This window comes from Oncorhynchus mykiss, chromosome 8 (assembly GCF_057628025.1).
Source record: "Oncorhynchus mykiss isolate SJ-2025 chromosome 8, ASM5762802v1, whole genome shotgun sequence".
NCBI classification, from domain to species: domain Eukaryota; kingdom Metazoa; phylum Chordata; class Actinopteri; order Salmoniformes; family Salmonidae; genus Oncorhynchus; species Oncorhynchus mykiss.
In genome coordinates this window covers 86138189-86210277 of record NC_143029.1, presented here as the reverse complement: position 1 = coordinate 86210277, position 72089 = coordinate 86138189, and positions in this window count along the sequence as shown.

Here is a 72089-nt window from a genome sequence, read left to right as displayed (position 1 = left end):
TAGTAGTGAACTACTTTAACCAGGGTCTATAGGTAGTAGTGCCCTACTTTAACCAGGGTCTATAGGTAGTAGTGCCCTACTTTAACCAGGGTCTATAGGTAGTAGTGAGCTACTTTAACCAGGGTCTATAGGTAGTAGTGCACTACTTTAACCAGGGTCTATAGGTAGTAGTGCACTACTTTAACCAGGGTCTATAGGTAGTAGTGAGCTACTTTAACCAGGGTCTATAGGTAGTAGTGAACTACTTTAACCAGAGCCTATAGGTAGTAGTGCCCTACTTTAACCAGGGTCTATAGGTAGTAGTGAGCTACTGTAACCAGGGTCTATAGGTAGTAGTGCACTACTTTAACCAGGGTCTATAGGTAGTAGTGCCCTACTTTAACCAGGGTCTATAGGTAGTAGTGCCCTACTTTAACCAGGGTTTATAGGTAGTAGTGCCCTACTTTAACCAGGGTCTATAGGTATTAGTGCCCTACTTTAACCAGGGTCTATAGGTAGTAGTGCCCTACTTTAACCAGGGTCTATAGGTAGTAGTGCACTACTTTAACCAGGGTCTATAGGTAGTAGTGCACTACTTTAACCAGGGTCTATAGGTAGTAGTGCACTACTTTAACCAGGGTCTATAGGTAGTAGTGCCCTACTTTAACCAGGGTCTATAGGTAGTAGTGCCCTACTTTAACCAGGGTCTATAGGTATTAGTGCACTACTTTAACCAGGGTCTATAGGTAGTAGTGCACTACTTTAACCAGGGTCTATAGGTAGTAGTGCACTACTTTAACCAGGGTCTATAGGTAGTAGTGAACTACTTTAACCAGGGTCTATAGGTAGTAGTGCCCTAATTTAACCAGGGTCTATAGGTAGTAGTGAACTACTTTAACCAGGGTCTATAAGTAGTAGTGCACTACTTTAACCAGGGTCTATAGGTAGTAGTGCACTACTTTAACCAGGGTCTATAGGTAGTAGTGCACTACTTTAACCAGGGTCTATAGGTAGTAGTGAACTACTTTAACCAGGGTCTATAGGTAGTAGTGCCCTAATTTAACCAGGGTCTATAGGTAGTAGTGCACTACTTTAACCAGGGTCTATAGGTAGTAGTGCCCTACTTTAACCAGGGTCTATAGGTAGTAGTGCACTACTTTAACCAGGGTCTATAGGTAGTAGTGCACTACTTTAACCAGGGTCTATAGGTATTAGTGCCCTACTTTAACCAGGGTCTATAGGTAGTAGTGCACTACTTTAACCAGGGTCTATAGGTAGTAGTGCACTACTTTAACCAGGGTCTATAGGTAGTAGTGCCCTACTTTAACCAGGGTCTATAGGTAGTAGTGCCCTACTTTAACCAGGGTCTATAGGTAGTAGTGCTCTACTTTAACCAGGGTCTATAGGTAGTAGTGCCCTACTTTAACCAGGGTCTATAGGTAGTAGTGCCCTACTTTAACCAGGGTCTATAGGTAGTAGTGCCCTACTTTAACCAGGGTCTATAGGTAGTAGTGCACTACTTTAACCAGGGTCTATAGGTATTAGTGCCCTACTAAATGAATAAGATGCGCAAGAGAAAGTGCCATGTTACCTCCGTCCGTCATTCATACAATATACATTTCTCACTCTGAGTGGCTTTTTATGTCCCTCAATTAAACTTAGTGACCATGTCACATTATGGTACTGTACATGAATATTACCATGCCACACCTGCCCCCGTGTTTAATAAAGCCTGGTGAAAACAAGGTCAAGACAGTTAAAAAGTATTTTTTCAAGGTAGATAATTTAATGAAGCTCAGTGTGTGTGTGTGTGCGTGTGACTCTCTTCAAAACACAACATGTCCTTGTGTTTGATGTTGTACAGTCCATTATGTTTGATCTCATTCACACCACCTCTCTAACGAGTGTTAAAATGATGTAATCCTCCACAATGCCTTTGCCACACCACTGAAAACACAGCAGTGTGCTGAAACCCTATAGTCCATCGGCCATTACTGGCCTTGTGTGTTTGTGTTTGTGTTTGTGTTTGTGTTTGTACCAGTGGAAGCTGCTGAGGGGAGAACGGCTAATATTAATAGAATGGAATGAAGTGTAATGTATGGAATGGAGTGAACGGACTGGTATTTAAACCCACAAAAACCAAGTTGTTGATACCATTCCATTCACTCCATTCCAGACATTATTATAAGCCGTTCTCCCATCAGCAGCACTGGTGTGTGCGTGCGTTTGTGTATGTGTGTGTGTGTGATGGTTTTCAGGCAGACAGAGTCACTGAGTGAGTCAGTGGTATCGTTGTTGGGCTATAGTACATATCTCATATTTCCAGAACCTTCTTCAGATCTCCTGAAGGATAGCCTTATGATTGGATTAAACATGGGATCTCCTCATTGGTCTAAAAAACAAAACACAACCATCAACAGCAATGTTCCCTCTAGGCTGCTCCCCTAGGACTGCCGTGCAGGAGAAATATCAGCCCACGCGCAGAGAAGCACGAGATTGAACTTCACTCAACTTTCGAGAGTTTTCCCCTTTTAGATAACACTATTAATGTTTCCCTTTACTGTGGGTATTGTGATCGAATCAATACAACATACCAAAAACAAAACGAACTGTGCCAGATATTTTCTTGTAGGCGGAGCGCTTAGGAGTGGGTTTTCTATTGCATTGACAGGCACGACTCAGGCCCATACTCTACACAGACCCATACTCTACACAGGCCCATACTCTACACAGACCCATACTCTACACAGGCCCATACTCTACACAGACCCATACTCTACACAGACCCATACTCTACACAGACCCATACTCTACACAGACCCATACTCTACACAGACCCATACTCTACACAGACCGGTGTGCCATAACCAATCAGAGCTGCAGTATCCCTATATCCAATGATACAACAGGTTGGTCTAATCCTGAATGCTGATTGGTTAAAACCGCATTCCAGCCAGTCTACAAAAAGACTGAACGACTAGCAACTCTAGATTTGTGTCAGGACTATATATTGTGTCAGGATGAAATAGTATGAATAAATGAATCAAAATTTTAAAAAATGTTAAAATATGTTATTTGAATATGTTGGTAACCCATGATAATGCCCTCGAAGTTCTAAGTGAATGGCACAGATCCATATATGGCAATGGTCTATTTAATTGATAATGCCCTCAAATACGGTGTTTGGAGGATATGTTGGCACTTCGTCTCGGACCTAACAACACCCATGCCAATATATCCTCCAAACACCAGCTTCTTGGGCATTATAACTTGACTGTGCCTACAGGACTGTGTTTACAGCATGAGCGGTAGCGAGCAGATGCGCTTGTTTTGAGATCAAAGCAAGAGCTGCATGTAGCCAGTTGTGCACGTTTGTTCATATTCTTTTCTTTTAAGTGAGTTATTAGTCCAGTTATAGGTAATTTCTAGTCAGCAAGGGGGGAGTGGTTGCTTCCTACAAGAGCACAAAACCTGTGCATTTCTAACCATATTTGAAAGCTTGTCTTTTTTTCTGTCGTGTTGGGGCCGTGTTGTATTTTGAGACGGGCTTGACAAATCTAAGTAGCCAATAGGCAAAGGGGAGCATAATTTCAAATCAAATCAAATGTTATTTGTCACATGCACCGAATGCAACACGTGTAGACCTTACAGTGAAATGCTTACTTACAATCCCTTAAAACCTCTTTGGGATCGATGTCTCGCTAGCGTGCCAATACGACAACATCTGGTGAAATTGCAGAGCGTGAAATTCAAAATACAAAATGTTTAATATTAAACATTCATGAAAATACAAGTGTCTTACATCGTTTAAAAGCTTAACTTCTTGTTAATCCAACCACGTTATCAGATTTCAAAAAGGCTTTACGGCGAAAGCATACCATGTGATTATCTAAGGACAGCGCCCCACATCAAAATACTTTTCCAAACTTTTCCAGCCCAGTCATCACAAAATTCCAAATAGCAATAAAATAAATCACTTACCTTTGAAGATCTTCCGCTGTTTGCAATCCCAAGGGTCCCAGCCACACAACAAATGGTTGTTTTGTTTGATAAAGCCCTTCTTTACATCCCAAAAATGTCTGTTGAGTTGGTGCCCTTGTTTCAGTAATCCATTAGTTCAACATGCATACAAACGAATCCAAAAAGTTACCGGTAAAGTTCGCCCAAACAAGTCAACCGATGTTTCTAATTAATCCTCAGGTATTCTAATATCTAAATAAACCATAATATTTAGGATGGAGAATAGTACATTCAATAGGTAAATAAAAAAATAAAATAACTAGTATAACTAGTAATAATGAAGAGCGCGCACCTCATTCATGCACGAAACACGACTACTTTTCTAATAAGGGACACCTGGATAAACTACAACTACTTGTTCATTAAAAAAAAAAAAAACAAGCCTGAAACACTTTCTAAAGACCGTTGACATCTAGTGGAAGCCTTAGGAACTACAATCTGGGACCTTTTTTATTTGTATATTCCGTAGGCTAGCATTGGAATGGCCTGTGAACTCCAAAAAAAGATTTCCGGGTGGATTTTCCTCTGGTTTTTGCCTGCCATATCAGTTCCGCTATAGTCACAGACATTATTTTAACCGTTTTTGAAACTTCTATCTAATGCTACCAATTATATGCATATCCTAGCTTCTGGGCCTGAGTAACAGGCAGTTTACTTTGGGCACGTCGTTCATCCAAACTTCCGAACACTGCCCCCTAGATGCAGTTTTAAGAAAATGAAGTATTAAGAAAGTATTTACTCAAATAAACTGAAGTAAAAAATATATATACATCTATAAAAATGTCTGATTCTCTGTAATATTGGTATGGGAATAATAATGACTTTTATTTTGTAAAGTGGAAACTTGCATCAAACGCCACAACGCCTCCAGTCACCTCCTTGTCTGAAGGACAAGTGGATAAACATGTTAATGTCAATCCCTATGACGTGGAAACCTGCCACTAGGGGGCAACAGTGAGCGCTGTTAGCTTCAAGTTAGTTTCAGTTTTGCTAGGGTTTTGTGGACCGGGACGGGACGGGGGGACGGGGGGGGGGGGACGGGGGGGGGGGGGGGGGTAAGAATCTGTCCCTACCAGTTTATTTTCAAACATCTCATGGAATGTAGGCATACATTGAAGACCACACATTGCCCGCTACTGTAGTTTGAACGGTAGAGCAGCTATTTCCATGTTAAAACGGTATAGGATGCATTGTTTTAAATGGTAGGCCACTCTGATAGGTCTACGTTATGATCAAATAGCCACAGTAGTTGTTATAACTGTAACTTAAAGCGGGTACAGCCTCAGTGATCACAGTAAACGTGCAGAAATTTTCCCAATGTTCAAGTTTGCACTCAGCAGACCTGAAAATTGTTCAGTGCCCCCCAAAAAACTTGAGGGAAGCTGTCTCTTTTTACCCATAGTGCATTGCAGGAAACTGTAACGGCAGAGAGAGCTGTCAGTAAAGAAAGGTTTCCGATGATGGAAAACACACCAAGTACACATCAAGTACACACCAAGCACACATCAAGCACACATACTCACCCACACTCACACACATCAAGTACACACCAAGCACACATCAAGCACACACACTCACACACACCAAGTACACCAAGTATACACCAAGCACACATCAAGCACACACACACTCACACACACTCGCACACACTAAGCACACACCAAGCACACACTCCCCCCACCAAGTACACACCAAGCACACACCAAATACACACCAAGCACACACACTTGCACACACCAATCACACACCAAGCACGCACACTCACACACACCAAGCACACACCAATCACGTACACCAAGCACACACCAAGCACCAAAGTATTCATGAGAAGTGTACAGCAGCCTATGCATCTGTCTGTCTAACAATTCTCTAAAAAGTGCTGGGATGGACTTCCTGTTGCATTTCAGTCAAATCCAGACATTTAGCGCATTCTCTGCAGGCGGCCAGGCGGCCAGGCAGCCAGGTAGCCAGGTCACCCGTGATACAAGTCAGTATTTGACGTCCATCCATGTCTGAGGACGTTGGGAGATGACGTGGAAACCTGCCACTAGGGGGCAACAGTGAGCGCTGTTAGCTTCAAGTTAGTTTCAGTTTTGCTAGGGTTTTGTGGACGGGGACGAGGGGGGTAAGAATCTGTCTCTGGTGCCTAAGGTTGCATGTTTGAATCCAGCAATAGAATGTTGTTTTAAGATGTTTGTTTTAAGCCTATCCCAAATATTAACCCAGCGGTTCCCAAACTAGGGGATATGAAAATGGGGTTGCGGGAGAATTTCCATAATCCTGAAAAAATAAAATATATATATATATATACATATCCAACCATTTTTTTTTTATGATAATATTGTCTTTGTCTCTCAAAATCATTGTAATGTGGTTAACCTTAAAAATCTAAAATGAAATTATTACAATCTTAAAGATCCAATTCAACCAGAGAGCTCCCTTAGATCATGGGAAAAGGCCACACTTGACTGTTGAATCATTCCCACAGTGAACGGCTAGGCCTGCTACGCTATGAAACCACACACTGATACAGAGACTTTGATATTGCTAGCCTCAAATGACACTGTGTGGTATATGGGGTGGCAGAGGCACATGAACTCACATCAATTCCTTTGTCAGACAACACTGTTAAACAAAGAATGTATGCTATTGCGATCAAGAGGAAACTCTGGTGAACGATTTTAAAAAAATCCCCAGCTTCCTCTCTTCAAAATGGACGTTAGCTGTGAGGGCCGAGATGCCCATTGAATGATACACCGAGAGCCAACCTGCAGCAGAAGAGCTGAGCACAGAACTCTGAGATATACTGCAGCAGGTAACTGTGATGGTAAACCACATCAAACCACATCCACTGTGCTCACACCTGTTCACTAAACTACGTGGAGACATGGGATCAGAGCATAGACCATGTTCTATTTCACACGAGGCCTGGTGGTTATCGAGAGGGAGTGTTGGAAAGAGTTTTCACACTGAGAGAGGAACTGTTGTCATTCACAATGGGTGTAAAAAAAAAATAATAAAAAAAAACACTGACTTGGTTGACTTTCTGTGTAATGAAAATAAAAATGTGTCTCCTTGCCTATGCAACAGTATTTGGGAAACTGAACGAACTGAACGCAAGCGCGCAGGGGAAACACAAGGGGAAACGCAAGGGGAAACGCAAGGGGAAACGCAAGGGGAAACACAAGGGGAAAAGCAAGCGCGCAGGGGAAACGCAAGGGGAAACGCAAGGGGAAACGCAAGGGGAAACGCAAGCGGAAACGCAAGGGGAAACGCAAGGGGAAACGCAAGGGGAAACACAAGAGGAAACGCAAGGGGAAACACAAGGGGAAACGCAAGGGGAAACACAAGGGGAAACGCAAGGGGATACATTATGTCAGACTCATTTGTAATTGACTTTCATAGCCCCCACATTAGAAATATGTGATAGTGAGTTGAGAAGACAATTACAGTGTTTTCCAATTGACTGCTATAACACCAGATAAAAAGTTAACATCGGCTGTTCATTTCATAATTTTTTTTCACATGGTTGGGGTCGTGAGAATTTTCAGATATCAAAATAGAATCGTGGGCCCAAAAAAGTTTGGGAACCACTACCTTAACCATTCTGAGTTAATACCTAAACTTAACCTCTAAAAATGTATTTGACAAACAACTCATTGGATGAACAACTCATTGAATGAACAACTCATTGAATAAACAACTCAACTCAAGTTCTAAAAAAGTCTCGTAAACATCCAGTAACTTTATCCCCAGAGCATGGTTTCCACACCGCCCAGAAGGCCTCCCGGTTCTCAGAAGCACAGAACAGTCAAAACATCCCTTTCACCTCTCCCTGACCCAGGTTCAATCGTTCAGCTATGGAAATTAAAACTCTCTCCTCAGTGCTACGTGTGCGTGTGTGTGTGCGTGCGTGCATGCGTGCGTGTGTGTGTGTGTGTGTGTGTGTGTGCATGCATGCGTGCGTGTGCGTGCGTGTGAGCGTGTGTGTGTGTGTGTGCCCTCCCTTCAGTCACAAGTGCTGAATCCTGTTCCTGACATCACCAGTGATCCCCTGGAGACCTTGGTACCGTCACACCCATTATAGCAGGTTTCCCCATAGAAATACCAGAGGGTCATACTGTTATAGCCAAGACCCAGCTTTAGTACCGTCACACCCATCACACTCACTAGTCATAGCAGACTGTCTTTCAGTCCCTCTAACCACAGTGCCATAGACAGGCCATTGTACTGTCAGTGCCAAGGAAAAGCAAAAGCGTCCTTTCTATTCAAGAGACTTGTTGTCATGCTGTCACCGCTGCTCTGGGGAAGACAAGACGGATTGGTCTACATCAATAGACATTCACACACGCGCGCGCGCACACACACACACACACACACACACACACACACACACAGACACACGCAATTCTCTCGGCAAGCTCTATTTTACTGTCACATCCATCCCACAGTGAGAGTATAATCCAAGCATGGGGCAGAGGAACATGCTAATGATTCTAAATGTTGGGGTTCTAAATGTTGGGGTTCCAACAGGGTTCCAACAGAGTTCCAACAGAGTCATTCACAATTTTGGTATCAGGAAGTACAGAGGAAGATTTAAAAAAAAAAAACTTTATTTAACTAGGCAAGTCAGTTTAGAACAAATTATTATTTACAGTGACAGCCTTGGAACAGTGGGTTAACTGTCATGTTCAAGGGCAGAACAATAGATTTTCACCTTGTCAGCTCAGGGATTCGATATCGCAAACTTTCGGTTACTAGTCCAATGCTCTAACCACTAGGCTACCCTGGCACCCTGGATGATGATGATGATGATGGTGTGAGGAGGAGGATAAAAATAGAGGAAGTGGTATAAAGGGAGGAGGAGGAAGCCTTTAGAGGGAGAACAGGAGATGATGGAAGACAGGGGTAAATGGTGAGGATTCAAAGATGTATGTCCTAAATGGTACCCTATTGCCTATATAGTGCAATTCTTTTGACCAGCATCCATAGGGCTCTGGTCAAAAGTAATGCACTATGTAGGGAATAGGGTGCCATTGGGAATGCAGGCAAAGAGTTGAGGGAGCTTGTTCGTTGCTAACGGATTCTCTGGGTATTTTCACATACCGAGCCAGTTGACCATTGATGTGAGGCAACGCGAACACACGCAGGAATGTGTTTTCACACATACCGAGCCAGTTGACCATTGATGTGAGGCGACGCGAACACACGCAGGAATGTGTTTTCACACACACTGAGCCAAGTATCCACTGATGTAATGCGGACCCTCTCAGGTCATCCATTATTGAAAAACCTCTCAGAGAGAAGACAAAAGCGTTACTCTAAACTAACAGAAGAACAAAAGAAAGCCCCCCCCCCCCCCATGCGTAAAGGTTTCCCAGGAATAGTCCCACATGTACATACAGGATGGATATAGGAACGACGTAGGATCGTTGTCTACTAGCTAGCTAGATGTACTATTTGTCGAATCTAAGTACAGTGTGGTTTAAGTTAACTGTCAGTGACCTCAAGGGACAGAATGTTTGCATGCGTGGACATGGGTGTCGGCAGGTAGCCTAGTGGTCAGAGTGTTGGTCCAGTAACCGAAAGGTTGCTGGATTGAATCCCTGAACAAGGTAGTTAACCCACTATTCCCTGGTAGGCATTTCATTTTAAATAAGAATTTGTTCTTAAATGACTTGCCTAGTTATATATATATATATAAAAGAGAAGAATAGAACACCTCTGGAACTGTCACTGTATATAGCTACTGACCCTGGAACTGTCCCTGTATATAGCTACTGACCCTGGAACTGTCCCTGTATATAGCTACTGACCCTGGAACTGTCCCTGTATATAGCTACTGACCCTGGAACTGTCCCTGTATATAGCTACTGACCCTGGAACTGTCACTGTATATAGCTACTGACCCTGGAACTGTCCCTGTATATAGCTACTGACCCTGGAACTGTCCCTGTATATAGCTACTGACCCTGGTACTGTCACTGTATATAGCTACTGACCCTGGAACTGTCCCTGTATATAGCTACTGACCCTGGAACTGTCACTGTATATAGCTACTGACCCTGGAACTGTCCCTGTATATAACTACTGACCCTGGAACTGTCCCTGTATATAGCTACTGACCCTGGAACTGTCACTGTATATAGCTACTGACCCTGGAACTGTCCCTGTATATAACTACTGACCCTGGAACTGTCCCTGTATATAGCTACTGACCCTGGAACTGTCCCTGTATATAGCTACTGATCCTGGAACTGTCACTATATATAGCTACTGACCCTGTCACTGTATATAGCCACTGAACATGTCCCTGTATATAGCTACTGAACCTGTCACTGTATATACTGTAGCTACTGACCCTGGACATGTCTCTGTATATAGCTACTGAACATGTCCCTGTATGTAGCTACTGAACCTTCCACTGTATATAGCTACTGACCCTGGAACTGTCCCTGTATATAGCTACTGTCCCTGGAACTGTCCCTGTATATAGCTACTGGACATGTACAGGCAAATAATGTAGGTATGTGGGGGATCCTAAAGAATAACTGTGTATGTAGAGAATTAGACACAATAGGAGCATTGTATATATGGTATTTGCTCTGACCTGTCCATGTATGTATCAATATGTATTGGTCACATACACATGGATAATAGATGTTATTGGTCACATGGTTAGCAGATGTTATTGGTCACATGGTTAGCAGATGTTATTGGTCACATACACATGGTTAGTAGATGTTATTGGTCACATGGTTAGCAGATGTTATTGGTGACATGGTTAGCAGATGTTATTGGTCACATGGTTAGTAGATGTTATTGGTCACATGGTTAGTAGATGTTACTGGTCACATGGTTAGCAGATGTTATTGGTCACATGGTTAGCAGATGTTATTGGTCACATGGTTAGCAGATGTTATTGGTCACATGGTTAGTAGATGTTATTGGTCACATGGTTAGCAGATGTTATTGGTCACATGGTTAGCAGATGTTATTGGTCACATGGTTAGCAGATGTTATTGGTCACATGGTTAGCAGATGTTATTGGTCACATGGTTAGCAGATGTTATTGGTCACATGGTTAGCAGATGTTATTGGTCACATGGTTAGTAGATGTTATTGGTCACATGGTTAGCAAATGTTATTGGTCACATGGTTAGCAGATGTTATTGGTCACATACACATGGTTAGTAGATGTTATTGGTCACATGGTTAGTAGATGTTATTGGTCACATGGTTAGTAGAAGTTATTGGTCACATGGTTAGCAGATGTTATTGGTCACATGGTTAGCAGATGTTATTGGTCACATGGTTAGCAGATGTTATTGGTCACATACACATGGTTAGTAGATGTTATTGCGAGTGTAACGAAATTTGTGTTCTTCTAAATCCGACTCTGCAGCAATATCTAACAGGTATTATCTTATAAATTCCACAACAAAACCTAATATCAGCATAGTACATAGTACCAGCATGGTCAAATAATAATAATCACAGGCAGAACAGTTGAAACTGGAGCAGCAGCACGGCCAGGTGGACTGGGGACAGCAAGAAGTCATCATGCCAGGTAGTCTTGAGGCATGGGCCATTAGGCTCAGGTCCTCCAAGAAAGAAAGAGAGAAAGAGAGAATTAGAGAGAGCATACTTAAATTCACACAGGACACCGGATAAGATAGGAGAAGTACTCCAGATATAACAAACTGACCCTAGCCCCCCGACACATAAACTACTGCAGCATAAATACTGGAGGCTGAGGCAGGAGGGGTCAGGAGACACTGTGACCCCATCCGATGATACCTCCGGACAGGGCCAAACAGGAAGGATATAACCCCACCCACTTTGCCAAAGCACAGCCCCCACACCACTAGAGGGATGATCTTCAACCACCAACTTACCATCCTGAGACAAGGCCGAGTATAGCCCACAAAGATCTCCGCCACGGCACAACCCAAGGGGTTGGACTAAGATGTTAATACTTGGACTAAGGCGTTAATGGACTAAGATGTTAATGGACTAAGATGTTAATAACTAAGATGTTAATGGCCTAAGATGTTAATGTACTAAGATGTTAATGTGCTAAGATGTTAATGGTCTAAGATGTTAATAACTAAGATGTTAATGTGCTAAGATGTTAATAGTCTAAGATGTTAATGTACTAAGATGTTAATGGTCTAAGATGTTAATGTACTAAGATGGTAATGGTCTAAGATGTTAATGTACTAAAATGTTAATGTACTAAGATGTTAATGGTCTAAGATGTTAATGGTCTAAGATGTTAATGTACTAAAATGTTAATGTACTAAGATGTTAATGTACTAAGATGTTAATGTACTAAGATGTTAATGGTCTAAGATGTTAATGGTCTAAGATGTTAATGTACTAAGATGTTAATGGTCTAAGATGTTAATGGTCTAAGATGTTAATGGTCTAAGATGTTAATGTACTAAAATGTTAATGTACTAAGATGTTAATGTACTAAGATGTTAATGTACTAAGATGTTAATGGTCTAAGATGTTAATGGTCTAAGATGTTAATGGTCTAAGATGTTAATGTACTAAAATGTTAATGTACTAAGATGTTAATGTACTAAGATGTTAATGTACTAAGATGTTAATGGTCTAAGATGTTAATGGACTAATATGTGAATGGTTAAGATGTTAATGGACTAAGATGTTAATGGACTAAGATATTAATGTACTAAGATGTTAATGTTCTAAGATGTTAATGGTCTAAGATGTTAATGTACTAAGATGTTAATGTTCTAAGATGTTAATGGTCTAAGATGTTAATGGACTAATATGTTAATGTACTAAGATGTTAATGGTTAAGATGTTAATGGACTAAGATGTTAATGTACTAAGATGTTAATGGTCTAAGATGTTAATGGTCTAAGATGTTAATAACTAAGATGTTAATGGTCTAAGATGTTAATGTACTAAAATGTTAATGGTCTAAGATGTTAATGGAATAAAATGGTAATGTACTAAGATGTTAATGGTCTAAGATGTTAATGTACTAAAATGTTAATGTACTAAGATGTTAATTTCCTAAGATGTTAATGGTCTAAGATGTTAATGTACTAAAATGTTAATGTACTAAGATGTTAATGTACTAAGATGTTAATGGTCTAAGATGTTAATGGACTAATATGTTAATGTACTAAGATGTTAATGGACTAAAGTCTTAATGGACTAAGATGTTAATGGGCTAAGATGATAATGTACTAAGATGTGAATGTAGACATTAAATAAGTTGACAATAAAAATGTACAATGGCTTGAATGTACTTTAAAATTATTGACACCCTTAGTACGAGTTTTAAAAAAATTCCTCAAAAAGACGTCGTCAAGATGATTGACATCCTTGTTTTCAATCCCTTTCAACACCTCGCCTTGCGAGGATAACGGTGCTGAGCCTTTTTCTAAAATGTTTTATTAGTTGGAGAACACATTGGGTGGGATCTTAGACAATTCCTCCATACAGAATTTTTACAGATCCTTGATAACCTTCATCTGTGCTTATTGACTGCCCTCTTGAAATCAAACCACAGGTTTTTAATGAGTTTCCAGAGATCTCAGTCCAGAGACTGAGATGGCCATTGCAAAATGTTGATTTTGCCTGCCAATCAAACCTTTATTTTGTGGTTTTGATGTGTGCTTGGGGTTATTGTCTTGCTGGAAGATCGACTTGCGACCAAGTTTTCAGCCTCCTGGCAGATGCAACCACGTTTTGTGCTACAGTGCCCTGCTATTGGGTAAAGTTAATGACACCGTTGACCTTAACAAGGGCCCCAGGAACAAAATAGGGAAGGGAAAGGGAATAAAATCATTAAATTCAGTTGCACAACTGAATGTTTTCAACCGAAATGTGTCTTTCACATTTAACCTCTGAATGAGAGAGATGCGAGGGGGCTGCCTTAATCGATGTCCACGTCATCGGCTCCAGGTAAGCAGTTGTTGTTGGGGGGTAACTGGCTTGCTCAAGGGCAGAACAGCAGATTTTTCCAACGTCCCGGCTTTCGATTACTGGTTCAACGCTCTTAACCGCTAGGCTACCTGCCACCCAATAACAGTAAAGATCCAACCACCATATTTTACAGTAGGTATGGGATTATTTTCTGTTCATGCATTCTCATTTTGACGCCAAACCCACCACCGGTGTGCGTGGCCAAAGAGCTCTAATGTTCATGTCATCTAACCAAAGCACCAGTTCCCATTGAAATGCCAATGCCATGGAGCAGCCTCATGTGTTGTGTGACATGAATATAGAGCTCTTTGGCCACGCACACCAGTGGTGGGTTTGGCACGGAAGTGAGAATGCATATTGAAAAGGTGTTGAAAACACTGGTGTCAACCATTTTGACCGCTACCTTTGAGAGAAAAAAAAACCCATTACTTTGCTAAATAACATCTCTTTCTATGAGCAATTGTATATGTCAGGACCGACGCTGCAGAAGAAAAGCAGGTACGGGGAGTTGAACATTTAATGTGGAACAGACATCGAACAGGACAGAGACGGCGTCAGAACCGGGTATACAAAGACAAACTAACATTAATCCTGAAGCAGGGAACAGACCTGAGGAACAGACAGATATAGGGGAGGTAATGACACAGGTGACTGAGTCCAGGTGAGTCCAATGATTGCTGATAATGGTGGCAGGAGTGTATAATGCTGCAGTAGCCTTGCCCCTTTGAGTGGCAGGGAGGGTGAGCGAGAGCAGACGTGACAGTATCAGTATAATATAATATAATTTCCCCATTTTTTTTTTGAGAATACAATAAAGCCCCGTATTTGAATAATTTATTTTATACAGTCATTTTTACTTTATCATGGATGTCAATCATTTCTGCCGACACTGTATGTAGTATGTGTAGTTTGAGCTCGGTATATGAATGAGTATATGATGTTTACCATGGCCTGGCTAGTCTAGCGGTAATGCTGCAGCCTCCAGCAAGTCTGTGGTGTCAGCGTAAAGTCCCATTTTGACACAACCTTTATCTATGATCCCCATCATCATGCTCTCTCACTATCTTCTCAATAAAATCAGAACATACGTACCTTAAAAACAATGATGATATCATTCTACTAAAATATCATTCAATATCACTCTTTTCTCTCCTGCAATGTAGGCTGCATTACTGATGGTCATTACTGGCTCTGAGTATTGATGGTCATTACAGGCTCTGAGTATTGATGGTCATTACAGGCTCTGAGTATTGATGGTCATTACTGGCTCTGAGTAAAGCTGGTCATTACAGGCTCTGAGTATTGATGGTCATTACTGGCTCTGAGTAAAGCTGGTCATTACAGGCTCTGATTATTGATGGTCATTTGATGGTCATTAATGGCTCTGAGTAAAGCTGGTCATTACAGGCTCTGAGTGTTGATGGTCATTACTGGCTCTGAGTAAAGCTGGTCATTACAGGCTCTTGTCTTCCTCTTTCATCAGGCAGATCCCCTCTTATGACCATTGGGTTAATTAACAGTCTATATGGATAATCCATCATTATCATACCACCCAACTAAACCATACCTCTTAAATTGTTGACACGATTGTTGTGAGGCCAATCAGGGAATCAGCCAATTAGTGACAATCATCCTCCAGTCTACGAGTCCTCAGCTACTCGGTTGACAGTTTATTTCTAATTTAATTGGCCATTTTTAGAGAAGCTGTGGAGGAAAAATACAATCCGTATTAGCATATTTTGAAATCAGTAACTTCTCAAAATGTTACTCAAGGACAGTAATCCTTAGACAGCGAAGATGCGGGGGGGCCGCTGTCGTGCCTCCGATGGCTTTCATGGTGTTATGGTTTCAGCAGTTCTTTCAATTAACTTAGTTCCTCATTAGAGCTAATAGGAGATCCTTCGCTGTGTTACAGATAGGGTCTAATTATCCTGGCGAAGGACGACTCTGATTGTGTCCCAAAATGGCACCCTATTCCCTACACGGTGCACTACTTTTGAACAGGGCCTATAGGGATCAGAAGTCGTGCGCTATGTAGGGAATAGGTTCACACATTCACTTCAGTACATTTCATAGTGTACAGTATATACTGTATGTTCCTACCGTGTTTCATAGTATTTGTAGTTACTGTGTACATTTCCAAACATGACCATTTTCCTAATTTTACTGCTTCTTGTGTATATTTTTCATAATGTGCACTGCACTGTTGAGGAGAGCTTGCAAGTAAGCATTTCACTGCACCATTGACACTCTGCATCCTTTGCATGTGACCAATAAACTTTGATTTGAGGGGCACAATCTGTTTGCCTGAGAGATGGGGAACGAGAGAGGGCAGATGTACAATTTTATGTATACAGTAAGTATTTCAGGCATTATGTACAAGCATTTCAGGCTTTACTTAATTTGACATTGTATGTCATTTAGCAGATGCTCTTATCCAGAGCAACTCAATGCAGTGAATCCATACATTTTTGTACTTTTTTATCCTGGTCCCCAAAGGGGATCAAACCCACAACACTGACGTTGCAACTGGGGAGTTTTTCAATATATTTCAATATAAATCCTAGAGGAAAACCTGGTTCAGTCTGCTTTCCATCAGAAACTGAGAGATAAATTCACCTTTCAATAACCAGAAACACAACGTCAAATCTAGATTGGAATTGCTTACCAAGAAGACAGTGAATGTTCCTGAGTGGCCGAGTTACAGGTTTCACTTAAATCTACTTGAATCTATGGCAAGACCTGAAAATGGTTGTCTAGCAATGATCAACCAATTTGACAGAGGTCGAACAATTTTGAAAATAACAATGGGCAAATGTTGTACCATCCAGTGTAATCGCTCTTAGAGACTTACCCAGAAAGCTGTAATCAATGCCAAAGGTGCTTCTACAAAGTATCGACTCAGGGGTATGAATACTTATGTAAATTAGATATTTCGGTATTTCATATTTTTTTAAACACACAAAAAAACTTCTAAAACCATATTTTAGAATTGCTACCGAGTTTACAATGGTGTCGGAGGGGACAGCTGACGTTTTACGGGCTACTAACCAATTGTACGTTTTTTTGCATTGTTTGTGACTTGTTTTGTACAGAATGTTGCTGCCACCGTCTCTTAAGACCGAAAAGAGCTTCTGGACATCAGAACAACCATTAGTCACCTAGAACTGGACAAAGATTTTTATTTAATGAGTCCGACGCGAAGGATATACTGTTTCTCTGAGACCTGACCCCAATTCCCCCGTCATTCGGCGTGAAGAAAATAAGGAGGTACAGGAGGGCGGAGATCAGAGTGCCTTGTGAGAAGAATTTAAGTGGGTAACCAGCCTATACCATCCGTTCTATTGGCCAACGTGCAATCACTGGAGAATAAACTGGATGATCCTAAACTGTCAATTATATGCATATTCTAGCATCTTGTCCTGACAAAATATACCGTTTAATTTGGGAATGTTATTTTTCCAAAAATGAAAATACTGCCCCCTAGTACCAACAGGTTAACAGCTTCAACCCCCAAGCCGTAAAAGTGCTGAACAATTCATCAAATCGCCACGCGGACTATTTACATTGAACCTCCACCCTTGGTTTTTACATTGCTGCTACTCCCTGTTTTTTATCTATGTCACTTTACAAATGACCTCGACTAACCTGTACCCTCATTTACTCGTTACCGGTACCGCCTCTATATTGCCTCATTATTGTTATGTAATTTTCTTGTGTTACTTTTTGATTTCTTTATTATTACTATTGTTTTATTACTTTTTTTTAGTAGGTTTAAAAAATAAAATAAAATTCTTAACTCTATTTCTTGAACTGCATTGTTGGTTAAGGGCTTGTAACTAAGCATTTCACGCTAAAGTTTACACCTGTTGAATTCGGCACGTGACAAATAAAATTGATCATGGATCTTCCGGTACTGGGATGATGTCAGTTACACAAGTAAGAAGGGTTTACAGCTCTCTCTCTCTCTCTCTCTCTCTCTCTCTCTCTCTCTCTCTCTCTCTCTCTCTCAGTTGTATTCTCTCTCTCTGCCTCCTTCTCTCTCTCTCTCTGCCTCTCTCTCTCTCTCTGCCTCCCTTCCTACCTCTCTCTCTCTCTCTCTCTCAGTTTTATTATCTCTCTCTCTCTCTCTCTCTCTCTCTCTCTCTCTCTCTCTCTCTCAGTTGTATTCTCTCTCTCTCATTTGTATTCTCTCTCTCTCTCTCTCTCTGTTGTATTCTCTCTCTCTGCCTCTCTCTCTCTCTCTGCCTCTCTCTCTCTCTGTTGTATTCTCTCTCTCTGCCTCCCTTCCTACCTCTCTCTCTCTCTCTCTCAGTTTTATTCTCTCTCTCTCTCTCTCTCTCTCAGTTGTATTCTCTCTCTCTCATTTGTATTCTCTCTCTCTCTCTCTCTCTCTGTTGTATTCTCTCTCTCTGCCTCCCTCTCTCTCTCTCTCTCTCTCTCTCTCTGAGATACAGTAGTCATTGCGTCACCAGATTATGCCTTGCTATACAATTATCCATACATTAGACAAGCCAGATGAAGCTTTCCTATACAACGAGCCATACATTATTCCATGATCGTATACATAACTATACAATATGACAATGATCGCTGACGTTGATGAGGAATGACAAAGACATGAAACTGGAGTCATTGTGTCCAAGCTGGCTTGATGTAGGATATAGTCAATTTGTGAATTAGACATGTACATTGACAGGGCTGCCCTCAATAACAATTGGGCACACACATGGATATAGCAGACGCATGCACACACACACACACACACACACACACACACACACACACACACATGCACACACACACGCAAACACGATCCTGGCCTTAGGATGGGCTCATTTCAATATGAACACGAGTACTCTGTTATCATGAAATGACATAGCATTTAAATGAATGTTCAATAATCTCTCTCAACCAAAATCTCCTATTCAAACCACAAAACAGCCTTACACAAGATATAGCCTTGTGTTTCTGTCTGCTTGATGGGAATTACTAGGCTCCAGATTGGTGTTCTATCATCACAACACACTCAATCTCTGAAGGAAATGACTAGTCAGATGTTGTTAGTAACAAAGCACAAACAGACAGACAGACAGACAGACAGACAGACAAAGAGAGCGAGAGACAGACAGACAGACAGACAGACAGACAGACAAAAAGAGCGAGAGACAGACGGACGGAGAGAGACAGACAGACAGACAGACAGACAGACAAAGAGAGCGAGAGACAGATGGACGGAGAGAGGCAGACAGACAGGCAGACAGGCAGACAGACAGACAGACAGACAGACAGAGCGAGAGACAGATGGACAGAGAGAGGCAGACAGACCGACAGACAGACAGACAGAGCAAGAGACAGACGGACAGAGACAGACAGACAGACAGACAGACAGACAGAGCGAGAGACAGAGTGAAAGACAGGCAGACATGCAGCCAGACAGACAGGCAGCCAGACAGACAGACAGACAGGCAGACAGAGCGAGAGACATGCAGACAGAGACAGACAGACAGACAAAGAGAGCGAGAGACAGACAGACAGAGCAAGAGACAGACGGACAGAGACAGACAGACAGACAGACAGACAGAGCGAGAGACAGAGTGAAAGACAGGCAGACATGCAGCCAGACAGACAGGCAGACAGACAGTCAGACAGACAGACAGACAGAGTGAGAGATAGAGAGAAAGACAGGCAGACATGCAGACAGACAGGCAGACATGCAGACAGACAGACAGACAGACAGACAGACAGACAGACAGGAAGACTGACAGAAAGACAGGCAGACAGAGTGAGAGATAGAGAGAAAGACAGGCAGACATGCAGACAGACAGACAGACAGACAGACAGACAGACAGACAGACAGACAGACAGACAGACAGACAGACAGACAGGAAGACTGACAGAAAGACAGGCAGACAGGCAGACTCCGTCTGGCGTATTTCAACTAATGGTCCACGTGCTGAGGATTGTCTGGTTCTGAATCTCTGTTTGTTGTAATGCCATGTGGCAGTGATGATAAGTAGTTGGTTGATGTCTTCTTATTGATTCTTGGTGTACAGAGGTGGAACAAATATGCTCCGGAGATATTGTACAGGACTGGAAATAGAAATGGGGGGGGGGGGGTGGAGAAGAGGAACAGAGGTGGAGAGAGAGAAAGTGAGAGAGAGCCATAGCTAGAGAGAAGGAGAAAGATATAAAGATTTTGAGAGTAATAGAGAGAGAGAGAGAGTGAGACATAATATGACAATTGAAATGTCTATTCTTTAGAGAGAGAGAGTCAGACATAGGTAGAAAGAGAGAAAGATTGAGATTGAGAGTGAGCGATAGCTAGAGAGATGGAGAGAGAGATAAAATGTTGAGAGTAATTGAGAGAGAGAGAGAGAGAGAGAGAGAGAGAGACATAATATGACAATTGAAATGTCTTTATTCTTTTGGAACTTCTGTGAGTGTAATGTTTACTGTTAATGTTTACTGTTCATTTTACATGTTTATTTCACTTTTGTTTATTGTCTACTTCACTTGCTTTGGCAATTATAACATATGTTTCCAATGCCAATAAACCTCCTCAATTAAATTTAATTGAAATTGAATTGAAATTGAATTGAGAGAGAGCGATATAGAGGGAGAGAGATAGAGCGTGAGAGACCGAGACAGAAAACCGAAGAAAATGAACAACAATGACAAATGGTTTGATGAAGAATGAAAAAATCTAAGAAAGAAATTGAGAAACCTGTCCAACCAAAAACATAGAGACCCGGAAAACCTGAGTCCTAGCCTTCACTATGGTGAATTAATAAAACAATACAGAAATATACTACGGAAAAAGAAGGAACAGCACATCAGAAATCAGTTCAATGTAATTGAAGAATCCATAGACTCTAACCACTTCTGGGAAAATTGGAAAACACTAAACAAACAACAACACGAAGAATTATCTATCCAAAATAGAGATGTATGGGTAAACCACTTCTCCAATCTTTTTGGCTCTATAACAAAGAATAAAGAGCAAAAACATATACAGGATCCAGTAACAATCTTAGAATCAACTATTAAAGACTACCAGAACCCACTGGATTCTCCAATTACATTGAATGAGCTACAGGACAAAATCCCTCCAACTCAAAAAGCCAAGTGGTGTTGATGGTATCCTTAATGAAATGATCAAATATACAGACAACAAATTCCAATTGGCTATACTAAAACTCTTGAACATCATCCTTAGCTCTGGCATCTTCCCCAATATTTGGAACCAAGGACTGATCACCCCAATCCACAAAAGTGGAGACAAATTTGACCCAAATAACTACCGTGGGATATGCGTCAACAGCAACCTTGAGAAAATCCTCTTCATTATCATTAACAGCAGACTCGTACATTTCCTCAATGAAAACAATGTACTGAGCAAATGTCAAACTGGCTTTTTACCAAATTACTGTACAACAGACCATGTATTCACCCTGCACACCCTAATTGACAACCAAACAAACCAAAACAAAGGCAAAGTCTTCTCATGCTTTGTTGATTTCAAAAAAGCCTTCGACTCAATTTGGCATGAGGGTCTGCTATACAAATTGATGGAAAGTGGTGTTGAGGGTAAAACATACGACATGATAAAATCCATGTACACAAACAACAAGTGTGCGGTTAAAATTGGCAAAAAAACGCACACATTTCTTCACACAGGGCTGTGGGGTGAGACAGGGATGCATCTTATGCCCCACCCTCTTCAACATATATATCAACGAATTGGCGCGGGCACTAGAAAGGTCTGCAGCACCCTGCCTCACCCTACTAGAATCTGAAGTCTACTGTCTACTGTTTGCTGATGATCTGGTGCTTCTGTCCCCAACCAAGGAGGGCCTACAGCAGCACCTAGATCTTCTTCACAGATTCTGCCAGACCTGGGCCCTGACAGTAAATTTCAGTAAGACCAAAATAATGGTGTTCCAAAAAAGGTCCAGTCGCCAGGACCACAAATACAAATTCCATCTAGACACCGTTGCCCTAGAGCACACAAAAAACTATACATACCTAAACATCAGCGCCACAGGTAACTTCCACAAAGCTGTGAACGATCTGAGAGACAAGGTAAGAAGGGCCTTCTATGCCATCAAAAGGAACATAAAATGTAACATACCAATTAGGATCTGGCAAAAAATACTTGAATCAGTCACAGAGCCCATTGCCCTTTGTGTTTGTGAGGTCTGGGGTCCGCTCACCAACCAAGATTTCACAAAATGGGATAAACACCAAATTGAGACTCTGCAGAATTAGGCCAATACCCACTAATTATCAAAATCCAGGAAAGAGCCGGTAAATTCTATAACCACCTAATAGGAAGCGATTCCCAAACGTTCCATAACAAAGCCATCACCTACAGAGAGATTAACCTGGAGAAGAGTCTCCTAAGCAAGCTGGTCCTGGGGCTCTGTTCACAAACACAAACAGACACCACAGAGCACCAGGACAGCAGCACAATTAGACCCAAGCAAATAATGAGAAAACAAAAAAGATAATTACTTGACACATTGGAAAGAATTAACAAAAAAACAGAGCAAACTAGAATGCTATTTGGCCCTAAACAGAGAGTACACAGTGGCAGAATACCTGACCACTGTGACTGACCCAAACTTAAGGAAAGCTTTGACTATGTACAGACTCAGTGAGCATAGCCTTGCTATTGAGAAAGGCCACCGTAGGTAGACATGGCTCTCAAGAGAAGACAGGCTATGTGCACACTGCCCACAAAATTAGGTGGAAACTGAGCTGCACTTCCTAACCTCCTGCCCAATGTATGACCATATTAGAGACACATATTTCCCTCAGATTACACAGATCAACAAAGAATTCGAAAACAAACCCAATTTGGATAAACTCCCATATCTACTGGGTGAAATTCCACAGTGTGCCATCACAGCAGCAAGATTTGTGATCTGTTGCCACAAGAAAAGGGCAACCAGTGAAGAACAAACACCATTGTAAATACAACCCATATTTATGCTTATTTATTTTCCCTTGTGTACTTTAACCATTTGTACATTGTTACAACACTGTATATATATATATATAATATGACATTTGTAATGTTTGCCAATGTTAACACATGTTTCCCATGCCAATTAAGCATCTTGAATTGAATTGAATTGACAGAGCTAGAGAACGAGAGAGAGAGAGAGAGAGAGAGAGAGAGAGAGAGAGAGCTAGAGAGAGAGAGAGCTAGAGAGAGAGCTAGAGAGAGAGAGAGAGAGAGCTAGAGAGAGAGAGAGAGCTAGAGAGAGAGAGAGGGCTAGAGAGAGAGAGAGAGCGAGAGAGAGAGAGAGAGCTAGAGAGAGAGAGAGGGAGAGAGAGAGCTAGAGAGAGAGAGAGAGCTAGAGAGAGAGAGAGGGCTAGAGAGAGAGAGAGAGCTAGAGAGAGAGAGAGGGAGAGAGAGAGAGAGAGAGAGAGAGAGCTAGAGAGAGAGAGAGAGAGAGAGAGAGAGAGAGAGAGAGAGAGCTAGAGAGAGAGAGAGAGAGAGATAGAGAGAGAGAGAGAGAGAGAGAGAGAGATAGAGAGAGAGAGAGCTAGAGAGAGAGAGAGAGCTAGAGAGAGAGAGAGGGCTAGAGAGAGAGAGAGAGCTAGAGAGAGAGAGAGCTAGAGAGAGCGGTGGGTGAGAGACAGAGAGAGAGAGAGAGAGAGAGAGAGAGAGAGAGAGAGAGAGAGAGAGAGAGAGAGAGAGGTGGGTGAGTGGGTGAGTGGGTGAGTGGGTGAGTGGGTGCGTGGGTGAGTGGGTGAGTGGGTGAGTGGGTGAGTGGGTGCGTGGGTGAGTGGGTGAGTGGGTGCGTGGGTGAGTGGGTGAGTGGGTGAGTGGGTGAGTGGGTGCGTGGGTGAGTGGGTGAGTGGGTGAGTGGGTGAGTGGGTGAGTGGGTGCGTGGGTGAGTGGGTGCGTGGGTGAGTGGGTGAGTGGGTGCGTGGGTGAGTGGGTGCGTGGGTGAGTGGGTGAGTGGGTGAGTGGGTGAGTGGGTGCGTGGGTGAGTGGGTGAGTGGGTGAGTGGGTGAGTGGGTGCGTGGGTGAGTGGGTGAGTGGGTGAGTGGGTGAGTGGGTGCGTGGGTGAGTGGGTGAGTGGGTGAGTGGGTGAGTGGGTGCGTGGGTGAGTGGGTGAGTGGGTGAGTGGGTGAGTGGGTGAGTGGGTGAGTGGGTGCATGGGTGAGTGGGTGAGTGGGTGAGTGGGTGAGTGGGTGAGTGGGTGCGTGGGTGAGTGGGTGAGTGGGTGAGTGGGTGAGTGGGTGCGTGGGTGAGTGGGTGAGTGGGTGAGTGGGTGAGTGGGTGAGTGGGTGAGTGGGTGCGTGGGTGAGTGGGTGAGTGGGTGAGTGGGTGCGTGGGTGAGTGGGTGAGTGGGTGAGTGGGTGAGTGGGTGAGTGGGTGAGTGGGTGAGTTGGTGAGTGGGTGCGTGGGTGAGTGGGTGAGTGGGTGAGTGGGTGAGTGGGTGAGTGGGTGAGTGGGTGCGTAGACAAAGTGACAAATGTATACTGCATACACAAACTGAGCATATTGTTTTCCATCTTGTTAGTCCTGTAATTTACAAGTATCTACTTTTAATGTGAACTAACCTCTCTAGATACCAGTCCAGTTTGGTTTCAGGGGTTGAGTCCCAAATGGCATCAAATGCGCACTACTTTTGACCAGGGGGCATAGCGCACTTTATAGTGAACAGAATAATAAATTAATTACCATAAGGCAGCCAATAAAAAATTTATTACCATAAGGCAGCCAATAAAAAATGTATTACCATAAGGCAGCCAATAAAAAATGTATTACCATAAGGCAGCCAATAAAAAATGTATTACCATAAGGCAGCCAATAAACAATGTATTACCATAAGGCAGCCTATTACCGCAAGGACGCCTATTACCATAAGAAAGCCTATGACCATAAGGCAACCTATTACCATAAGGCAGCTCATTATCATAAGGCAGCTCATTATCATAAGGCAGCTCATTATCATAAGGCAACCTATTACCATAAGGCAGCTCATTACCATAAGGCAACCTTTTACCATAAGGCAGCTCATTACCATAAGGCAGCCTATTACCATAAGGCAGCTCATTACCATAAGGCAACCTTTTACCATAAGGCAGCTCATTACCATAAGGCAACCTTTTACCATAAGGCCCTGGTCAAAAGTAAAACAGTATGTAGTGGATAGGGTGCCATTTGGGATGCAGGTATAATGGTTCAGGATAAATAAATCGTATAGCCATCTCTCTCTCTGTCCTGAATCTCATTTAAATTTTCTGTCAAATACTGTTGTGTTGTGGTGTTTTGGGTTTGACGTGGAATGCTGTTGTGTTGTGTTGTTTTGGGTTTGACGTGGAATGCTGTTGTGTTGTGGTGTTTTGGGTTTGACGTGGAATGCTGTTGTGTTGTGGTGTTTTGGGTTTGACATGGAATGCTGTTGTGTTGTTTTGGGTTTGACGTGGAATGCTGTTGTGTTGTGTTGTTTTGGGTTTGACGTGGAATGCTGTTGTGTTGTGGTGTTTTGGGTTTGACGTGGAATGCTGTTGTGTTGTTGTGTTTTGGGTTTGACATGGAATGCTGTTGTGTTGTTTTGGGTTTGACGTGGAATGCTGTTGTGTTGTGTTGTTTTGGGTTTGACGTGGAATGCTGTTGTGTTGTGGTGTTTTGGGTTTGACGTGGAATGCTGTTGTGTTGTGTTGTTTTGGGTTTGACGTGGAATGCTGTTGTGTTGTTGTGTTTTGGGTTTGACATGGAATGCTGTTGTGTTGTTTTGGGTTTGACGTGGAATGCTGTTGTGTTGTGTTGTTTTGGGTTTGACGTGGAATGCTGTTGTGTTGTGGTGTTTTGGGTTTGACATGGAATGCTGTTGTGTTGTTTTGGGTTTTGACGTGGAATGCTGTTGTGTTGTGGTGTTTTGGGTTTGACATGGAATGCTGTTGTGTTGTTTTGGGTTTGACGTGGAATGCTGTTGTGTTGTTGTGTTTTGGGTTTGACATGGAATGCTGTTGTGTTGTTTTGGGTTTGACGTGGAATGCTGTTGTGTTGTGGTGTTTTGGGTTTGACGTGGAATGCTGTTGTGTTGTTGTGTTTTGGGTTTGACGTGGAATGCTGTTGTGTTGTGGTGTTTTGGGTTTGACATGGAATGCTGTTGTGTTGTTTTGGGTTTGACGTGGAATGCTGTTGTGTTGTTGTGTTTTGGGTTGACGTGGAATGCTGTTGTGTTGTGGTGTTTTGGGTTTGACGTGGAATGCTGTTGTGTTGTTTTGGGTTTGACGTGGAATGCTGTTGTGTTGTGGTGTTTTGGGTTTAACATGGAATGCTGTTGTGTTGTTGTGTTTTGGGTTTGACATGGAATGCTGTTGTGTTGTTTTGGGTTTGACGTGGAATGCTGTTGTGTTGTGGTGTTTTGGGTTTGACGTGGAATGCTGTTGTGTTGTGCTGTTTTGGGTTTGACGTGGAATGCTGTTGTGTTGTGGTGTTTTGGGTTTGACATGGAATGCTGTTGTGTTGTGGTGTTTTGGGTTTGACGTGGAATGCTGTTGTGTTGTGGTGTTTTGGGTTTGACATGGAATGCTGTTGTGTTGTGGGTGGTGTTTTGGGTTTGACGTGGAATGCTGTTGTGTTGTGGCGTTTTGGGTTTGACGTCAAATGCTGTGACATCTAATGGGGATGCAAACAATGCAGTCTGAGGATGTTAACGATGCAGACTGGCGATTGTAAACGAAGCAGACTGAAGACGTGAACAATGCAGACTGAATATTTTAACAATGCAGACCGGAGATGTTAATGATGCAGACTGAGGATTTTAACAATGCAGACTGAGGATGTTAATGATGCAGACTGAGGATTTTAACAACGCAGACCGGAGATGTTAATGATGCAGACTGAGGATTTTAACAATGCAGACTGAGGATGTTAATGATGCAGACTGAGGATTTTAACAATGCAGACCGGAGATGTTAATGATGCAGACTGAGGATGTTAATGATGCAGACTGAGGATGTTAATGATGCAGACCGGAGATGTTAATGATGCAGACTGAGGATGTTAATGATGCAGACCGGAGATGTTAATGATGCAGACTGAGGATGTTAATGATGCAGACTGAGGATGTTAATGATGCAGACTGAGGATTTTAACAACGCAGATCGGAGATGTTAATGATGCAGACTGAGGATTTTAACAATCTGTATTTGGAAGATATATGCTTCATTGTTCGTGTCACTATACTTTAGAAAGACAAACTCACATTTCTATTGTTTTCAACACAATAATTGAGCCAAGTTCCTATGCTTCCCTGCTACAAGCAATAAGCACATTATTTATTTTTACCTTTATTTAACTAGGCAAGTCAGTTAAGATCAAATTCTTATTTACAATGACGGCCTACTGGGGAACAGTGGGTTAACTGCCTTGTTCAGGGGCAGAACAACATATTTTCTACCTTGTCAGCTCTGGGATTCGATCCAGCAACTTTTTGGTTACTGGCCCAAGGCTCTAACCACTAGACTACCTGCCGCCCTACATTTGACCATTACAACAATTCCAAATATATCTTACAATCAACTCCACAGTTTGTTATGCAATTACTTTTGCAGACGTTCTAGAACTCTCCAAACCATAATATCTATAGCGCTGTCAGAGAGCTCTAAGCTAACAACTAAAACTCCATTAGAAGGCCGTTGCTTTTCTTACATCTCTAGTAGGCCTATTAGTGTCAGTGATCATGAGCTTGATGATCAATAGAGAGGCACAGAAGACCTGGGGCCCAAATGGTACCCTATTCCCTACAGAGAGACTTTATATAGCCAATATTGTGCCATTTGGGACCCGAGCCAAAGAGGGCTACTGTTTCTAATGGGCAGTTCGGAATCAGGAACCAGGCTAATTAGCTAACATTGGCTCAAGAAGTTACAATACTTCAGTTAAGGATTTTTTTCCCCCTAACTGCCTTGCCTAGATAAATAACGGTTAAATGAAATAACCTTTTTTAACCATGCTGCTTGGTTTAATTATCCTCTTGCACTGCAAAGCATGACAGCATGATGTAGTAAGTATATAGAAGACACCAGGCTCTTCCAGTACAATGCCCTTCTTGACATTATAATGAGAAAGCCATTTCACTTTGATTCAACTTGTGGAACTGTCACTGTTAATATGTAAGGGGCCTGCTATTCAAACATTTGCTTTGTTAGCCAACCATTACAGATCTTAGTAATTTAGCATATAACAAGGGGGCTGACGTCAGCCAATGGTGAGACGTTGGTCTTAGGCCCGGGATTCAATTCGATCAAGCTTTCTTTTAAAGGCAATTTTCTCACATTCACAGTGAACAGTGTATGTCGGCTCAATTGGAAATTACCTTAAAATGGCGTGTTCGTAATCCAGAGTCACAATAACTGTGCACTGCCCTGACGTTCATTGTCTTGTTGTTCTTTGTACGTTAAGCGGCCATCCACTCTTCTGATGTGGCTTCACAACAACAGAAAGCCAGCGTCCAATCAAATACTTGAATAGAGCAGAGAATGGTGGAACATTGACATGACATCTCCTAGTTAAGAAGACGATTGATCCAAAAAAAAAAAAGTAATAAAAAAAAAGAGAAAGGAATACAAGTACGTGTGCATTTCTATGAAGCAAAATCATATTTATTTCAAACAATGCAATTTATTTCTCATAATTTATTTATATTTTTTGTCCTTAATAGTATTATTGTTTGTGACAATTGACTGATTTAAACAAATGTCTGATAAATAGGTTAGGGCTTTTGGATTGACGTTTTGTTTTAAAACACACGGCTGAGCTTTCTATAATACAATGCTTCCCTCACAGAGAAGGATCTCTCTCTAAAGAAGTAGACTGAACCATAAGGCTGAACTGATAACTTTACCAGGAAGTAGGCTGAACCATAAGGCTGAACTGATAACTTTACCAGGAAGTAGACTGAACCATAAGGCTGAACTGATAACTTTACCAGGAAGTAGGCTGAACCATAAGGCTGAACTGATAACTTTACCAGGAAGTCGGCTGAACCATAAGGCTGAACTGATAACTTTACCAGGAAGTAGGCTGAACCATAAGGCTGAACTGATAACTTTACCAGGAAGTAGACTGAACCATAAGGCTGAACTGATAACTTTACCAGGAAGTAGACTGAACCATAAGGCTGAACTGATAACTTTACCAGGAAGTAGGCTGAACCATAAGGCTGAACTGATAACTTTACCAGGAAGTCGGCTGAACCATAAGGCTGAACTGATAACTTTACCAGGAAGTAGACTGAACCATAAGGCTGAACTGATAACTTTACCAGGAAGTAGACTGAACCATAAGGCTGAACTGATAACTTTACCAGGAAGTAGACTGAACCATAAGGCTGAACTGATAACTTTACCAGGAAGTAGACTGAACCATAAGGCTGAACTGATAACTTTACCAGGAAGTAGACTGAACCATAAGGCTGAATTGATAACTTTACCAGGAAGTCGGCTGAACCATAAGGCTGAACTGATAACTTTACCAGGAAGTAGACTGAATCATAAGGCTGAACTGATAACTTTACCAGGAAGTAGACTGAACCATAAGGCTGAACTGATAACTTTATCAGGAAGTAGGCTGAACCATAAGGCTGAACTGATAACTTTACCAGGAAGTAGACTGAACCATAAGGCTGAACTGATAACTTTACCAGGAAGTAGGCTGAACCATAAGGCTGAACTGATAACTTTACCAGGAAGTCGGCTGAACCATAAGGCTGAACTGATAACTTTACCAGGAAGTAGGCTGAACCATAAGGCTGAACTGATAACTTTACCAGGAAGTCGGCTGAACCATAAGGCTGAACTGATAACTTTACCAGGAAGTAGACTGAACCATAGGAAGTAGACTGAACTGATAACTTTACCAGGAAGTAGACTGAACCATAAGGCTGAACTGATAACTTTACCAGGAAGTAGACTGAACCATAAGGCTGAACTGATAACTTTACCAGGAAGTAGGCTGAACCATAAGGCTGAACTGATAACTTTATCAGGAAGTAGACTGAACCATAAGGCTGAACTGATAACTTTACCAGGAAGTAGACTGAACCATAAGGCTGAACTGATAACTTTACCAGGAAGTAGACTGAACCATAAGGCTGAACTGATAACTTTACCAGGAAGTAGACTGAACCATAAGGCTGAACTGATAACTTTACCAGGAAGTAGACTGAAACATAAGGCTGAACTGATAACTTTACCAGGAAGTAGACTGAACCATAAGGCTGAACTGATAACTTTACCAGGAAGTAGACTGAACCATAAGGCTGAACTGATAACTTTACCAGGAAGTAGACTGAACCATAAGGCTGAACTGATAACTTTACCAGGAAGTCGGCTCAACCCATAGATCACTTAATTTCTCCCTTTTTTTGTGTGTGAACAAAGCTCTGCTGTGCAAGCGTCCAACAAATCAAATCAAATGTCACATTGGTCACATACACATGTTTAGCAGATGTTATTGAGTGTGTAGCAAAATGCTAGTACATATCAACATATCTCAATTCCCTGTTAAAGTATGTAAATATGAGGCACCAAACCCGCTCACAGGGTTGGTTAACTCTTGAGGTCCCTCATGTCTCTACCAACGTGGGTAAATTAGCCTTTAGATTTAGAGCCCCCCCCCCCCCCCCAACCCATGTTGAAAATCATTTACAATCTACATTACACCCTGAATCTCTGGTACCAATAGGACCGTATAGAACACTGATGTGGAATGAATTCACTGATGTTTGTGAGTGTTTTGGTTGATTGTAATATTATATATATATAATAATTAATATTATTCATAAATATTATTAATATTATTATTTGTGTTGTTGAAATACAGTGTGTCTGTTGTATTTTATTTTTTATTTTTTTTATGTTTAATTGAATTATCATGTTGATTTGTGGATTGTTTGTTCTCAGGGCACCATTGAGAATGAGACCATGGTTTCAATTGGGCTCGCCTGAATATATAAACTTTTTTTTTTTTATCGAATCTAAACTTGTAGTAATCATGGATCAATACTGACCGGGCAACATTTTCTCTACTCCACATGGTAAAATTACATTACGTTTTTCTCTCTGCCGTCAGGATATCTCGCATGGGGCCCTCAAAAGTCTGGGGCTAGACACACACACACACACACACACACACACACACACACACACACACACACACACACACACACACACACACACACACACACACACAAACACACACACACACACCCACACACATACACACACACACACACACACACACACACACACACACACACACACACAGACAGAGACACAGACACACACACACACACACACACACACACACACACACACACAGAGACACACACACACACACACACACACGCACACACACACACACACACACACACACACACACACACACACACACACACACACACACACACACACAGAGAGAGAGAGACACACACACACACACACACTCATTTCTCATACGTCTGATAAAGTGTGCTTGTTTTGCTCACCATGTTCACTATTTCTGTTACTATATTAATCCATGGACCAATCACCTGATCAGATCTATTTCTGTTACTATATTAATCCATGGACAATCACCTGATCAGATCTATTTCTGTTACTATATTAATCCATGGACAATCACCTGATCAGATCTATTTCTGTTACTATATTAATCCATGGACAATCACCTGATCAGATCTATTTCTGTTACTATATTAATCCATGGACAATCACCTGATCAGATCTATTTCTGTTACTATATTAATCCATGGACCAATCACCTGATCAGATCTATTTCTGTTACTATATTAATCCATGGACAATCACCTGATCAGATCTATTTCTGTTACTATATTAATACATGGACCAATCACCTGATCAGATCTATTTCTGTTACTATATTAATCCATGGACCAATCACCTGATCAGATCTATTTCTGTTACTATATTAATCCATGGACCAATCACCTGATCAGATCTATTTCTGTTACTATATTAATCCATGGATAATCACCTGATCAGATCTATTTCTGTTACTATATTAATCCATGGACCAATCACCTGATCAGATCTATTTCTGTTACTATATTAATCCATGGACAATCACCTGATCAGATCTATTTCTGTTACTATATTAATCCATGGACCAATCACCTGATCAGATCTATTTCTGTTACTATATTAATCCATTTACAATCACCTGATCAGATCTATTTCTGTTACTATATTAATCCATGGACCAATCACCTGATCAGATCTATTTCTGTTACTATATTAATCCATGGACAATCACCTGATCAGATCTATTTCTGTTACTATATTAATCCATGGACAATCACCTGATCAGATCTATTTCTGTTACTATATTAATCCATGGACAATCACCTGATCAGATCTATTTCTGTTACTATATTAATCCATGGACAATCACCTGATCAGATCTATTTCTGTTACTATATTAATCCATGGACAATCACCTGATCAGATCTATTTCTGTTACTATATTAATCCATTGACCAATCAAGTGATCAGATCTATTTCTGTTACAATATTAATCCATGGACAATCACCTGATCAGATCTATTTCTGTTACTATATTAATCCATGGATAATCACCTGATCAGATCTATTTCTGTTACTATATTAATCCATGGACAATCACCTGATCAGATCTATTTCTGTTACTATATTAATCCATGGACAATCACCTGATCAGATCTATTTCTGTTACTATATTAATCCATGGACCAATCACCTGATCAGATCTATTTCTGTTACTATATTAATCCATGGACCAATCACCTGATCAGATCTATTTCTGTTACTATATTAATCCATGGACCAATCACCTGATCAGATCTATTTCTGTTACTATATTAATCCATGGACCAATCACCTGATCAGATCTATTTCTGTTACTATATTAATCCATGGACAATCACCTGATCAGATCTATTTCTGTTACTATATTAATCCATGGACCAATCACCTGATCAGATCTATTTCTGTTACTATATTAATCCATGGACCAATCACCTGATCAGATCTATTTCTGTTACTATATTAATCCATGGACAATCACCTGATCAGATCTATTTCTGTTACTATATTAATCCATGGACCAATCACCTGATCAGATCTATTTCTGTTACTATATTAATCCATGGACCAATCACCTGATCAGATCTATTTCTGTTACTATATTAATCCATGGACCAATCACCTGATCAGATCTATTTCTGTTACTATATTAATCCATGGACAATCACCTGATCAGATCTATTTCTGTTACTATATTAATCCATGGACCAATCACCTGATCAGATCTATTTCTGTTACTATATTAATCCATGGACCAATCACCTGATCAGATCTATTTCTGTTACTATATTAATCCATGGACCAATCAGCTGATCAGATCTATTTCTGTTACTATATTAATCCATGGACAATCACCTGATCAGATCTATTTCTGTTACTATATTAATCCATGGACAATCACCTGATCAGATCTATTTCTGTTACTATATTAATCCATGGACCAATCACCTGATCAGATCTATTTCTGTTACTATATTAATCCATGGACCAATCACCTGATCAGATCTATTTCTGTTACTATATTAATCCATGGACCAATCACCTGATCAGATCTATTTCTGTTACTATATTAATCCATGGACCAATCACCTGATCAGATCTATTTCTGTTACTATATTAATCCATGGACAATCACCTGATCAGATCTATTTCTGTTACTATATTAATCCATGGACCAATCACCTGATCAGATCTATTTCTGTTACTATATTAATCCATGGACCAATCACCTGATCAGATCTACTTCTGTTACTATATTAATCCATGGACCAATCACCTGATCAGATGACGCCACTGATAAATAGGTCATGACGTTGGGACTTCCAGTGGGGTGTCACAGTATCAAACGTTATCTTGACAAGCTAATTCTCTGTTACTTCAGTGGCATGTGTTAGCCTGGGGCAGGGCTTTGACCAGGGTTTATTCAAGGTGATGATGGGCTGAGAGGCTCAGGATATCTGACAGATATTTCTAGATGAATGTTTTTGTCTTCAGGGGAGTCTGGGTGGCGACGGCGGTGGATCATTTTTGACGGAGGGTCACAGCTCTTCAAGGCGAAAAAAGAACATCCCTTCCCATCTCATATTGTATGCATCCCAAATGGCACCCGATTCCCTATTAAGTGCACTACACTTTTGACCAGGGCCCACAGGTTCTGATCAAAAGTAGTGCACTATATAGTAAATATAGGTGCCATTTGGGACGGAAGCCTGCCTCTCCTCTCTAGCTTCCTTTTAAAACCATAAAGAAGTGCTATTTGTGATGCAACAAGCGCTTGGCTGGGAACTCCAAATAAGGTCGAGGCACATCAAAAAGAATACAGCTCATGAGAAGAAGGAATCCCCTTTAAAAACCTCCTCCCTCCGAAGCTGCCTTCGGGCCTATGCTGTAATTTTGCCTCATTACAATTCTCATGTAGCCTCCACCAACACGTCACATCTAGACATGGTGTAGGACCAGACTGACTGACAAACCAATCAGGGCTCATTCTGTGCGCCAGGTGGTTTAGATGTTTTGATGCGTATGTTGTTGAATGAGGATAAGTCGTTAGTGTCTTGTTTTGCTAAGGATAAAGATTTGTCTTGTGAGTTACTTCAAGACAGCGTGCTAAAGTGAATTTAAACGATATTGCGTCAGAGATATGCCCACGTACAGCGTTACTTCTCAAGAAGTAGGCACCGCATCTTACATTTTCTACAGTATATGAAGTCAGTGAGTTAAACATGTGGGGCTCAATACAGGTGGGGCTGAAAACAGGTGGGGCTGAAAACAGGTGGGGCTGAAAACAGGTGGGGTTCAAAACAGGTGGGGCTGAAAACAGGTGGGGCTGAAAACAGGTGGGGCTCAAAACAGGTGGGGCTCAAAACAGGTGGGGCTTAAAATAGGAGGGGCTCAAAACAGGTGGGGCTCAAAATAGGAGGGGCTCAAAACAGGTGGGGCTCAAAACAGGTGGGGCTGAAAACAGGTGGGGCTGAATACAGGTGGGGCTCAAAACAGGTGGGGCTGAAAACAGGTGGGGCTGAATACAGGTGGGGCTGAAAACAGGTGGGGCTGAAAACAGGTGGGGCTGAAAACAGGTGGGGCTCAAAACAGGTGGGGCTCAAAACAGGTGGGGCTGAAAACAGGTGGGGCTGAAAACAGCTGGGGATGAAAACAGGTGGGGCTCAAAACAGGTGGGGCTCAAAACAGGAGGGGCTCAAAACAAGTGGGGCTCAAAATAGGTGAGGTTGAAAACAGGTGGGTCTGAAAACAGGTGGGGCTCAAAACAAGTGGGGCTCAAAACAGGTGGGGCTCAAAACATGTTTTTTTTTTAAGTCAGTAAATGAGGCTGAATGAACAGTTTCGCTGTCAGACATGGGTCCGCTGATAACCAGGTGTAACGGTGGTAAGGATTCACTCCATGGTGCTGAAAACAAGGCTCCGCTGATAGCCAGGTGTAACAGTGGTAATGTGTTGGGACTCTGCTGTTGGGACAGCTTTATGTAGACCCTAACTGTTTGTGGGCACCATTTGTCACCGTTATAGTTCAATTAATGTATTGTTTAGTGTTTTGTTGTGTGTTGGCGTTTAGTGGCTGGCATGCATCATTTATTTTTAGTTGTAGTTTTCGCCACCAAGATTGACATGCTAAAATCGCCACTGTATGAATTAAAGATGTTAACTCTTTGTGGTTATATATGTTGTATGACACACTCAAACAGGGTTTATTTAGCTGTCCCCATAGAAGACCCTCTGTGGAAAGGGTTCTACATGGAACTCAAACAGGGTTCTTTAGCTGTCCCCATAGAAGACCCTCTGTGGAAAGGGTTCTACATGGAACTCAAACAGGGTTTATTTAGCTGTCCCCATAGAAGACCCTCTGTGGAAAGGGTTCTACATGGAACTCAAACAGGGTTCTTTAGCTGTCCCCATAGAAGACCCTCTGTGGAAAGGGTTCTACATGGAACTCAAACAGGGTTTATTTAGCTGTCCCCATAGAAGACCCTCTGTGGAAAGGGTTCTACATGGAACTCAAACAGGGTTCTTTAGCTGTCCCCATAGAAGACCCTCTGTGGAAAGGGTTCTACATGGAACTCAAACAGGGTTCTTTAGCTGTCCCCATAGAAGACCCTCTGTGGAAAGGGTTCTACATGGAACTCAAACAGGGTTTATTTAGCTGTCCCCATAGAAGACCCTCTGTGGAAAGGGTTCTACATGGAACTCAAACAGGGTTTATTTAGCTGTCCCCACAGAAGAATCCTTTTTTGGATCCAGGTAGAACTCTTTTGAGATCCATGAAGAACCCTCTGTGGAAAGGGTTCTACATGGAACTCAAAAGGGTTCTACTTGGTACCAAAAAGGGTTCTTCAAAGGGTTGTCCCTATGGGGACAGCCGAAGAACCCTTTTGGGTTCTAGATAGCACCTTTTATTCTAAGAGTGTACATACTGTAATGACATTCATTTGACCTCTTGATACAAAATAGTTTTTTAAAAACAACAACATGCAGTCCCATTCGACACATATGCCCCATACACACTCAATACGTACATTAGATGTATAACACGTCTGTAATAACCCAAGTGTGTACACGGGCCATACTGAGAAGAAACGTGGTGAATGAGGAGGTCATCTCTCTTTGTAATGTGTTTTCCAATCGTTCTGTCACTCACATTTGCATTGACGTTCATGAGTGACAAAATAGTACAAAACAACAACAACGTGTAACATCGGTCACATTCATCCCAAACGGAGAGGAACATGGTGTGAACGAGGTCATCTCTCTACAGTAATGTCATTCATCCATCCCAGTGCCGATAGTAAACGTCATGTTTGTGCGTGAGTTCCATCTTCCTCTCTCCAGCATTCCAGTAACAGGTCTCAGAGAGGTCAATTAACCAATAATGATGCAATAATGGGTTTTACTCGAAAACCACTTAATTGGATTTACACAAGCCAATGGGCTCTCAGATGACTCCTATTAGAGGATAAACTATTCCATATGATTTACTCTCATTCCTCAGTTGATTTCTCTTGACTGGAAAAAGGCTTGGAGAAAATATATGTACAGTATCTTAGAGTGGATAGGATGAGAGGGAGGGAGGCAGGCAGACAGGCAGACAGACATTTAGACAAACGAAACAGACGGACGGCGGGCGGGCGGTGGGCGGATGGACAAACACAGAGACAGACAGACAGAAAAAAATGCAATTGCTTGCCTTTATAAGGGCTAAATCAATCAGATTTATATCCACATAGTGTTGTTTAGGCTGTGTTGGAGGTGGAACTGTGTTAGAGCTGTCAAATCTACAAGCAGCTCGTTCCGTTACCTTATCGCAGACACTGCCAATTGGATACAACTGACAAATCCCACGCAGCCGCGTTAGAAGTTCAAACACTTGAATTAGACTGATAGGCTTTAGATTCTCCGTCTAAATGAACATGAAAATATGCATTATCCTGACGTCAATGGTTTGACATTTGAGAGTCATTATTTCCAACAGCGATAGAGCCTACACTTTCTAGCGCCATTTTGAACTTCTAACTGGGTTAGAACGCTGCTCCTTGGTCCGTTTATTTACAACAACGATCGTGACAGTTTCACAGAATCATGGCTCTCTCCGGATATACTGTCTCCGCCCATACAGCCAGCTGGGTTCTTCAGACATGAATAAAGAACTCTCTGGGAAGAAGAAAGGCGGTGAAGTATGTTTCATGATTAACTAATCATTGTGTGATTGTGATAACGTTCAGGAACTCAAGTTCTTTTGTTCAGCCGACCTAAAATACCTCACAATCAAACGTCCTCAGAGTATGCGCAGACCAGTTGGCTGGAGTGTTAACGGACATATTCAATCTCTCCCTATCCCAGTCTGCTGTCCCCACTTGTTTCAAAATGTCAACCATTGTTCATGAAAGCAAAAGTAACTGAACTCAATTACTATCGCCCTGTATCACTCACTTCTGTCATCATGAAGTGCTTTGAGAGGCTAGTTAAAGATCATATCACCTCCACCTTACCTGGCAACCTACACCCACTGCACACCGCCCCAAAAGATCCATAGATGATGCAATCGCCATCGCACTGCACACTGCCCTATCCCATCTTGACAAGAGGAATACTTATGTAAGAATGCTGCTTATTGACTATAGCTCAGTCTTCAACACAATAATACCCTCAAAGCTCATCATCAAGCTAGGGGTCTTGGATCTGAACCCTGCCCTGTGCAACTGGGTCCTGTATGTCCTAACAGGCCGCTCCCAGGTGGTGAAGGTAGGAAACAACACCTCCACTACGCTGATCTTCAACACAGGGGTCCCACAAGGGTGCATGCTCAGTCACACCCTGTACTCCCTGTTCACCCATGACTGCGTGACCATGCACGCCTCCAACTAAATCATACATTTTGCAGACGACACAACAGTAGTAGGCCTGATTACCAACAATGATGAGACGGCCTACAGGGAGGAGGTGAGGGTTCTGGTGGAGTGGTGCCAGAAAAATAACCTCTCCCTCAACGTCAACGAAATGAAGGAAATGATCGTGGACTTCCATCCATATCCACATCTACAGGACTGCAGTGGAGAAGGTGAAAAGCTTCAAATTCTTCAGAGTACACATTACTGACAACCTGAAATGGTCCACCCATACAGTCAGTGTGATGAAGAAGGCTCAACAGTGCCTCTTCAACCTCAGGAGGCTGAAGAAATTTGGCTTGGCTCCGAAGACCCTCACAAACTTGTACAGATTCACAATTGAATGTATCCTGTCGGGCTATATCACCATCTGGTATGGCAACTGCACCGCCAGCAACTGCAGGGCTCTCCAGAGGGTGGTGGGGTCTGCCAAACACATCACCAGGGGCACACTTCCTGCCCTCCAGGACACCTGCCGCAACCGATGTCACAGGAAGTCCAAAAAGAAAATCAAGGACATCAAAAGCACGGGCCACGGCTTGTTCACCCCGATATCATCCAGAAAGCAAGGTCAGTACAGGTGCATCAAAGCTGGGACCGAGAGTCTGAAAAACAGCTTCTATCTCAAGGCCCTCAGTCTGTTAAATAGCCATCACTAGCCGGCTACTCAACCCCGCACTTAGAGGCTGCTGCTCTGTGTACATAGACATGAAATCACTGATCACTTTAATAATGGAACACCATATACTCATTTCATAGGGATCAACCGCCTTGATTTGGTCTTTAAAATTGTGTTTTTTTTACTTTGGATAAAAGCATAGACAGAGCTACAAAATGGTATATCATACACTGAATTTGAGGAACAAGGGGAAAGTAATTCTGCTTTGAGAAAATGGCCTTTGAATGTTTTGGTACCTACTGGAGAGCTCTTCTTTGTCTACACCCATTCAGCATCGTTCACACCCTCTTAAGCTTTAGCCCCACCCACCTCTTCAAGGCTTAATCCGAGGGTTCTGTCCTAACAATAACAGTCAAGCACTCAAGCTAACTGGCAATAGTGAGAGAACAGCTCACTGACCATTTTACTCGGCCTAGCAGAGCTGGTTAGGCTGTTTTTATGTTATCCAGAGTGTTGGGCACTGCAACTGTGCTGCTGGCAGCAACATTTTATATTTGTTTGCCAATGTTACTGACACCGGCCATATTCAATGGGTGAATGGGTGATCTTCCTGTCTGGGTTGGCGCTCCCCCCTTGGGTTGTGCCGTGGCGGAGCCTCCAGTATTTATGCTGCAGTAGTTTGTGTCGCGGGGCTAGGGTCAGTTTGTTATATCTGGAGTACTTCTCCTGTCTTATCCGGTGTCCTGTGTGAATTTAAGTATGCTCTCTTAATTCTCTCTTTCTCTCTTTCTTTCTCTCTTTCGGAGAACCTGAGCCGTAGGACCATGCCTCATGACTTCCTGGCATGATGACTCCTTGCTGTCCCCAGTCCACTTGGCCGTGCTGCTGCTCCAGTTTCAACTGTTCTGCCTGCGGCTATGGAATCCTGACCTGTTCACCGGACATGCTACCTGTCCCAGACCTATTATTTGACCATGCTGGTCATTTATGAACATTTGAACATCTTGGCCATGTTCTGTTATAATCTCCACCTGGCACAGCCAGAAGAGGACTGGCCATCCCTCATAGCCTGGTTCCTCTCTAGGTTTCTTGCTAGGTTTTGGCCTTTCTAGGGAGTTTTTTCTAGCCAACGTGCTTCAACACCTGCATTGCTTGCTGTTTGGGGTTTTAGGCTGGATTTCTGTACAGCACTTTGAGATATCGGCTGATGTACGAAGGGCTAGATAATTAAATTTGATTTGATTTGTTGAGCGTTCGTAAATTCGTCAGTTATTCTGCACTCTGGCACACTCAGACGAGATTTCCCTGAAATCGGAGTAGATAGCCAGAGTGAATTTACCAGCTACTTCTATCAACAGTTGTTGCAGTCTTTTGTTAAGACAAGTAGCTGGCTAGCTAGCTAGGTAAACAATGAACCATAATCCCAACTCCTGATGTTACTACTGTGCATGAATCCAGCTAACATTGGACGGGTAGAGCAAATGGCTCTGAGATACAAATAATAAAATCATACACATTATGTTAGCTAGCTAGCTAACAGGACACTTGAACTTGAAATGAAAATTACTTTTTGTCAATTTGAAATATGTAATATCTGAAAATGTAGCTAGCTAGACTATCTTACCCATATACATCGTGGATGGGCACTTCTCCCTGTCATGGTTCCCCTTAGTTTGAAGATGTAATCCGGTGTTTTCCCCATCTCCTTGGCTATCATACTCTAATTCCACTGATTTCAAAACTCAGACCTCCAGAAAGTGGAGAGCAGAACTTATCCAGTTCTACTACGCAATTTAAAAAAATTAAAGCCTCGTTAGAAAGGATTACCTAAACATACTGACCAGCTCAAATAGACAGAAGCATGCTATATGGCAGACCAATCCGAACTCATCTCTCGGCATGTCCAACCCACTCATTATCTCAGCCAATCATGGCTAGCGTGAAGGTTGCTGACTTTTTCTGTAGCTAAACCACAAAGGCTTGTAGTTTAACAATTGTATTCTCATTTACAGGTGGCATACACGTCTGTTATTGAGGCACATGAAAGTTCACATGTTCCAGAAGGCATTTCTTCTGATTCCTGCTTACAAGCAAAAACTAAAGCAGGTAGCACCAGTGACTCAGTCAATAAAGAAGTGGTCAGATGACACAGATGCTAAGCTACAGGACTGTTTTGGTAGCACAGACTGGAATATGTTCTGGGATTCTTCCAAAGGCATTGAGGAGTACAACACATCAGTCACTGGCTTCATCAATAAGTGCATCGATGACGTCGTCCCCACAGTGACCATACATACATACCCCAACCAGAAGCCATGGATTACAGGCAACATCTGCACTGAGCTAAAGGGTAGAGGAGTGGGTCTGAAACCTGGACGCTTAGAGGAAATCCCGCTATGCCCTCAGACGAACCATCAAGCAGGCAAATTGTCAATACAGGACTAAGATTGAATCATACTACACCGGCTCTGATGCTTGTCGGATGTGGCAGGGCTTGCAAACTATTACAGACTACAAAGGGAAGCACAGCCAAGAGCTGCCCAGTGACACAAGCCTACAAGATGAGCTAAATTACTTCTATGCTTGCTTCGAGGCAAGCAACACTGAAGCATGCATGAGAGCATCAGCTGTTCCGGACGACTGTGTGATCACGCTCTCCGTAGCCGATGTGAGTAAGACCTTGAAACAGTTCAACATTCACAAGGCCGCGGGGCCAGACGGATTACCAGGACTTGTACTCCGAGCATGCAATGACCAACTGGCAAGTGTCTTCACTGACATTTTCAACCTGTCCACGACTGAGTCTGTAATACCAACATGTTTCAAGCAGACCACCTTAGTCCCCGTACCCAAGAACACTAAAGTAACCTGCCTAAATGACTGCTGACCCGTAGCACTCACAACTGAGCCATGAAGTGCTTTGAAAGGCTGGTCATAGCTCACATCAACACCATTATCCCAGAATCCCTAGACCCACTCCAATTTGCATAAAACCCCAACAGATCCACAGATGATGCAATCTCTATTGCACTCCACACTGCCCTTTCCCACCTGGACAAAAAAACACCTAATTGAGAACGCTATTAATTGACTACAGCTCAGCGTTCAACCCCATAGTGCCCTCAAAGCTCATCACTAAGCTAAGTCCCTAAAAAGTGTCAAAGACTCCAGCCACCCTAGTCATAGACTGTTCTCTCTGCTACCGCACCTCAAGCGGTACCAGAGCACTAAGTCTAGGTCCAAAAGGCTTGTTAACAGCTTCTACCCCCAATCCATAAGATTCCTGAACAGCTAATAAAATGGCTAGACTATTTGCGTTGTCCCTCCCACCCCCTCTTTTATACTGCTGCTACTCTCTGGTTATTATCTATGCATAGTCACTAATTATAGCCTCGCTGCTGTTATGTTACTGCTGCTCTTTAACTATATGTTATTTATATTTTGTACTTATTTTACTTTTTACACTGATTTTGCCTAATACTGCATTGTTGGCATTTCACTGTAAGGTGAAACACTTGTTGTATTCAGCGCACGTGACAAATAACATTTAATTTGAGTTGATTTAATACCAGCTGCAACCTCTTATTAAGGATCCGCCCCCTTTTTTTTCAATTTTCGCCTAAAATGACATACCCAAATGTAACTGCTTGTAGCTCAGGCCGTGAAGCAAGGCTATGCATTTTTTGGTACCATTTGAAAGGAAACACTTTGAAGTTCGTGGAAATGTGAAAGGAATGAATGTAGGAGAATTTAACATAATAGATCTGGTAAAAGATAATACAAAGATTGCCTTTAGAGCTTTATAGACCTCAGCATAAGAAACATGCTCAAAGTTAAATTGATTCACATGAGGGTCTATATCTTAGTTTACTGTAACAGAGCTGACATTAGAGGCCCTGGGCCCCACCATTATCAACACCTGAACCAGCAGATATGAAGTGCTTGTTAAAAACCCCTACAATATGGGCGTTATCCTTCACTTCATTAGAATCCATTATTAAATGGTCAGGAAGGCCAGAGGAGACATTAGATCCTGATACTGATTTGATTAGCTTCCAGAACTTGGTAGGGTTGGTAGGGTTGTTTAAGTTCTCTGTGACTGCTTTTAGATAGAAATCTGGTTTGTACTTCCTGATCAATCCTGCGCATTTGTTTCTTAGCGCTCTGAAGGAGGCCTTCCACTGATTCAAAATGTATTCACAGGGTCATGCTTATCACAAATGAACACACATTTCACATAAAAATAATCCCAAGCAGTGTCAACATCAGGAATCAGACTTAATCTGTCAATATTATGGTACAGATCATGTAAGAACGCTTGCTCATCAAACTGTCTAAAATGTCTTTTAAAAATATAAGAGTTTGGCTTTGGTCATTTTTTGTATTTCTAAAACAAGCAATTCCACAGTGATCACTGACATCATTACAGAATTGCCCAGGCGATGTGTATTTGTGAGGGGTATTCTTTAGAAAAATGTCCAGTAGCGTTGATTTGTTAGGTGCTCTGGGATTCGGTCTTGTAAGCACATTAATTAATTGTGTAAGATTCAGAGAGTCACACAGTTATTTAAAGAGTCTGATACAGATGTAAGCATGTCCCAGTTCAAATATCCTAAAAGACGGTCCTCCCCTTCCTCCTCTGAGGAGCCTCAACTGCTGGGATTACAGATATGCATGTGTTGGTCAAAGATTTAAAAAAATAAAAGGTAGGGACGTGGATCAGAAAACCAGTCAGAATCTGGTGTGTCCATAATTTTGCCTCATGCAGCGTGACACATCTCCTTCGCATACAATTGATCGCGCTGTTGATTGTGGCCTGTGGAATGTTGTCCCACTCCGCTTCAACGGCTGTGCGAAGTTGCTGGATATTGGTGGAAACTGGAACACGCTGTCGTACACGTCGATTCAGAGCATCCCAAACATGCTCAATGGGTGTGATGTCTGGTGAGTATGCAGGCCTTAGAAGAACTGAGGAATTTTTATCCTCCAGGAATTGTGTACAGATCCTTGCGACACGGGGCCATACATTATCATGCTGAAACATGAGGTGATGGTCGCGGATGAATGGCACGACAATGGGCCTCGGGGTCTCGTCACTGTATCCCTGTGCATTCAAACTGTCATCGATAAAATACAATTGTGTTCGTTGTCCGTAGCTTATGCCTGCCCGTAACATAACCCCACTGCCACCATGGGGCACTCTGTTAACAACGTTGACATCAGCAAACCACTCGCCCACACGAAGCCATACACGCTGTCTGCCATCTGCCCGGTACTAATATAAATAGATATAAATATAGGTAGATATAATATAGGTAAAAATAGGTAGAATAGAGCTCTTCTCCAGCATGCCAGAGGCCTTTGAAGGTGAGAATTTGCTCACTAAAATTGGTTATGACGTTGAACTGCAGTCAGGTCAAGGCCCTGGTGAGGATTACAAGTATGCAAATGAGCTTCCCTGAGACGGTTACTGGCAGTTTGTGCAAAAATGATTTGGTTGTGCAAACCCACAGGTTCATCAACTATCCGGGTGGCTGGTTTCAGATGATCCCGCATGTGTAGAAACCAGATGTGGAGGTCCTGGGCTGGCGTGGTTACACGTGGTCTGCAGAGGCTAGTTGGACGCACTGCCAAATTCTCTGAAACGACTTTGGAGGTGGCTTATGGTAGAGAAATTAACATTAAAATTCTCTGGCAACAGTTCTGGTGGACATGCCAATTTCACGCTCCCTCTAAACTTGAGACATCTGTGGCATTGTGTTGTGTGATAAAACTGTACATTTGAGTGGGCTTTTATTGTCCCCAGCACAAGGTGTACTTGTGTCATGATCATGCTGTTTAAACAGCTTCTTGATATGCCACACCTGTCAGGTGGATGGATTATCTTAAAAAATGTGAAATGCTCACTAACAGGGATGTAAACAAATTGGTGCACCAAATATGAGAGAAATAAGCTTTTTTTTGTTGCATATGGAGCATTTCTGGGGCGGCAGGGTAGCCTAGTGGTTAGAGTGTAGAGGCGGCAGGTAGCCTAATGGTTAGAGTGTAGAGGCGGCAGGGTAGCCTAGTGGTTAGCGCATTGGACTAGTAACCGGAAGGTTGCAAGTTCAAACCCCCGAGCTGACAAGGTCGTTCTGCCCCTGAACAGGCAGGGGGAGAGAGAGAGGCTGGAGAGAGAGGCCGTCATTGAAAATAAGAATTTGTTCTTAACTGACTTGCTTAATTAAATAAAATTCTGTGATCTTTTAATTTCAGCTCATGAAACATGGGACGCACACTTCACATGTTGCGTTTATATTTTTTGATCAATGTATAAAGGACATTAACAGTCTCTTTTGGGCATGGAAAATGTTACCGCTACAGTCAAAAGGTGCTATCTAGAACCTAAAATGGTTACTTGGCTGTTCCCATAGGAAAACCTTTTGAAGAACCCTTTTGAGTTCCATGTAGAACCCCCTCCACAGAGGGTTCTACATGGAACCCAAAAGAGTTCTACCTGGAACCCAAAAGAGTTCTACCTGGAACCCAAAAGAGTTCTACCTGGAACCCAAAAGAGTTCTACCTGGAACCCAAAATAGTTCTACCTGGAACCCAAAAGAGTTCTACCTGGAACCCAAAAGAGTTCTACATGGAACCCAAAAGAGTTCTACCTGGAACCCAAAACGGTTTCTCCTATGGGGACAGCTAAAGAACCCTTTAGGAAACCCTTTTTTCTAAGAGTGTAGTGTCTGGGTATGCAGAACGTGTGGTTTCCTTTTTCTTAAGACAAAGCTTTATCGAGACAAAAGCCAAATGCCACTGATTAAGCCCCTGACATTCACTGACCTACTTCTCTTAAAAATGGACCCTACATTACTCAGAAGGTGCCAGATCAGACACAGTATTATCCATGATTCAGCCAGTAAGGTCACAGCAAAGTCGAGAGCCGTTCTCACCAGTTAACTTCTAATAAACTGAAAGATGGGGCGGAAAATATGACGTTAATAAAGATTCGATTGGCTGAAATATTACACACTTAATCCTTAAGTGGTCTTAGAGTTTGATTGGTCACTAAGTCAAAACGTGGAATAGAAGGCAGGGCCGCCTGGTAGGTCTCCATATTTCGCCCTCCTCCCTCCTGCTGTCTGCTCCATAGGAGAGAATGGATGCACCTCAATTTACACTATTTTTCTTATTGCTCTGGTCACAACCTTTGAAACGTGTCAGGGACGGTTTCTATAGCTCACCTCCACTAAACAGGAAAGAGTGGATGTGTCTCAAATGAAACCCTGTTGCATTACTCTGACTGAAGCCCTACAGTACGTAACTGAGACAGATTGTTTGAAAAATAAATGTTCCTATTTCGAACAGTTAATGAACAATGCTAACTGATGAGGAATAAAACAGAGAACCAACCCCATGGGGTTAATATCTCACGAGCTGTACTTCTGAAATATGTTCTATGGTGTTTATTAGTTATATTCCAACAGTCCCTTGGTGTGAATAATTTCTCTTAGGATGGAAATACAATTTCCATGTTAAGTAGTTTCCTTCTCTGCACTTGTGAATTGAGAATTGAACGGTTTGAAAGAGAAAAACACTCATGTGCCCACATGCAAGAGAAGATGGTTTCAGACCTATTTCCATTTCTGCTGTCTTCTTGAATTAATTCATCTAGCTAATATCTTGAATAACAAAGCTAGTCCAATTGTATTATGTTAATTACATTTGGAAATCAAAATATAATTTCAGAAGCCCTGCAAACCAAGACTGCATTTTATGTGTAAATATGCCTGTATATCATTAATTTGTCATTTTCCAAAGAAATCAATAAACAGATTCCGTTGGACACCTGTACATTATTTTTGTTGTTGTCAAATAAACAGTTTTCCTTCTGAATCTAAAATTCCACACTTCCCCATCTTTTTTTTGGAACTCGGAACCTGGAACACGTAGAACATCAAGGCGTTCTGTTGCTTCCATCAGCTTCAATCAAGCTTCAGGACAGCGGTAGATGTCCGATACTGTTGATGAAAAGAGGACTGACTGCAGTTCTGGCTCATGAAGAAAGTAGAATGGTAGTGGGAGCAGTAAGACAAGTGGAGGAAGTTTCCCAAAAGGAGTGAAAGAAGGTCACGCTGGCTACAGCTAATTAACAAGCTTCAAAATTTTGGGGAAAAACATACAAACGTGTATGTTGAAGAAAACACATTTTACCCAGAAAGGCTGTTTCCATAGAATCAACTTGTGAGTCAGACTGTCAATATTTTTCATGTCTTTCCAATGTCCAGTGTTTCTGCCCTTCAGATGTAGGCCTGCCCGTATTTTACATAAACAATAGGGCTCTGGTCAAATATAGTCCAATATGTAGGGAATAGGGTGCTATTTGGGACGAACATTAAGAGTTTAATTAACTTCAAGTTTGACATGTTGAACTTTGACCTCTGGTGAAAACTAGCTAGCTGTAGCTGTAATGACAATGGCAACCCACCAGCCACCAACATTGTCCACAGCAGCACCCATACTAAAACACAGATTATAATTCGTACTAAAAGACAGATTATAATTCATACTAAAACACAGATATTAAAATTCACACTAAAACACAGATATTATATTTCAGACATAAAAACAGGGAGCATAATTCAGTGAAAAGAAAGGGAGGATAGAGGGAGGAGAAAGGGAGAACAGAGGGAAGAGAGATGGAGGATAGAGGGAGGAGAAAGGGAGAATAGAGGGAAGAGAAAAGGGAGGTTTGAAGTCTGCCTGGTTAACAGTGCATTCGGAAAGTATTCAGACACCATTACTTTTTCCACATTTTGCTACATTACAGCCTTATTTGAAAATGGATTCAATTGTTTTTTCCCTCATCGATCTACACACAATACTCCATAATGACAAATCACAAACAGATTTTTTTTAAACATTTTGCAAATGTATTTTAAATAAAATCATAAACACCTTATTTACAGAAGTATTCAGACCCTTTGCTATGAGACTCGAAATTGAGCTCTAGTGCATCCTGTTTCCATTGATCATCCTTAAGATGTTTCTACAACTTAGTTGGAGTCCACTTGTGGTAAATTCAATTGATTGGACATGATTTAGAAAGGCACACACCTGCCTATATAAGGTCCCACAGTTGACAGTGCATGTCAGAGCAAAATCCAAGGCACAGATTTGGGGAAGGGTATCAAAACATGTCTGCAGCATTGAAGGTCCCCAAGAACACAGTGGCCTCCATCATTCTTAAATGGAAGAAGTTTGGAACCACCAATACTCTTTCTAGAGCTGGCCAAACGGCCAAACTGAGCCATCGGGGGAGAAGGGCCTTGGTCAGAGAGTTGTCACTCTGACAGAGCTCCAAAGTTCCTCTGTGGAGATGGGAGGACCTTCCAGAAGGACAACCATCTCTGCAGCACCAATCAGGACTTTATGGTAGAGTGGCCAGACTCCTCAGTAAAATGCACTCCGCTTGGAGTTTGCCAAAAGGCACTCAAAGGACTCTCAGACCATGAGTAACAAGATTCTCTGGTCTGATGAAACCAAGATTTAACACTTTGGGCTGAATGCTGTGTCACATCTGAAGTAAACCTGGCACCGCCCCTATGGTGAAGCATGGTGGTGGCAACATCATACTGTGTGGATGTTATTCAGCGGCAGGGGAGACTGGGAGACTAGTCAGGATCGAGGGAAAGATGAACGGAGCAAAGTACAAAGAGGTCCTTGATGAAAACCTGCTCCAGAGCGTTCAGGCTGGTATAGATATAGTATACATGTTGCACTCTGCGGTACAAACCATCTCAATACAGTGGCTTGTGAAAGTGAAAAGTTAAACAAAATAGGAAAAACGCCAAGGGGGATGAATACTTTTGCAAGGCACTGTGTGCTGATTGTTTGCTGCTTTTCCTTCACTCTACGGTCCAACTCATCCCAAACCTTCTCAATTGGGTTGAAGTCGGGGGATTGTGGAAGCCAGGTCATCTGATGCAGCACTCCATTACTCTCCTTGGTCAAATAGTCCTTACACAGCCTGGAGGTTTGTTGGGTCATTGTCCTGTAGAAAAACAAATCATAGTCCCACTAAGCACAAACCAGATGGGATGCTGTATCGCTGCAGAATGTTGTGGTAGCCATGCTGGTTAAGAGTGCCTTGAATTCTAAATAAATCACAGACAGCGTCACCAGCAATGCACCTCCACACCATCAGACCACCTCCTCCATGCTTCACAGTGGGAACCACAACTGAGGAGATCATCCGTTCATCTACTCTGCGCCTCACAAAGACATAGCCCCTTAGTTCCAGTGAAAATAAATCTTAATGCAACAGCCTACAATTACATTCTAGACAATTCTGTGCTTCCAAGGCCCTTTTCTGTGCTTCGAAGGCCCTTTCCTGTTTCAGTATGACAATGCCCCCAAGGCACAAAGCGAGGGCCATAAAGAAATGGTTTGTCGAGATCGGTGTGGAAGATCTTGACTGGATTGCACAGAGCCCTGACCTCACCGACAGCAACTCCATATTAATGCCCATGATTTTGGAAAGAGATTTTCGATGATCATGTGTCCATATACTTTTGGTCATGTTGTGTATACTGTATCTATACTATCTATTCTATCTATCTATACTGTATCTATACTATGTATATTCTATCTATACTATCTATACAGTATATATTCTATCTATCTATACTATCTATCTGTACTGTATCTGTAATATCTATCTATTCTTCATCTATACTATCTATACTGCATCTATACTTTAAATATATGCTATATATCTATACTGTCTCTATAATATCTATCTATACTTTATCTATACTATCTATACTGCTTCTATACTTTAAATATATGCTATATATCTATACTGTATCTATACTGTATCTATACTGTCTATCTATACTGTATCTATACTATCTATCTATACTATCTATCTATACTATCTATCTATACTGTATCTATACTGTATCTATACTGTCTATCTATACTGTATCTATACTGTCTATCTATACTGTATCTATACTATCTATCTATACTATCTATCTATACTGTATACAGTGCGTTCGGAAAGTTTTCAGACCACTTGACTTTTTCCACATTTTGTTACATTATAGCCTTATTCTAAAATTGATTAAATAAATACAACTTCTCATCAATGACAAAGCGAAAACTGTTTTTTAGAAATTCTTGCAAATGTATTTAAAAAGGCACACATCTGTCAATATAAGGTCCCACAGTTGACAGTGTATGTCAGCGCAAAAACCAAGTCATGAGTTTGAGGGAATTGTTCGTACAGCTCCAAGACAGGATTGTGTCAAGGCATAGGTCTCGGGAAGGGTACCAAAAAATGTCTGCAGCATTGAAGGTCTCCAAGAACACAGTGGCCTCCATCATTCTTAAATTGAGGAATTTTGGAACCACCAAGACTGTTCCTAGCGCTGGCCGCCCGGCCAAACTGAGCAATTTCAGAGGCAGGGAGACAAGTCAGGATTGAGGGATAGATGAACGGAGCAAAGTTCAAAGAGATCCTTGATGAAAGCCTATTCCAGAATGCTCAGGACCTCAGACTGGGGCGAAGGTTCACCTTCGAACACCAAGACAAGACAAAGTCAAGACAAAGCCAAGACAACGCTGGAGTGGCTTGGGGACAAGTCTCTGAATGTCATTGAGTGGCCCAGCCAGAGCCCGGACATGAACCCAATCGAACATCTCTGGAGACTTGAAAATAGCTGTGTAGCGACACTCCCCATCCAACCCGAAATAGCTTATGAAGAGGATCTTCAGAGAAGAATGGGAGAAACTCCCCAAATACAGGTGTGCCAAGCTTGTAATGTCATAGCCATGAAGAGGCTATATTCACTGCCAAAGGTGCTTCAACAAAGCACTGAGTAAATGGTCTGAATACATATGTAAATGTGATTTTCTATTTTTAATTTTTAACACATTTGCTAAAATTTCTAAAAACATGTTTTTGCTTTGTAATTATGGGGGTTTTGTTTGTAGATTGATGAGGGAAAAACAAAAATGTTATGCAGTGTAGTATAAGGCTGTAACCCAACTGTAAGGGGTGCGTAACTGGAGGCAGGGAAGTCAGACGCAGGACAGCAGAACTAGGTAATAACCGGAGCAGTTTCATTTCAAAAACAACGGCATGAAGAAATAACAAACATGGGTACAAAACCCGACGACCACCAGTCAACATGTGCACAAGCACTTACAACAAACAATTCCACACAAAGACATGGGGGGGAACAGAGGATTAAATACACAACACTTAATGAGGGAAATGAGAACCAGGTGTGTAGGAAAACAAGACAAAACAAATGGAAAATGAAAAGTGGATCGACGATGGCTAGAAGACCGGTGACGCCGACCGCCGAACGTCGCTCGAACAAGGAGAGGAACCGACTTCGGTGGAAGTCGTGACACTAACAAAATGTGGAAAAAAGTCCAGGTGTCTGAATACTTTCCAAATACACTATATATACTATCTAATTTATCTACACTGTATCTATAATATCTTTACTGTGTTTATACTATCTATACCTTATCTATACTATTTCTCTATACTATAAATACACTATCTATAATATATCTATAATTTCCATCTATACTGTGATATACTATCTATCTATACTGTATCTATACTATCTAGCGATACTGTATCTATACTATCTAGCTATACTGTATCTATACTATCTAGCCATACTGTCTCTATACTACCTCTCTATATTGTTTATATACTATATATCTATACTGTATCTATACCAACTATACTATATCTATACTGCATCTACAGTACACAATCTAGATATACTGTATCTATAATATCCATCTATGCTGTACTATACAATCTATATATACTGTACTACACTATCTATACTGCATCTATACTATCTAGTATCTAGACGGTATCTATACTTTAATGTATCTGCACTGAGTATACAAAACATTATGAACACCTGCTCTTTCCATGACATGTTTGTGATGGACTCTGTCCAAGCTGGAAGGGTGCTCTCATCTTATGTATCAACATAGACAGTGCTCTAACTCCAGTTCCACCGTGAGATAGGGTGCAGGCCAGGCAGCAGGCTGTTAGCCAGCCTGCCAGCTTAGTGGAGTCTGCTCCTAGCGCAGTCAATGTAGTCAGTTTAAAGCCCATTGAGACCGTGTCTGTGCCTCGTGCCTTGTGCCTCGATCTAGGTCGGGCTAAACTAAAAATGTCGATGTTCGCCGTAGCAATCTCCCTGGAATAAAGACCTCCTCCATTCTTGTCATTATTGAAAGAGATTCTGATAATATCTCACATCTCAAAATAGGACTACTTTAGTTAGACCCCTCACTTCCAATGCAACTAATCACTGATCATAATCTTGATGTGACTGGCCTGACTGAAACATGGCTCAAGCCTGATGAATTAACTGCGATAAATGAGGCCTCACCTCCTGGCTACACTAGTGACCATATCCCTCGCACATCCCGCAAAGGTAGACTTGTTAATAACATTTACGACAGCAAATTTCAATTTACAAAAAAAAAAGACTGCGTTTTTGTCTTTTGAGCTTCTAGTCATGAAATCTATGCAGCCTACTCAATTTCTTCTGATAGCTACTGTTTACAGGCCTCCTGGGCTGTATACAGCATTCCTCATTTAGTTCCCTGAATTTTTATTGGACCTCATAGTCATGGCAGATAATATTCAAATTTTTGGTGACTTCAATATTCACATGAAGAAGTCCACAGACCTATTCCAAAAGGCTTTCGGAGCCATCCTCGATTCAGTAGGTTTTGTCTCGGAACCTACGCATTGTCACAATCATACCCTGAATCTAGTTTTGTCCCGTGTAATAAATATTGTAGATCTTAATATTTTTAATCATAATCCTGGACTATTGGACCACCATTTCATTTGGTTTACATTTGCAACAAATAATCTGCTCAGACCCCAACCAAGGATTATCAAAAGTCACACTATGAATTCTCCGACAACCCAAAGATTCCTGGATGCCCTCCCGGACTCCCTCCACCTGCCCAAGGACGTCGGAGTATATAAATATGTTAACCACCTTACCGAGGACCTAAACTTAACCTTGCGTAATACACTAGATGCAGTTGCAACTCTAAAAACAAACAAAAAACATTTGTCACAAGAAACTACAGTTGTATAGTTTCCCTGGTATACAGAAAATACCCGAGCCCTGATGCTTCCAGAATACTGGAACAGAAATGACGTTCCGCCAAATTATAAATCTTTCGGCGAGCTTGAAAAGAAAGTATCATTCAATATCAAAGAGCCCTCACTGATGCTTGATCAGCCTACTTTTCCAACCATACTGAGGAGAATAAAACAATCCAAAATGTATTATCGATACTGTCGCAAAGCTAACTAAAAAGCAACGTTCTCCAAGTGAGAATGGCCTTTGCGTCAACATTGATTGAACTCATATTGAAATATGCTTATTTCTCCAAAGCTCGGTGGTCCTGAGTCTGCACAGAACTGCCAGGACCTAGGATGAATGGAGAGTGTTTTAATCCTGTATCTCTCCACACATTCACCAAAATAGTAAAGGCCTCTAAACCTTCCAGTTGCCAATTGGATCCTTTTCCAACTAACTACTGAAAGAGCTACTTCCTGTGCTTGGCTCTCCTATGTTGAACATAATAAACGGCTCCCTATCCTCCGGATGTGTACAAACTCACTAAAAGTATCAGTAATAAAGCCTTTCCTGAAAAAGAAAAACCTTAACCCGGAAAATAAAATAAAAAACGATTGCCTTATATCCAATCTCCAATTGCTCAATTTTGTTGTTGTTGAAAAAGCTGTTGTGTGGCATCTCACTGCCTTCCTGAAGACAACTAATGTACAGTAAATAGTCCAGTATGGTTCTAAACCCCATCGTACTACTGGTGAAGGTGGTAAATTACCTTTTAATGGCATCAGACCAAGTCTCAGCATCTGTCCTCGTGCTCCTAGACCTTAGCGCTGCTTTTGACACCATTGATCATCACATTCTTTTGAAGAGATTGGAAACCCAAATAGGTCAACACGGACAAGTTCTGGCCTGGATTAGATATTATCTGTCGGAAAGATATCAGTTTGCCTCTGTGAATGGTTTTTCCTCTGACAAATCAATGGTAAGTTTCGGTGTTCCTCTAAAGTTGCGTTTCAGGACCACTAATGTTTTCACCATATATTCTATATTCTATATATTCTATCTATATTGGTGATGTCATTCGGAAACACAATGTCAACTTTCACTTCTATGCGGACGACACACAGCTGTACATTTCGAAGAAACATGGTGAAGCCCCAAAATTGCCTACACTGGATGCCTGTATTTCAGAATTAAGGAAGAGGATGGCGGCAAATGTTTTAATTTAACATTTGGACAAAAACAGAGATGTTTAGTTCTAGGTCTCAAGAAACAAAAAGATCCGCTGTTTGATCTGACGGTTGTACAGTTGTGAAAGACCTTGGCGTTACTCTTTACCCTGATCTCTCTTTTGACAAACATATCAAAAATATTTAAAGGGCAACTTTCTACCATCTTTGTAACATTGCAAAACGTTTGACACCCCCGTTTTGACCTCCTCCTTTTCCGCAGCAACCAGGAAGTGGATGGCTGCAAATGTTCTACTTTTAAACTCGGACAAAACAGAGATGCTTGTTCTAGGTCCCAAGAAACAAAGAGATCTTCTGTTGAATCTGACAATTAATCTTGATGGTTGTACAGTCGTCTAAAATAAAACTCTGAAGGACCTCGGCGTTACTCTGGACACTGATCTCTCTTTTGACGAACATATCACGACTGTTTCAAGGACAGCTTTTTTCCATCTACGTAACATTGCAAAAATCTGAAACTTTCTGTCCAAAAATGATGCAGAAAAATTTATCCATGCTTTTGTCACTTCTAGATTAGATTACTGCAATGCTCTACTTTCTGGCTACCCGGATAAAGCACTAAATAAACTTCTGTTAGTGCTAAATACGGCTGCTAGACTCTTGACTAGAACCCCAAAATGAAATCATATTACTCATGCTAGCCTCTCTACACTGGCTTCATGTTATGGCTAGGGCTGATTTCAAGGTTTTACTGCTAACCTACAAAGCATTACATGGGCTTGCTCCTACCTATCTCTCTGATTTGGTCCTGCCGTACATACCTACACGTACGCTACGGTCAAACGACGCAGCCTCCTTACTGTAACTAGAATTTCTAAGCTAACAGCTGGAGGCAGGGCTTTCTCCTACAGAGCTCAATTTTGATGGAATGGTCTGCTCTGCTCATCCATGTGAGAGACACAGACTCGGTCTCGACCTTCAAGTCTTTTCTGAAGACTCATCTCTTCAGTAGGTCTTATGATAGAGTCTAGTCTGGCCCAGGAGCGCGAAAGTGAACGGCAAGGCACTGGAGTGACGAATCAACCGTGCTGTATCTGCCTGGCTGGCTCCCCTCTCTCCACTGGGATTATCTGCCTCTAACCACATTACGGGGGCTGAGTCACTGGCTTACTAGTGCTCTCCCATGCCGTCCCTAGGAGGGGTGCGTCACATCGTGACAGGCTTTTTCCGCTATACTTGACTTAAGTGGGTTGAGTCACTAACGTGATCTTCCTGTCCGGTTTTGCGCCCCCTCAGGCTTGTGTGGTGGAGGAGATCTTCATGGTCTATACTCCACCTTGTCTCAGGGTAGTAAGTTGGTGCTCTGATTTTCCTGTTTAGTATAGTAAGCATTCTGTTTTGCTGGTTAAAGCCAGGTTTTTCTGGTTGGTTTCCAACATCTCACAACCTAGATCCTAAATGTTTAATCTTGTGAACTAAGTTTATTTATCCCTCTAGTGGTGTAGGTGCTGTGCTTTGGAAAAGTGGGTGGGGTTATATCCTGCCTGGTTGGCCCTGTCCGGGGGTATCGTCGGACGGGACCACAGTGTCCCCCGACTCCCCCTGTCTCAGTCTCCAGTATCTATTCTGCGATAGTCTATGTGCCCGGGGGCTAGGGTCAGTCTGTCCTGGTGTAATTGGTGTAATTCTGCTGTCTTATCTGGTGTCCTGTGTAATCTTAAGTATGCTCCCTTATTCTCCCATCGCTCTCTCTCTCTTTCCCTCTTTCTATCTCTTTCTATTTCTCTCTCGTTCTCTCTTTCCTCCCCTCCCAGAGAACGTGAGACCTCAGGACTACCTGGCCTGACTACAACTGGCTGTCCCCATCCTCAGTCCACCTGGTCGTGCTGCTGAGACAGTTTCAACTGTTTTGCCTGCGGCTATGGAACCCTGACCAGTTCGCCAGACCTGTCCCAGACCTGCTACCTGTCCCAGACGTGCTACCTGTCCCAGACCTACTGTACCTTGTTTTCGAACCCTCTCTCTCCTTTCCTCTGTCCCTCTCTACTGCACCTGCTACCTATGAATGATCTACTGCACCTCGACCTATGAATGATTTACTGCACCTGCTACCTATGAATGATCTACTGCACCTCGACCTATGAATGATCTACTGCACCAAGACCTATGAATGATCTACTGCACCTCAACCTATGAATGCTCAGCTATGAAAAGCCAACTGACATTTACTCCTGAGGTGTTGACCTGTTGCACCCTCTACAACCACTGTGATTATTATTATTTGACCCTGCTGGTCATCTATGAATGTTTGAACATCTTGAAGAACGATATATACTGAAACCCCCTAGCACACCGGTGTGTCAATCTAAGTAACATAATTTAAAAAATCCCCATCAAAATACATCAGTTTAAGCCAGAGATATCAGAGCTAAATGGCGGAACTATAGCACTGTTTGTCACACCAGGAGATATCCTGAAAATCGGTCTTCTCACGAAAATGTCTGTAGCATCCGAACGGTATAGACTACAAACTAACATGATCACTCTATAGAAAGGGTAGACCCTCAGAGCCTGGTGACTCTCTAGGTATTCCTACTTGGTTCCTGCCTTTCTGGGGAGTTCTTCCAAGTCATTGTGCTTCCACATCTAAATTGCTATGAATCAATTTTGATTTGATTTTGATTATTGATGTCACTTGTTAAATCCACTTCAATCAGTGTACATGAAGGGGAAGAGAAAGGTTAAAGAGTGAGCTTTGAGACAATTGAGACATGGAGTGTGTATGTGTGCCATTCCGAGTTTAACCAATGTGAAATGGCTAGCTAGTTAGCGGTGGTGCGCGCTAATAGCGTTTCAATCGGTGACGTCACTCGCTTGAGACCTTGAAGTAGTGGTTCCCCTTGCTCTGCAAGGGCCATGGCTTTTCTGGGGCGAGGGATAACGATGCTTCGAGGGTGACTGTTGTTGTGTGCAGAGGGTCCCTGGTTCGAGCCCAGGTAGGGGCGAGGAGAGGGACGGAAGCTATACTGTTACATTGATGCTGTTGACCCGGATCACTGGTTGCTGAGGAAAAGGAGGAGGTCAAAAGGGGGGTGAGTGTAACAGATGTGAAATGGCTAGCTAGTTAGCGGTGGTGCGCGCTAATAGCATTTCAATCGGTGACGTCACCTACACTGAGACCTTGAAGTAGTGGTTCCCCTTGCTCTGCAAGTGCCGTGGCTTTTGTGGAGCGAGGGGTAACGATGCTTCGAGGGTGAATGTTGATGTGTGCAGAGGGTCCCTGGTTCGAGCCCGGCGAGGGGACGGTCTAAAGTTATGCTGTTACACGAGGGTAAGACAAAAGATGTAAGTGCCTTTGAACAGGGTATGGTAGTAGGCACACAGCTTTGTGTCAAGAACTGCAACGCTGCTGAATTATTCACACTCAACAGTTTCAGTGTGTATCAAGAATGGTCCATCACCCAAAGGACATCCAGACAACTTGACACAACTGTGGGAAGGATTGGAGTCAACATGGGCCCTGTGGGACGCTTTCAAAGCCTTGTAGAGTCCATGCCCTGTCGAAATGAGGCTATTCTGAGGGCAAAAATATTAAGAAGGTATGATGTCTGTCTACACTGTATCTATGCTATCTATATTGTATCTATACTGTATCTATACTCTCTATACTGTATCTATACTATCTATCTATACTATATCAATGCAATCTGTACTGTATCTATACTATCTATCTATACTGTATCTATACTATATTTATATACTGTATCTATACTATATATTGTATACTGTATCAATTACATCTATACTGTGTATTTAATATATATACTATCTACCTACACTGTATCTATATCATCTATACTATATATCTATACTGTATCTATACAAGGCTGTCATCAAAGGGTTGCTATTTGAGGAATCTCAAATATAAAATATATTTGGATTTGCTTAACACTTTTTGTTTACTACATATGTGTTATTTCATAGTTTGGATGTCTTCACTATTATTCTACAATGTAGAAAATAGTAAAAATAAAGAAAACCCCTGGAATGAGTAGGTGTTCTGAAACTATATATATATATATATATGGAACACAGGAGTGATGGTTGCTGATAATGGGCCTCTGTACACCTGTGTAGATATTCCATTTAAAAAATCAGCCGTTTCCAGCTACAATAATCATTTACAACATTAACAATGTCTACACTGTATATTTGATACATTTGGTGTTATTTAATGGATTTTTTGTTGTTTGCTTTCCTTTAAAAAACAAAAACATTTCTAATTGACCCCAAACATTTGCACGGTAGTGTAGTGTGTGTTCCAATGGCACGTTGTGTTGGCTAATCCAAGTTTTCATAATTTTAAAAGGCTAATTGATCATTAGAAAACCCTTTTACAAGTATGTTAGCACAGCTGAAAACTGTTGATCTGATTAAATAAGCAATAAAACTGGCCTTCTTTAGACGAGTTGAGTATCTGGAGCGTCAGCATTTGTGGGTTGGATTACAGGCTCAAAATGGCCAGAAACAAAAAACTTTCTGAAACTCGTCAGTCTATTCTTGTTCTGAAATAAATGAAGGCTATTCCAAGCAATAAATTGCAAAGAAACTGAAGATCTTGTACAACGCTGTGTACTACTCCCTTCACAGAACAGCTTTCCTTCAAAAACAAGTGACCCTAAACTTTTGAACGGTAGTGCATATACCGTATATATATAAACAGTTGAAGTCAGAAATGTACATACACCTTAGCCAAATACATTTAAACTCAGTTTTTCACAATTCCTGACATTTAATCCTAGTAAAAATGTCCTGTCTTAGGTCAGTTAGGGTCTCCACTTTATTTTAAGAATGTGAAATTAGATTTATTTCAGCTTGTATTTCTTTCATCACATTCCCAGTGGTTCAGAAGTTTACATACACTCAATTAGTATTTGGTAGCATTGCCTTTAAATTGTTTGTCTTAGGTCAAACGTTTCGGGTAGCCTTCCACAAGCTTCCCACAATAAGTTGGGTGAATTTTGGCCCATTACTCCTGACAGAGCTGGTGTAACTGAGTCAGGTTTGTAGGCCTCCTTGCTCACACACGCTTTTTCAGTTCTGCCCACAATTGTTCTATGAGATTGAGGTCAGGGCTTTGTGATGGCCACTCCAATACCTGGACTTTGTTGTCCTTTAGCCATTTTGCCACAACATTGGAAGAATGCTTGGGGTCCTTGTCCATTTGGAAGACCCGTTTGCGACCAAGCTTTAACTTCATGACTGATGTCTTGAGATGTTGCTTCAATATATTCACATAATTGTCCTCCCTCATGATGCCATCTATTTTGTGAAGTGCACCGGTCCTCCTGCAGCAAAGCACCCCCACAACATGATGCTGCCACCCCCGTGCTTCCCGGTTGGGATGGTGTTCTTTGGCTTGTAAGCCTCTCCCTTTTTCTTCCAAACATGAAGATGGTCATTATGGCCAAACAGTTCTATTTTTGTTTCATCAGACCAGAAGACATTTCTCCAAAAAGTATGATCTTTGTCCCCATGTGCAGTTGCAAACCGTAGTCTGGCTTTTTTTATGGCGATTTTGGAGCAGTGGCTTCTTCCTTGCTGAATGGCCTTTCAGGTCATGTCGATATAGGACTCATTTACTGTGGATATAGATACTTTTGTATCTGTTTCCTCCAGCATCTTCACAAGGTCCTTTACTGTTGTTCTGGAATTGATTTGCACATTTCGTACCAAAGTACGTTCATCTCTAGGAGACAGAATGCATCGCTTTCCTAAGCAGTATGACGGCTACTTAAGTACTACTGTTTGTACAGATGAACGTGGTACCTTCAGGCGTTTGGAAATTGCTCTCAAGGATGAACCAGACTTGTGGAGGTCTACAATTTGTTTTCTGAGGTCTTGGCTGATTTCTTTTGATTTTCCCATGATGTCAAGCAAAGAGGCACTGAGTATGAAGGTAGGCCTTGAAATTCATCCACAGGTACACCTCCAATTGACTCAAATTATGGCAATTAGCCTATCAGAAGCTTCTAAAGCCATGACATCATTGTCTGGAATTTTCCAAGCTGTTTAAAGGCACAGTCAACTTAGTGTATGTAAACTTCTGACCCACTGGAATTGTGATACAGTGAATTATAAGTGAAATAATCTGTCTGTAAACAATTGTTGGAAAAATGACTTGTGTCATGCACAAAGTAGATGTCCTAACCGACTTTCCAAAACTATAGTTTGTTAACAAGAAGTGTGTGGGGTGGTTGAAAAACACGTTTTAATGACTCCAACCTAAGTGTATGTAAACTTCCGACTTCAACTTTAGGTCACCCAGAAAATATACCTCTCTGTTATATCACACACATAACTTTTATCACTTGGTGGTCTATATCAACTTCCTACGAGGCTTTAGGTTAGACTGATGAACCTGTATTATTTCCACATCGCCTGACTTGAGATCGTCTCTCAACATAACAGGAATATGACTCTGGACATACATGGCAACACCTCCCCTATTTGCATTTCTATCTTTCTTATATATTATATAACCATTTATAAACTGGGTGGTTTGAGCCCTGAATGCTGATTGGCTGACCGCCATGGTATATCGGACCTTATACCACGGGTATGACAAAACATTTAATTTAACTGCTCCAATTACATTGGCAACCATTTTATAATAGCAATAAGGCACCTCGGGGAGGTTTGTGGTATATGGCCAATATACCACGGCTAAAGCCTGTATCCAGGCACTCCGCGCTGCGTCGTGCATAAAAACAGCCCTTAGCTGTGGTATATTGGCCATTATTATTATTATGGTTTGAGCCCTGAATGCTGATTGGCTGACAGCCATATACCACACGCCCTCAGGCCTTATTGCTTAAGTTTAGCTACTACTGCATCGTCAAATGAATTATCGAAGTGTGTTTCAGAGATGTCCAGAATATTCATGTTTTATGATGTTAGTTAGTTGTCAGTTTCATTATCCTTGGTTCTCAGGCTACATGTGTTAATATGGGCAATTTTTTGTTGTTCTTTTCTGGGTTGCGTGTTTGTTTTTAGTGCTATTCCGAGAGGCTAATCCGAGGTAGACATGTCCGTGACATTTACATTTGAGTCAATGGTACTGAGTGGGGCTGCCAAACAGTGGGCTTCTTCCCAAGGCAGACAGTTTCAGTGCAAACAGTGGAATTAAATTCTATGTCCGTGTGATTATTGCAGATAATACCCTCGGAGCTAACAGCTGAAGGAACATAGATGAGGTTACTTACATTCACACCACTTATTTTTCTCTGGGATATAATACGATTTACATGTCCTCTGTTGTCTTATTATGACAAGGAGTTCTGGTGCGCTACCAAACCCAAACAGTCAGTCACTAAAGCAGTTTGTTATGTTGATCGACATAATCCTGGAACCCCTGCGGTTGGGGTGAATACCGTCTCTTTTAAAGAGCGTTGGTTGCTCCCACAGCAAGACAAAATTGTCACAAAAGGGGACAATCCTGTCTTTGCAGAGTTTCTTCAGGAACTTGTTTAGCCCAGCGAGGTGGCTGTAATGTTCCCAAACCCCTTCTATAGCACGGCAGGGGTCTAGAGATGACTGTTCTCTTCACTGTGCAAACAAGGGTGTTCGAGAGAATGTTGTAGTCCTTCTTCAGTTACTCAGATTGCCAAAGCGAATGTTGTTTAATCCAATGTGAGTGACAACGGTGACAATATTAGAGTAGTTGGCTAGAACTGTGGGCAGGAGGGAGTTGATGTCTCGGACACAGGCATCTAGGTAACAGTGGACCTTGGTCGTCCCACAGGCCGCAGTCAGGCCAAAATCTCTCACCATCAAGCTGCCCACGACAATGGTGGTCGTGATGGAATCCGATGGGAAAGGAAGAAGGGGAACACAACAGGCCTGCCTTGGGCAGTGGGGAGGAGGTGTGCTTCGACTCATGCCAGACTGACTCCCTGCACATTTAACAGTAGCAGCGTATGGCATCGGAATCCCCTGGGAAATGAAGGGGGGCCCAAGATCATGTTTCCTTTGGTCGGGTGTCCAGCTGAGCAATGGTGGGTGCCCATGGACGGCTGCTGTCTGTTGGTGTACTCACAGGATCAGATCTGACTCCCGGGAACAATATGTCAAGGAATCCGGAACACAAACTTGCAGGTCCCCCGCTGAAGAAGCTAACCGCATCGCGGAATCCTTAGCTATCAAAACTTCTAATGTTTAAAGAGGTTGTTGTTGTTGACATGATCAAAAACGATTTAATGAAAGATATTTAATAGAAAACAACAGACTGAGTGTAGACAGTACCCTGATACAGTATAGACACAGTATAGATAGTATAGATACAGTATAGATAGTATAGATACAGTATAGAGATATGCTCTAGATAGTATAGATAAAGTAAAAATACAGTAGATGCAGTGTAGATAGTATAGATACAGTATAGATAGATAGTGTAGATGCAGTATACATAGTATAGATAGAGTATAGATAGATAGTGTAGAAACAGCATAGATACTATATATACAGCATATATATATAGTGTAGATACTGTAGAGTGGGCCCTCGGAGTGTGGTGTGGTGTCAGGAAAATAACCTCACACTCAATGTCAACAAAACTAAGGAGATGATTGTGGACTTCAGGAAACAGCAGAGGGAACACCCCCCTATCCACATCGATGGAACAGTAGTGGAGAGGGTAGTACGTTTTAAGTTCCTCGGCGTACACATCACAGACAAACTGAATTGGTCCACCCACACAGACAGCATCGTGAAGAAGGAGCAGCAGCGCCTCTTCAACCTCAGGAGGCTGAAGAAATTCGGCTTGTCACCAAAAGCACTCACAAACTTCTACAGATGCACAATCGAGAGCATCCTGTCGGGCTGTAAAACCGCCTGGTACGGCAACTGCTCCGCCCACAACCGTAAGGCTCTCCAGAGGGTAGTGAGGTCTGCACAACGCATCACCGGGGGCAAACTACCTGCCCTCCAGGACACCTACACCACCCGATGTCACAGGAAGGCCATAAAGATCATCAAGGACAACAACCACCTGAGCCACTGCCTGTTCACCCCGCTATCATCCAGATGGCGAGGTCAGTACAGGTGCATCAAAGCTGGGACCGAGAGACTGAAAAACAGCTTCTATCTCAAGGCCATCATACTGTTAAACAGCCACCACTAACATTGAGCGGCTGCTGCCAACACACTGACTCAACTCAAGCCACTTTAATAATGGGAATTGATGGGAAATTATGTAAAATATATCACTAGCCACTTTAAACAAGGCTACCTAATATAATGTTTACATACCCTACATTATTCATCTCATATGTATATGTATATACTGTACTCTATATCATCTACTGCATCTTTGTGTAATACATGTATCACTAGCCACTTTAACTATGCCACTTTGTTTACATACTCATCTCATATGTATATACTGCACTCAATACCATCTACTGTATCTTGCCTATGCCGCTCTGTACCATCACTCATTCATATATCTTTATGTACATATTCTTTATCCCCTTACACTTGTGTCTATAAGGTAGTAGTTTTGGAATTGTTAGCTAGATTACTTGTTGGTTATTACTGCATTGTCGGAACTAGAAGCACAAGCATTTCGCTACACTCGCATTAACATCTGCTAACCATGTGTATGTGACAAATAAAATGTGATTTGATTTGATTTGATTTGAATAGCTAGTATATTTACAGAATAGATAGTATAGACACAGTATAGACAGATAGATTAAAAATGCAGTATAGATACTGTATAGATAGTATGGATACAGTACAGATAGATAGTATAGATACAGTATAGCTAGTATATATACAGTATAGATACAGTATATATAGTATAGATACAGTGTAGCTAGTATAGATACAGTTCATATAGTAAAGATACAGTACATATATATATATATATATATAGTATAGATACAGTAAAGATAGATAGCATAGATACAGTATAGAGAGATAGTATAGGTACAATATAGATAAATAGTATAGATACTTTACAGACAGTATAGATACAGTAGATATATAGTATTGATACAGTATAGACAGATATTATATACACAGTATGTATAGATACTGTATAGCTAGTATATATATACAGTATAGATAAATAGTAAAGATACAGTATAGCTAGATATTGTTGATACAGTATAGCTGGTATAAATCCAGTATAGATAGCATAGATACAGTATAGACACAGTATAGATAAAGTAAAAATAAAGTATAGATACTGTATAGATAGCATAGATACAGTATAGATAGAAAGTATAGATAGTGTGGCTAGTATATATACAGTATAGACAGATACAAGGAGCAGCTTTGCCAGATACTGCCAGATACAGTATAGATAGTATAGATACAGTATAGATAGCATGATACAGTATGGATGGATAGTGTAGATACAGTATAGATAGTATATATACAGTATAGAGATATGGTATAGATAGTATAGACACAGTATAGATATATAGTGTAGATACAGAATAGACAGATAGTATAGATACAGCATAGCTAGTTTATATACAGTATAGATAGATAGTATAGATACAGTGTAGCTAGTATAGATACACTATAGATAGATAGTATAGATACAGTTCAGAATAGCTAGTATATATAGAGTATACATAGATGGTATATATACAGTATAGATAAATAGTGTAGATACACTACAGATAGTATAGAGACCATATAGATAGATAGTATAGATACAGTATAGATAGATATTATAGATACAGTGTAGGTAGATAGTATAGCTACAGTAGATATAGTACAGATGTAGTATAGATAGAATAGATACAGTATAGATATATAGTATAGATATAGTACATATAGATATCATAGCTATGGGATAGATAGATAGATAGATAGATAGATAGATAGATAGATAGATAGATAGATAGATAGATAGATAGATAGATAGATAGATAGATTGTATATAGTATTGATACAGTATAGATAGAGTATAGATAGATAGCATAGATACAGATGTATAGTATTGATACAGTATAGATAGAAAATGTACATATATATAGTATAGATACAGCATTGATAGTATATTTACGGTATATATAGTGTTGATACAGTATTTATAGATTTGATACAGTATAAATAGATAGTATAGATACAGTGTATATAGATAGTTTATATACAGTACAGGTAGATCGTATAGATACAGTGTACATAGATAGTGGGTTACATTGAAACTATACAGATGTAGATATTAGGTGTTTGATGATGTCTGCTTTGTCCTAGAAGATGATACGTGTGTGTGTATGTGTGTGTGTGTGTGTGTGTGTGTGTGTGTGTGTGTGTGTGTGTGTGTGTGTGTGTGTGTGTGTGTGTGTGTGTGTGTGTGTGTGTGTGTGTGTGTGTGTAAGAGTGTGTGTAAGTAAGAGCAAAAGCAGGTTCACTGTGCTGGCTGAATATTCACATCAGGAAGAGTTGGAGAAAAAAAAAAACATAACTCAAAGACAGCTCTACTAAAGTTCTACTTTTATCAAAATGCAAATGTCTAGAGCAGCATGCTCTCCACCCCGTCGCAAAGTGAGTAGAGCTGCAACAAATTTGCTTTAAAACTGCAACATCTTCTCTACGCCACTTAGAAAAATGTGTAGAATCGCAGGAAATGAACTCTAAAAAGTATATATATTTTTTATCTTCACGGTCAAGAGGTCGTTGAAATGTTTTTGTTGGATGAGGGTATGCAGACCCACAAGCCACTGCAGTCCCTCGTGATGAGTTCCATTTTGTTTTGTGGCCCCGCCCCCTATCAAAGTTGCCCATCCCTGATCTAGTGTTACTCATTCATAAATAAACAATATGATTTATTTGGTGAGGTGCCAAATGAGCTGGTCGGCAGTAACAAGGAGAGGAGTCCAGATGAAGGGATGGTCAGATAGAGGTCGACCCGTGTCTGAGCATCTGCCCCTTTGACCTCTCACTGGCCACGCTCCATTTTGAATTGTGGTATAATATATATATTTTTTATATACAGTTTTTGTTGTTGTTGTTCTGCAAGTTGTCGTCAAGTCCGTCACCTCCCTCGTGGGTAATGGCTGGAGCAGAATAGGGTGGAATGGTATCAAATACATCAAACGCACAGTTTCCATGGTTTCCATTTGTTTGATGCCATTCCATTCGCTCTGTTCCGGCCAATATTATGAGCCGTTCTCCCCTCAACAGCCTCCTGTGGTAGCAAGCAACGTAGTTTAAATATCAACAGAGTTGCCATAGCAGCTGCAGCTTAACAATTGATAACACTTGATTTACACCATCGTCAATATTCTGTCTGGTTTGCTGATACGCGCAGCAGAGAGAGGCTGAAAGACACGACCCACAGACCCAACATCCCTTATTCAGTCATGTGTCAACAGAGGTAGTCAACTGTAGCTAACCACCATATACCGTAGGCCTACTAAAATATCTACACAGTTCTCTAGTCAACCAGCCATGTATCATGATTTAGAAGATTAGGACTATCATATTAGGAAAATATTTAGGAGCATTGAAGATAAATCACAGCTGTTAGCCTCCTTGAAGCTACGAACCTGCCAGTGCTCAACCTTAACATGTGATGACCATACAACAAAACAGATGACAAGGAATGGCATTTTACTGTAATGGGTGGTCCAAAAAAAAATTATCTTAAAGGGATACTGCTAGCAGTTTGAAGGAAGTTACTAGCTAGCGCTAATGCCATTGCTGAGCTAACGCTAGTTAGCATTGGCTCCCGAAACTACCTCTAACTTCCTTCCTACTGGACACAGAGACATAAAAGTAGTATCTACAAGTTCATCTGACTCTGGGGAAGTCCTAATTTCCTCAAATCCTGAAGTATCCCTTTAAAGCTATGTCCGTGCTAAGCCACGCCTCCACTCCATTGCTACATTGAACCATTAAAGGTTCTTCCATGAACCCCTGAACTAGCCAAAGGTGCAAATATGAACCATTGACTTTAGGAACTCTAGGATTACTTGAGGATCTCCAGGGTAACTTGAGGATCTTCAGGGGTTACTTGAGGATCTCCAGGGGTAACTTGAGGATCTCCAGGGGTAACTTGAGGATCTCCAGGGTTACTTGAGGATCTCCAGGGTTACTTGAGGATCTCCAGGATTACTTGAGGATCTCCAGGGGTAACTTAAGGATCTCCAGGGGTTACTTGAGGATCTCCAGGGGTTACTTGAGGATCTCCAGGGGTTACTTGAGAAAAGGGTGCCATTTGGGATGTAAATAAAGACTAATCTCACCCATTTGTTTCGCATACATTGTATAAGTCCCAAATAGCACCCCATGAATTAAAAAAAGAAAATCACTATATAGCCCTATGGACCAATGTCAAAAGTAGTGCACTATATAGCGAATATGGTGCTATTTGGGATGCAAACCTAGTCTGTCTGCCTTTTACGGGTTGTGTCAACAAGTGAATTCGTGTCTCATCATATACAGTGGGGAGAACAAGTATTTGATACACTGCCGATTTTGCAGGTTTTCCCACTTACAAAGCATGTAGAGGTCTGTAATTTTTATCATATGTACACTTCAACTGTGAGAGACGGAATCTAAAACAAAAATCTAGAAAATCACATTGTATGATTTTTAAGAAATGAATTAGCATTTTATTGTATTGATATAACCAGTAGAGGGTGATAGCACTGACCGCATCCCTGTGTTCCTATGGAAAACTCCTGATGGCACATGATGCCGGGAAGGTATTTTCATTTGAAGGGCGCCATATTGCTGAATGGGGCTGAACGCCACCAAAACAAAATAAAATCGCTAAAGATTACAGTGAATGCGGTCGTAACTAGCAAAGGATCATGGTTGATGTAGTCATTTTTTTAAATCCTGCCTGAGAGAGTCAACCTGGAGCCTACTGGCCCGTGATTGGTCTGTGTCAGAGCGTGGTCCTGTGTGATGACAAATGTAGTAGTCAGAAAGGATCACTATTTAATTGAACATCTCCATTTGTAAGGAACGTTTAAATAATTCACTGTAAGGATCGAACTTGATCATAATAATCGGCTGTCTAAAAAAAATTTGGGACCGATTCTATGGCAGACCAGGGAATTTAGCACCGCTAGGTTGCTACGTATTAGCCGACCAAAAGAGATTGCGACTTCATGCTCCAGACCGGACACTGGGAGCCTGGTAGCTACAAACAGTAAAAGGCAAAACATATATTAACTGACACAAATTAGTGGAATGTTTTTCCCTGAAGCACTTTATTTAAGCTTACCCATGATCTTGCACAATGATTTAAATCCATAAAAATCATCATTTTAGTTAAAGTATGATATCATTGGGCTAGAAGTTAAAGGTTAAATAAATGAAATGACACATCTGAACTACTCACTTCGTGCAAATGCGTGTGAATGAGGTTTCTTTTCATGTGATATGAAATATTTTCAGCCTACGTTTAATTTCAGGGTTTTATTTGAATGTTACTAACCTCACCAGCATGGCATTGGTTGTTAATCAAAAACAGCTGCAGAGTTATTCCTCTGATGAGCCAAACAGCCTTGGGTCCACTTGACCCCACTGAGCCATGGAGCTAATTTCAATAGGGTGGTGTAGTCTTGTGTTTTTAAATCCTCCACTGTTTTTACCACGAAAATCATCATAATCAATTGGATCATTTGTAAATGTTCACTTATTTTTTTTAGTTAGTCTGTATCAACAACAACAAAAAAATATATATGACCCTTTTATAAATGGTATAATTGCATGATATGTTAGCATTTTGCAAACCTGCTCAACCCATTGCTCCAAGATTAACGCATTTGACCATTGTAACGACGTGCGCTGAGAGTCACGAAGCAAGTTCAGGGAGTGAAGGGTTTTAATAAATAAAACACGACATAAAACAGCACACGAACAACGCACAAACTTAACACTGGAACAGAAACAATGACGCCTGAGGAAGGAACCAAAGGGAGTGACATGCATAGGGAAGGTAATCAGGGAAGGTGAGATGGAGTCCAGGTGAGTCTGATCACGCGCCGGTGGAGCGTAATGATGGTGAACAGGTGCACGTCAAAACCAGCAGCCTGGTGACCTAGAGCCTGGAGAGGGAGCACACCGTGACAACCACTGAAGTTTTGCTCCACTGCTTTGATTGGTGTAACTTTAGCTAGAAACCACAAGTGTTTATCCAGATAATGAAATGGAACGTACAGTTAGTTACATGTCATTTGTGGCGCGCATTGATCTAGAGCATATTTATTGTAGCCTATCATTTCACTTCCCCTTTGAGCACAGGCTGACTTGGCTTTGCTGTACCGCAGCTGAAGCCTACCAGCAGTCCTACCTACCAAGGTTTGCATCGTGTCCATTATTATGTAGAGAAACACAGATCTGCCCTTTCAACAGTTCTCCATGTTACCAGAGCTTCATCTTATACTTTCTAACTATTTCTATGGCGGTTTCACAGCTTCAATTATGGAACATGACCAAAACTTTGCCGATAACAACAGATCGCAAAGATAGGCCGGTGATTTCCATCCGTGGGGAAGTGAGAAAGATGGTTGAAGAAATGAGATCTCACCATTTAATTTCTGTCATATTACTATGAATCCCACAGGACCATGTTATTAAGAGAGATATTTATTCATTTTCATACATTTTCATAGTGTCTTTCTCTACTGTCATTCCTTTTCATATGAATGTGTTCCCCCCCCCCCCCCCCCCCCCATGGAGATTGGAATTGTGAATTGACATGAGATTCAGTTTACTCCACAGAACCCCTCTTGACTGACAGACTGAAGACTATTTACGTAGACTAGACTGACATTCATTTGCAGCTGGTCAATGGGGTTTAAACAGGGGAGGAGTTATTTACTCTAATGGGGTTTTAACAGGGGAGGAGTTATTTACTCTAATGGGGTTTTAACAGGGGAGGAGTTATTTACTCTAATGGGGTTTTAACAGGGGATGAGTTATTTACTCTAATGGGGGAGGAGTTATTTACTCTAATGGGGTTTTAACAGGGGGGGAATTATTTCATCAATGGGGTTTAAACAGGGGAGGAGTTATTTACTATAATGGGGTTTTAACAGGGGAGGAGTTATTTCCTCTAATGGGGTTTGAACAGGGGAGGAGTTGTGTCATCAACTATAACCATGCGCATATTCCTCATTGGAACACAGCTATTAATTTATTTTTAAGTACAGGGCTTGTGCAACGTGCAGTACCTATCCATTGATGTAAATATATCCTCTGTCTGATTCCCAGTTCATCCACTGGATAGCAGTAGGAGATCACATGACGTCTCTTGGCCACAAAACCAGTTGCATCTGGTTTGTTTGGGTAGTGAGTCACTGTTGCCAAAATGGCTCAATTTGATTTTCAAGCCTGTCATCTCAAAATTACCTCAGCAATCGGGGCTTTCAAGTTATGGAGTTTTTTTTGTTGTTGTTTGTTATTGAAAAAAGACACAGATAGGTGTAGAAACGTCACACTTCTATCTCCATTCACTTCTCCTATTGTAAACGATGAGCTAGCTAAACGGTGCATGTGGAGGATGCGTACAAGGTCATGTGGATGGAGAAGGAAATGCATTGCTTTACAAGGGTGTACCCTTTCCATGCATACTAAATATTTGCACTTTTGGTGACTTGACCTACATTACATACTCTACGACTACTGTATCATTTGAAAGCTACAGGCCTGTGTCTTTTTTGGGAATCGAACTCAAATCTTACTCCTAACAATGTCAATATAATCCCCCACACCTCCACCTATAAAGGCCATAAATCATGAGCTATGGATATGCAGTATGTCACTTTCTATTTTCGGACCCCAAACTCACCAGGCCCTGTACTGGGCCCAAAACAACCTCTCAGAGTTATCTTATGTACCGCATGATGATGTCACAATGGCTGGACAAAACTCCAATCCACCAAAACAGGCTGTTATTGCAGGCAGGCAGTCTATTCAAACTGCTCTTACACCAAAAAAGGCATTATTATCATTTGCAGGAAAAATCACATTTTTAACTGCAGAGGACATTTAAGGGTGAAACCGCAACTCCCCCCCCCCCCCTAAAAACCAACTTCTCATTTACAAAACAGCTTACGTGACATCGATATGACTCAGAAACATTTATTCCAGTGTCAACATTGACAACAAAGTGTAAATAGGGAAATTTTTATCACAATGTCAGTCTTGTCCAAAACAGAGTTTTGTGAGACTTGTGGTCATGACTGCGTCATGACTGTGTTTAAATTCTGCCCACATGCACAGCTGGCAGCACACAAGTGGGGCGGCAGGGTAGCCTAGTGGTCAGAGCATTGGACTAGTAACTGGAAGGTTGAAAGTTCAAACCCCCGAGCTGACAAGGTACAAATCTGTCGTTCTGTGCCCTGAACAGTTAACCCACTGTTCCTAGGCTGTCATTGAAAATAAGAATTTGTTCTTAACTGACTTGCCTAGTAAAATAAAAAATAGTAGTAACCATACATTCAGATTTCTCTATGGGGCTAGTTAGGGACCATTGGTAAATTACAAAATGTACAATGGACAATATGTTAACATTCCAATAGCTCCAAATTACAATGACTTTAAAACACTCAAAACAACTGTAAATTGTAGAAATGTATTTACAAATATTGAAAGCATTTAATGAGAAAACGAAAAGGTCTGCAAC